Raw genomic sequence first — 67,531 nt, forward strand, 5'->3', positions numbered from 1 at the left:
AGGGATAGGGTTAGGGTTAGGGTAGGATTATCGTTAGAGGAGCGTTGGGTTTCGTGATAGAGTTTGGGGTTAGGGTTAGCCTAGGGTCAGGCTTAGAGGTTATGCTAAGCATCAAGGTTAGGTTTAGGGTTAAAGCTTACGTTTAGGGTTAGCTTTAGCGTTAGGTTTAGGGATAGGGTAAGGGTTATGATTGGGATTAGTCCTTAGGTTTAGTGTGAGGTTTACGGTTAGGTTTAGGGTTAGGTTTAGAGGTTAGTGTTTGGGTTAGGGTTGGTGTTATTGTTAGGGTTAGGGTTAGCTTTAGCGTTACGGTTAGCTTTAGGGTTAGGGTTAACTTTAGGGTTAGATATAGGGTTACGGCTAGACTTCGGGTTAAGGTAAGGTTTAGGTTTACAATTAGGTTAGGGTTAGGTTTAGGATTATGGTTAGTGTTAGGATTTGGATTAGGATTACTGTTAGGGTTAGGGTTAGGGTTAGGCTTCTGGTTATGGTTAGGTTTAGGCTTATGATGAGCTTAGGGTTAGTGTTAGCTTTAGTGTTCAGGTTATGGGTAGCATTTGTGTTAGATTTAATGTTAGATTTACAGTGAGGGCTAGAGGTAGGTTTACGGATTAGGTGTTAGTGATAGGGTTATAGTTAGGGTTAGTTTTAGGGTTAGGTTTAGAGTTACTGTTAACGTTATGGTTAGTGTTAGTGTTCAGTGTTTAGGTTATGGTTAGGGTTATTGTTATTGTTAGTGTTAGGGTTAGGTTGAGGATTATTGTTAGGGTTAGGGTTAGGGTTAGTGTTAGGGCTTAAGGTTAGGGTAAGGCTTAGGGTTATGGCCTAGGGTTAGGTGCTGGGTTTAGGGGTTAGCGTTATGGTTATTTTTAGGGGTAATGTTAGGGTTAGGGTTAGGGCAAGGCTAGGTTTCCGATTAGGGTTAGAGATAATGGTTACAGTTATGGTTATGGTTAGGGTTAGTGTTCCGGATAGGTTTATAGGTTAGGGTCAGGTTTAGTGTTAGGGTTAGGTTTAGTTTTAGGTTTAGAGTTAGGGTTAGGGTTAGAGTTAGGGTAGGGTTAGATTTAGGGTTAGTTTTAGGGTTAGGTTTAGAGGTTAGGTATTAGCGATAGGGTTAGTGTTAGAGATAGGTTTAGTTTTCAGTTTAGGGTTAGTGTTAGGATTAGGGATAGTGTTAGGGTTAGAGTTAGGCTTTATGTTTAGGGTTAGGTTTAGGGTTCGGGTTAGCTTTAGTTTTAGGGTTAGGGTTAGTTTTAGGGTTAGAAGTTAGGTTTAGTTTTAGGGTTAGCATTAGGGTAAGGGTAAGTGTTAGGTTATGGTTAGAGGTTAGTGTTTGCCCTAGGGTTAGAGTTAGGGTTCGGCTTTTTGTTAGTGTTCGGCTTAGAGGTTATGGTTAGGACTAGCAATAGGGTTAGTGTTAAAGCTTAAGTTCAGTGTTACGGTTAGAGTTTGGGCTAGGGTTATGGTTAGAATTTAGGGTTAGGTTTAAAGTTAGGGTTACGATTAGGGTTAGGCTTAGGGTTATGGTTACAGGTTAGCGTTTCGTTTAAGGTTAGAGTTAAAGTAAGGGTTAGGGGTAGTGTTATGCTTAGAGCTTAGGGTTAGGGTTAGGGTTAGGGTTAAAGCTTAGGTTCAGGGTTAGGGCTAGTGTTAGGGTTAGGGTTAGGGTTAGGGATGGGGACAGGGTCAGGGTTAGGATTAGGGTTAGTGGTTAGTTTTAGGGTTAGGGGCATGGTTACGGTTAGGGTTAGATTTAGAGATTAGTGTTAGGGTTAGATTTAGGGTTAGGTTTAGTGTTAGGGTTAGGGATAGAGTTAGTGTTAGGGTAAGATTATCATTAGAGGTTAGCGTTGGGTGTAGTGATAGAGTTTGTGGTTATGGTTAGGGTTAAGTTCAGGCTTAGAAATTATGGTTAGGGTTAAGGTTAGGGTTAGGGTTAAAGCTTAGTTTTCAGGGTTAGTGTTAGCATTACTGTTAGGGATAGGGTAGGGCTTAGGATTAGGGTTAGTCCTTACGTTTAGGGTGAGATTTACAGTTAGGTTAAGGGTTAGGTTTAGAGGTTAGTGTTTGGGTTAGGGTTGGGGTTAGTGTTAGGGATAGGGTCAGGTTTAGAGTTAGGTTTAGGTTTAAGGTTAGGGTTAGGGTTAGTGTTAGGTTTAGGGTTAACTTTAGGGTTAGGGATAGGTTTACGATTAGGCTTCGGGTTAAGGAAAGATATAGGGTTACGATTAGGTTAGGGTTAGAGTTAGAGATAGGTTTAGGATTAGGGTTAGTGTTAGGATTTGGATTAGGATTAGGGTTAGGGTTAGGTCTAGGTTTAGGCTTCAGGTTACGGTTAGGTTTAGGCTTATAATGAAGTTAGGGTTAGTGTTAGGTTTAGGGTTAGGGTTAGGGGTAGCATTTGTGTTAGATTTAAGGTTAGTTTTATGCTGAGGGTTAGGGTTAGGTTTAGGGGTTAGGTGTTAGTGATAAGGTTATATTTAGGTTTAGTTTTAGAGTTAGGGTTAAGGTTATGGTTAATGTTAGCATTTAGGGTTTGGGTTATGGTTAGGGTTAGTGTTATGGTTAGTGTTAAGGTTAGGTTGAGGTTTATTGTTAGGGTTAGTGTAGGATTAGTGTTAGGGCTTAAGGTTATGGGTTAGGCTTAGGGTTATGTCTTAGTTTTAGGTGTTAGGTTTAATGGTTAGCGTTATACTTATTGTTAGGTTTAGGTTTAGGCTTATGATTAGCATTAGAGATTATGGTTAGGCCTAGGGTTAGGGTTAGAGTTAGGGTTAGTTTTAGGCTTAGGGTTATGGTTAGTGTTAGTGTTACAATTAGGTTATCGTTAGGGTTAGGTTTAGGGTTAGGTTTAGGGTTAGGTTTAGGCTTAAGGTTAGCTTTAGCAGTTAGCATTAGGTTTGGGTTAGGGTTATGGTTAAAGCTTAGGTTTAGGTTTAGGTTTAGGTTTAGGGTTAGGGTTAGGGTTAGTGTTAGGGTTATGGTTAGGTTTAGCATTAGGGTTAGAGCTTAGATGTTAGGGATCAGGTTACGGTTAGGGTAGGGTTAGGGTTAGGGTGAGGCTTAGAAGTTATGGTTAGGATTAGGGTTAGGGTTAGGGTTAAAGTTAATTTAGGGTTAGGGTTAGCTTTAGGGTTAGGGATAGGTTAAGGGTTAGGATTAGGGTTAGTCGTTAGGTTTAGCATTAGATTTACGGTTAGGGTTATGGTTAGGTTTAGAGGTTAGTGTTAGGGTTAGAGTTAGGGTTAGGTTTAGTGTTAGGTTTAGGGTTAGGTTTAGAGTTAGGTTGAGGTTTAGTGTTAGGTTGAGCATTAGGGTTAGTTTTAAGGTTTAGAGATAAGGTTACGTCTAGGCTTCATGTTACGGTAAGGGTTATGGTTATGATTAGTTTAGGATTAGAGTTAGGTTTAGGGTTATGTTTAGGGTTACGGGTAGTGTTAGGATTTGGAATAAGATTAGGGTTAGGGTTAGGATTAGGTTTAGGGGTTAGGTGTTAGGGATAGGGTTAAGTTTAGGCTTCAGTTTACAGTTAGGTTTAGCGTTACAATGAGGTTATGGTTAGTGTTAGGGTTAGTGTTAGGGTAGCGTTTGCATTAGACTTAGGGTTACTTTTAGGGTTAGGATTTGGGTTAGGTTTAGGGGTTAGGTGTTAGTGATAGGATTATAGTTAGGGTTAGGTTTAGGTTAGGTTTAGGGTTAGGTTTAGGCTTAAGGTTAGCTTTAGCAGTTAGCATTATGTTTGGGTTAGGGTTATGGTTAAATCTTAGGTTTTGGTTTAGGTTTAGGTTTAGGTTTAGGGTTAGGGTTAGTGTTATTGTTAGTGTTAGGGTTAGGTTGAGGTTTAGGGTTTGGGTTAGGGTTAGGATTAGTGTTAGGGCTTAAGGTTAGGGGTTAGGCTTAGGGTTAGGTATTATATTTAGGGGTTTGCGTTATGCTTAGGGTTAGGTGTAGCTTTAGGTTTAGGTTCAGGGTTAGGTTTTCAATTATGGTTAGAGATTATTACGGTTAGGGTTATGGTTAGGGCTAGTGTTCCCTTTAGGTTTAGAGGTTAGGGACAGGGTTAGGGTTGCTGTTAGGCTTAGTGTTAGTGTTAGGTTTTAGGGTAAGGGTTTAGGGTTAGTGTTAGGGTTAAGGTTAGGGTTATGGTTAGGCTTAGGTTTAGGGTTAGGGTTAGGTTTTGGATTATGGTTAGAGTTTAACATTAGGGTTAGGTTTAGGGTTAGGTTTAGGGTAGGGTTAGGGTTATGGTTAGGGTTAGATGGTTAGTGTTAGGATTATGGTTAGGATTAGGGTTTGGTTTAGGTTTAGGGTTAAGGTTTGAATTAGGGTTAGGAATAGGTTTAAGGTTAGTGTTATGTTTAGGTTTAGGGTTTAGTGTTAGTGTAAGTGTTAGGTTTAGTGTTAGGGTTAATGTTAGGCTTTGGTTTACGTTTAGGTTATGGTTATGATTAGGTTTAGCATTAGCCTTAGGTTACAGTTAGGGTTAGGGTTAGCTTTAGTGTTAATCTTAGGGTTAGGTTTAGCGTTAGGATTAGGGCTTAGCTGTTAGGGATCAGGTTACGGTTATGGTAGGGTTAAGGTTAGGTTTACGGTTAGGGTTAGGGTTAGGGTTTGGGTTAGTGGGTTAGTGTTAGGGTTTGGCTTAGGCTTAAGCTTAGAGGTATGGTTAGGGTTAGGGTTAGGCATAGGGTGAAAGCTTAAGATCAGGGTTATGGTTAGTGTTTGGGTTAGAGTTCGGGATACGGTAAGGGTTAGTTTTAGGGTTAGTGGTTACTTTTAGGGTTAGAGTTACCGTTAGGGTTAGTGTTAGGGTTAGCGGTAGTTTTAATGTGAGGGTTAGGGTTAGCGTTAGGGTTAGAGTTAGGGTTAGGGTTATGGTTAGGCTTAGGGTTATGGTTAGTGATAGGATTACAATTAGGTTATCGTTACGGTTAGGGTTATTGTTTGGTTTAGGGTTAGGTTTTGCGTTAGTTGTAGTGTTAGCGTTAGGGTTAGGTTTAGGGGTTAGGTGTTTAGAATAGGGTAATGTGTTAATGGTTAGGGTTAGTGTTAGGGTTAGGGTTAGACTTTAGCATTAGGGTTAGGGTTGTTGTTAGGTTGAGGTTTAGGGTTAGGGTTAGGGTTAGGGTTAGTGTTAGATTTTGTTTTAATTTTAGGGTTAGGTTTAGCGTTAGGGTTAGGGGTTACGTGTTTTGGATAGGATTAGGGTTAGGGTTAGGGTTAGTTTTATGGTTAGGGTTATTGTTAGGGATAGTGTTAGTTTAGTGTTATGGTTTAGTGTTAGTGTTAGGGTTAGGGTTATGTTTAGGCTTTGGTTACGGTTATGGTTAGGGTTACGATTAGGTTAGGGCTAGGTTTTGGATTAGGATTAAATGTTACGGATAGATTTAGGGTTAGGGTTAGTGTTACAGTTAGAGTTCAGTGTTACAGTTAGGTTTAGACTTAGGGTTAGGGTTATGGTTAGAGTTTAGCATTAGGTTTGGGTTAGGGTTAGGGTTAAAGCTGAGGTTTAATGTTAGGCTTAGTGTTAGGGTTAGGGTTACTGTTATGTTACCATTATGGTTAGGGATAGGGTTATGGTTAGAGGTTAGCATTTGGTTTAGGGTTAGAGTTAGGGCTAGGGTTAGGGTTAGCGTTTAGGGTTAGAGTTAGGGTTAGTGTTATTGTTGGGTTTAGGGTTAGATTGAGGTTTAGGGTTAGGGTTAGTGTTATGGTCAGATGTAAGGTTTAGTGTTCGGGTTAGTGTTAGGGTTAGGGTTTTGCTAAGGTTAGGGTTTGGGTTAGGTATTACAGGCAGGGTTAGTGTTAGTATAAGTGGTTGGTTTGGGTTAAGGTAAGGTATTAATGTTTGGTTTAGATTTAGGGTCATGGTTAGGGTTAAGGTTAGGGTTAGGTTTTTAGGATAGTGTTAGGGTTAGGTTTAGGGTTAGTGTTATGGTTATGGTTATGGTTAGGGTTAGGGCTATTGTTAGGGTTAGTGTTATGGTTAGAGGTTAGCATTTAGTTTTTGGGTTAGATTTAGGGTTAGGGTTAGTGTTAGGCTTAGGCTTAGAGGTGATGGTTAGCGTTTGTTTTAGGCTTAGGGTTAAAGCTTAGGTTCAGGGTTAGGGTTGGGTTAGGGTTATGGATAGGGTTATGGTTATGGTGAGGTTTAATGTTAGGTTAGGGTTGGTGTTAGGGTTAGGTTTAGGGTTAGCATTAGGATTAGGTTTAGGGTTAGGATTAGAATTTAGGTTTAGGTTTAGGGTTAGAGTTATGCTTAGTGTTAGGGTTATGATTAAGGTTAGGGTTAGGGGTTAGGTTAGGGATAGGGTTAGGGTTGGTCTTTGCATTACGGTTAGGGTTAGGGTAATGATTAGGGTTAGGTTTAGTGTTAGGGTTAGAGTTAGGGGTAGGGTTTGGTTTAGGGTTAGTTTTAGAGTTAGGGTTAGGGTTAGGGTTTAAGTGTTAGCAATAGGGATAGGGTTAGGGTTAGGGTTAGTGTTCGGTTTAGTGTTAGGGTTAGGGTTAGGTTAGGTTTAGGGGTTAGGTGTTACGAATAGGGATATGGGTTAGGTTTATGGATAGAATTAGGGTTAGTGTTAAGATTACGGTTTGGTTTAGCATTTATGGTTAGGGTTCGTGTTATCGTTGGGGTTAGGATTAGATTGAGGTTTACGGTTAGGGTTAGTGTTATGGTCAGATGCTAGGTTTTGTGTTCGGTTTAGGCTTAGGGTTAGGGCTATGCCAAGGTTAGGGTTTGGGTTAGCTTTTACCATTAGGGTTAGTGTTCATATAAGAAGTAGGCTCAGGGATAGGGTAAGGGATTAATGTTAGGTTTATTGTTAGGGTCATGGTTAGGGTTAGGGTTAGGTTTTTTAGGTTAGTGTTAGTGTTAGCGTTAGTGTTAGTGTTATTGTTAGGGTTAGGGTTTTGGTTAGGGTTATTGTTAGGGTTAGTGTTATGGTTAGAGGGTAGCATTCAGTTTTGGGTTAGATTTAGGGTTAAGGTTAGGGTTAGTGTTAGGCTTAAGCTTAGAGGTGATGGTTAGTGTTAGGGTTAGGCTTAGGTTTAAAGCTTAGGTTCAGGGTTAGGGTTAGGGTTAGGGTTATGGATAGGGTTATGGTTATGGTTATGGTGAAGTTTAGTGTTAGGTTAGGTTTAGGGTTAGGTTTAGGGTTAGGGTTAGGTTTAGCGTTAAGATTAGAATTTAGGATTAGGTTTAGGGTTAGGGTCATGCTTAGTTTTAGGATAATGATTAAGGTTAGGTTTAGGGTTTAGGTGTTTGGGATAGGGTTAGGTTTGGGCTTTGGGTTACGGTTAGGGTTAGGGTAACGATTAGGGTTAGGTTTAGGGTTAGGATTAGGGCTAGGGGTAGGGTTAGGTTTAGGGTTAATTTTAGAGTTAGAGTTAGGGTTAGGCTTAGGGGTTAAGTGTTAGCAATAAGGATAGGGTTAGTGTTAGGTTTAGTGTTTTGTTTAGTGTTAGGGTTAAGGTTAGGGATAGTGTTAGGGTTAGGGTTAGGTTTTAGGTTTAGGGTTAGATTTAGTGTTATGGTTAGCTTAAATTTTAGGGTTACCGTTAGTGTTAGGGTTACAATTTAGGTTAAGTGTTAGGGTTAGCGTTAGTGTTAGTGTTAGTGTTAGGGTTAGCGTTAGGGTTAGGCTTAGGATTAGAGGCTACCTTTGGTTTAGTGTTAGAGTTAGGGTTAGTGTTAGTTTTACGATTTGGATTAGAAGTTATGGTTCAGGTTATGGTTATGGTTAGGGTTAGGTTTAAAGCTTAGATTCAGGGTTACAGTTAGTGTTAGGGTTAGGGTTACGGTTAGAGTTTAGGGTTAGGTTTAAGGTTAGGGTTAGGGTTAGGGTTAGTGTTATGTTTAGATGTTAGTGTTAGGGTTAGGGTTAGGGTTAGGGTTATCCTTACAGGTTAGCATTAGGTTTAGTAATAGAGTATGTGGTTAGGGTTAGGGTTAGGATCAGGCTTACAAGTTATGTTTATGGTTATGTTTATTAATAGGGTTAAAGCTTAGGTTTAGCATTAGGGTTAGGTATAGTGTAAGTGTTAGGATTAGGGTTAGTCGTTAGGTTTATGGTTAGGTTTAGGGTTAGGTTTAGAGTTTAGTGTTAGGGTTAGGGTTAGGGTTAGATTTAGTGTTAGGGTTTGGGTTAGATTTGGTGTTAGGTTTAGGTTTAGGGTTAGCGTTTGGGTTAGATTTACTGTTAGGTTTAGGGTTAGGGATAGTGTGACAGCTAGGCTTTGGGTTACGGAAAGGGTTAGGGTTATGATTAAGTTAGGGTTAGAGTTAGGGTTAACGTCAGGGTCATGGTTAGTGTTAGGATTTGGATTAGGATTAGGGTTAGTGTTAGTGTTAGGTTTAGGGGTTAGGTGTTAGGGATAGTTTTAGGGTTAGGCTTCGGGTTACGGTTAGCTTTAGGGTTACAATGAGGTTAGGGTTAGTGTTAGGGTCAGGGTTAGTGTTAGGGGTAGCGTTTGCGTTAGAATAAGGGTTAGATTTGGGTTAGGGTTAGGATTATGTTTAGGGTTTAGGTGTAAGCGTTAGGGTTATAATTAGGGTTAGGTTTAGGGTTAGATTTAGGGTTAGTGTTAGGGTTATGGTAGGGTTTAGGTGTTAGGGAGAGGGGTTAGGGTTAGGGTTAGGGTTAGGGTTAGGATTAGGGTTATGGTAAGTGTTAGGGTTAGGTGGAGATTTAGGTTTAGGGTTAGGGTTAGGCTTAGAAGTTAGGTTTAGTGTTAGTGTTACAGTTAGATTTAGGGTTAGTGTTAGGGTTAGGGTTAGGGTTAGTGAAAGGGTAAGATTTAGGTTTAGTGATAGGGTTAGTGTTAGGGTTATGGTTATGATTGGGGATAGACTTAGGTTTAGGTTTAGGGTTAGTGTTAGTATTAGGTTTAGGTTTAGGGTTAGGCATAAAGAGTTAGGGATAGGGTTATGGTTAGGTTTAGGGTTAAGGTTAGTGTTAGAGTTAGTTTTAAGATTAGGGTTAGGGTTAGTTTATGGTTAAGGTTAGTTTTAGGATTATGGTTATTTTTACATTTAGGGTTACAAATAAGGTTAGTGTTAGGGTTCCTGTAAGTGTTAGTGTTAGTGTTAGTGTTGATGTTAGTGTAAGTGTTAGTGTTAGGGTTAGGTTTAGGGTTAGGTTTAGGTTAGCTTTAGGTTTAGTGGTTATGTGTTAGGGATAGGGTTAGGGTTAGGCTTCAGTTTACTCTTATTGTTAGGTTTACAATTGGGTTTAGGTTTAGGTTTAGTTTTAGGGTAAAAGTTATGGTTTGCGGTTAGTGGTTAGGTTTAGGGTTGGCGTTTGTGATGGGGTTATTTTTAGGTTAGGTTTAGGGTTAAGGTTAGCGTTAGTTTAAGGTAAGGGTTATGTTTAGGATTAAGGTTAGGGTTAGGGTTAGTTTAGGGTTAGGGTTAGGGTTAGCGTTAGGTTTAGGGTTTGGGTTAGGTTTAGGCTTTGGGTAAAGGTTAATGTTAGGGTTAGGGTTAGTTTTAGGATGAGTGTTAGGTTTAGGGTTAGTGTTAGGGTTAGGGTTTAGGGTTAGGGTTAGGGTTAGGTTTAGGTTTAGAGGTTAGGGTAAAAGTGTTAGGTTTAGTGTTAGTGTTAGTGATATTGTAAGGGTTAGGGCTATTGGTCAAGGTTAGTGTTAGAGGATAGCATTAGGCTTAGTGTTAGGGTTAGGGTTAGGTTTAGGGCTGGCGGTATGGGTTTGGTTTAGTTTTAGGGTTAAGGATTGGGTTCGGGTTATGTAAGTGTTAGGGTTAGGTAGAGGTTTAGCGTTAGGGTTAGGTTTACGATTAGAAGTTAAGTTTAGTGTTAGTGTTACGGTTAGGTTTAGGGTTAGTGTTACGGTTAGCGTTAGGGTTAGGTTTAGGTTTAGAGGTTAGTTTTAGTGTTAGGTTTAGGGTTAGTGTTAGGGTTAGGGTTTAGGGTTAGGGTTAGGGTTAGGGTTAGAGGTTAGGGTAAAAGTTAGTGTTAGGTTTAGTGTTAGTGTTAGTGTAAGGGTTAGGGCTATTGGTCAAGGTTAGTGTTAGAGGATAGCATTAGGCTTATTGTTAGGGTTAGGGTTAGGTTTAGGGCTGGCGGTATGGGTTTGCTTTAGTTTTAGGGTTAAGGATTGGGTTCGGATTATGGTAAGTGTTAGGGTTAGGTGGAGGTTTAGCGTTAGGGTTAGGTTTACGATTAGAAGTTAAGTTTAGTGTTAGTGTTACGGTTAGGTTTAGGGTTAGTGTTATGGTTAGCGTTAGGGTTAGGTTTATGTTTAGAGGTTAGTTTTAGTTTTAGGTTTAGGGTTAGTGTTAGGGTTAGGTTGAGGGTTAGGGTTAGGGAAATTGTAAGGTTTAGGTTTAGAGTTAGGATTAGTGTTAGTGTTAGGGTTAGGGTTGGGTATAGCCTTAGGTTTAGGTTTTAGGTTAGGGTTAGTCTTAGGTTTAGGTTTATGGTTATGCATAAGGAGTGAGGGATAGGGTTATGGTTAGTGTTAGGGTTAGTTGTAAGGTAAGGGTTAGGGTTAGTTTAGGGTTAGGGTTAGGTTTAGGATGATAATTAGGGTTTCGTTTAGGGTTACAGATAAGGTTAGTGTTAGGATTAGTGTTAGTGTTTGTTTTAGGGTTAGATTTAGGGTTAGGGTTAGGGTTAAGCTTTAGGATCGGGTAAGGTCTAGGGTTAGGATAAGACCATGATAGGGTTGGGATTATGCTTAGGGTTAGATTTATCTTTAGGGTTAGTGTTATGGTTAGAGTTTGGAGTTAGGGGTTATGTTTAGGTTTAGGGTTAGGGTTTGTGTTAGGGTTAGTGTTTTATGGTTAGTGTTAAAGTTTAGGGTTAGTGTTTGGTTTAGGCTTATGGTTAGGGTCATGTTTATTGTTAGAGTTAGGGTTAATATTAGTGGTTAGATGTTAGCGATAGGGTTAGTGTTAGACTTTGGGTTATGGTTAGGGTTAATGTTATGTTTAGGTTTAGGTTTAGGGTTAGGGTTATGGTTAGCATTTAGTGTTACCATTAGTATTAGTGTTAGGTTTAAGATTATGTTTAGGGTTAGGGTTAGTTATAGGATTAGGGTTAAGTTTGGGGTTAGGGTTAGTGTTTAGGGTTAGGGTTATTGTTAGGTTTATGTTTAGTGTTAGGCTTAGGGTTTCAAGTTAGGGTTAGGGTTACGATTAGTTTTACGGTTTAGGGGTTAGGTTTCGGGTTAGGGTTACGGTTAGGTTTATTGTAATGTTTAGGTTTAGGGTTAGGGGTTAGGTGTTAGGGATAGGGTTAGTGTTATGTTTACGGTTTGGGTTAGGGTTCGGGTTAAGGTTAGGTTTAGTATTAGTTTTAGTGTGAGGTTTAGTTTGAGGGTTAATGTTAGAGTTAGGGTTTAGGGTTAGGGTTTGGGTTAGTGTTAGGGTTAGGGTTAGAGGTTAGGTTTAGGTTTAGTGTTAGGTTTAGGGTTAGGGCTTAAGTTTAGGGTTAGTGTTGGTGTCAGTGTTAGGGCTAGGGGTCAGCGTTAGGGTAAGGGGTTAGGGTTAGTGTTAGTGTTTGGGTAGGGTTAGGGTTAGTGGTATGGATTATGTTTAGGGTTAGGATTAAGGTTAGCGTTAGGGTTATGGTACGTGTTAGGGTTAGGTTGTGGTTTAGGGCTAGGGTTAGGGTTAGGGTTAGGGTTAGGGTTAGGGTAAGAGGTTAGTTTTAGGGTTAGGGTTAAGTTTAGTGTTAGCGTTAGGATAGGTTAAGGGTTAGGGTTAGTGTTATGTTTAGGTTTAGGGTTAGGAATTAGCATTTAGGGATAAGGTTAGGGTTAGGGTTAATGTTAGTTTTTGCATTAGGGTTAGGATTAGGGCTAATGTTACGGTTTAGGGTTAGGTTTGGGGTTAGGGATAGGGTAACGGTTAAGGTTAGGGTTAGGTTAGGGTTAGGTTTAGGGTTTAGGTGTTAGTGATAGGATTAGGGTTAGGCTTCGGATTACTGTTAGTTTAGGGTTACTATTGGGTTTATTGTTAGTGTTAGGGTTAGGATTTGGGATTAGGGGTCAGTATTAGTGTTAGGGTTATAGTTTTGGGTTAGGGTTAAAGTTAGGGTTACGGTTTGATTTAAGGTTAGTGTTAGAGTTAGGCTTAGGTTTACGTTGAGGATTAGCATTAGGATTAAGAATAGGGTTAGTGTTAGGGTTATAGTTTTGGGTTAGGGTTAGGGTTAAAGTTAGGGTTATGATTTGATTTAAGGTTAGTGTTAGAGTTAGGCTTAGGTTTACGTTGAGGATTAGCATTAGGATTAAGAATAGGGTTAGTGTTAGGGTTAGGTTTATGATCAGCGTTTGGTGCTGGTGTTAGCGATAGGGTTAGGGTTAGGCTTCGTGTTATCGTTAGTGTTAGCGTTAGGGTTAGGGTTAGTTTTAGGGTTAGGTTTAGGGTTAGGTTTAGGGTAAGAGGTTAGTTTTAGTGTTAGGGTAAGTGTTGGGGTTAGGGTTAGTGTTATGTTTAGGTTTAGGGTTAGGGGTTAGGGATAGGGTTAGGGTGAGGGTTAATGTTAATTTTAGCTTTACTGTTAGGATTAGGGTTAGGGTTACGGTTTAGGGTTAGGGTTAGGTTTAGGTTTAGATGAGGGTTAGGTTCAAGGGTTAGGTATTAGGGATAGAGTTAGTGTTAGGCTTAGGGTTAATGTTAGGCTTAGGGTTACAGTTAGGTTTAGGCTTAAGTTTAGGTTTAGTGTTAGCCTTAGGGTTAGGATTTGGGGTTAGCATTTAGGGTTAAGGTTAGGGTTGTGGTTTTGTTTAGGAATAGGATTAGGGTTAGTTTTAAGGTTACAATTTGGTTTAGTTTTAGGGTTAGTGTTCGGTTTAGGGTTAGTGTTAGCGTTAGGTTTAGGTTGAGGGTTAGCATTATGGTCAGGATTAGGGTTAGTGTTAGGGTTAGGGTTAGGTTTAGGGTTAGACTTAGGTGCTGGTGTTAGTGATAGGGTAAGTGTTATGCTTCGTATTATGGTTAGTGTTAGGTTTAGGTTTAGTGTTAGGCTTGGTGTAAGGGTTATGTTAGTGATAGGTTTAGTGTGAGGGTTAGTTTAGAGTTGGGGTTAGGTTTAGAGTTAGGTTCAGGATTACGTTTATGGTTACAGATAAGTTTAGTGTTAGCGTTAGTGTTAGGGTTATGTTTAGGGTTAGGGTTGGGGATCAGTGTAGGGTTAGGGTTAGGTTTAGGGAACAACAAGTTTAGGCTTGGTGTTATGGTTAAGGTTAGATTCATCTTTAGGTTTAGGGTTAGGGCTAGAATTTGAGGTTAGGGTTTAGGTTTAGGGTTAGTGTTAGGGTTTGTGTTAGGGTTAGGGTTTTATGGTTAGGTCTAGGGTTTAGGTTTAGTGTTTGGTTTAGGCTTAGGTTTAGTGTTAGGATTAGGGTTAGAGTTAGGGTTACAGTGAGGATTTAGTTGTTAGCGATACGGTTAGTGTTAGGCTTCAGGTTACAGTTAGGGTTAGCGTTATGATTAAGTTTAGGGTTAGGGTTAAGGATAGCGTTAGGTTTAGGGTAGGTGTTAGATTTAGGGTTTGTGTTAGGGCTAAGGTTAGGCTTAGGGTTAGTTTTAGGGTGAGAGTTAGGTTTAGAGTTAGTGTTAGAGGTAGGGTTTAGAGTTAGGGTTAGGGTGAGGATTAGGGTTAGATATTAGGGTTAGGGTTAGTTTTAGGTTTAGGGTTAGGGCTTAGGTTTAGGGTTAGTTTTAGTGTTAGGGTTAGGGCTAGGGCTCAGGGTTAGGGTTAGTGTTAGGGTAAGACCAGGTTAGGGTGGGGCTAAGTGTTAAGGATAGATTTATCTTCAGGATTAGGTTATGATTAGACTTTGGGGTTAGGGTTTAGTTTTAGGCTTAGGGTTAGAGTTTGTGTTAGGTGTAGGGTTTTATGGTTAGTGTTTGGTTTAGGCTTACGGTTAGGGTCATGTTTAGGGTTAGAATTAGGGTTAGGATTAGTGCTTAGGTATTAGGGATAAGGTTAGTGTTAGGCTTTATGTTAGGGTTAGGGTTATGATTAGGTTTATACTTAGGGTTAGGTTTAGAGTTAGAGTTTAGTGTTAGGGTTAGTACTAGGGTTAGGTTTAAGGTTATGGATAGGGTTACGGTTAGTTATAGTGTTAGGGTTAAGTTTGGGGTTAGGGTTAGTGTTAGGGGCTAGGGGTAGCGGTTAAGGTTAGGTTTAGTGCTATGGTTAGGGTTAGTGTTAGGTTTATGTTTCGTGTTAGTGTTGGGGTTACAAGTTAGGGTTAGGGTTACAATTAGTTTTACGTTTAGAGTTAGGGATAGGGTTAGGTATTTGGTATAGGGTTAGTGTTAGGGTTAGGGTTACGATTAGAGTTAGGGTTAGGGTTACGATTAGAGTTAGGGTTAGGGTTAGAGTGTTAGTGTTAGAATTAGGGTTATGATAAGGTTCAAGGTTAGTGTTACATTGATGTTTAGTTTTAGGGTTACAAGTTAGGGTTAGGGTTTATGATTAGTTTTACGGTTAGAGTTATGGATAGGGTTAGGGATTTGGTATACCGTTAGAGTTAGGGTTAGGTTTTCGATTAGAGTTAGGGTTAAGGTTAGAGTATTAGTGTTAGACTTAGGGTTACAATAAAGTTTAGGGTTAGGGTTTGGGTTAGGTTTAGGGTTAGGCTTAGAGGTTATCATTTAGGGTTATGTTTAGTGTTAGGTTTAGTGTTACGGTTAGGTTTAGTGTTAGGTTAGCATTATAATTAGATTTAATATTAGGGTTATGGCTAGGGTTACACTTAGGGTTAGGGTTAGCTTGAAGTTTAGGGTTAGGTTTAGGGTTAGGGTTAGGGTTACGGTTAGGGTTAGTGTTATGTTTAGGTTTAGGGTTAGGTTTTATGTGTTAGCGACAGGGTTAGTGTTATGCTTAGGGTTTGTGTTAGGGTTCAGGTTAAGGTTAGGTTTAGTGTTATTTTTAGAGTGATGTTTAGTTTGAGGGTTAGTGTTAGTGTTAGCGTTTAAGGTTAGGGTTGTGTTTGGGTTAGTGTTAGGATTAGAGGTTAGGTTTAGCTTTAGTGTTAGGTTTAGTGTTAAGGCTTAGGTTTAGGCTTAGGGTTAGTGTTAGCATTAGGGCTAGTGGTCAGAGTTGGTTTTAGGGGTTAGGGTTAGTGTTAATGTTAGGGTTAGGGTCAGGATTAGGGTTAGGGTTTGGGTTAGTGGTATGGGTTAGGTTTAGCGTTAGGGATAAGTTTACAGTTACTGTTATGGTAAGTGTTAGGGTTAGGTTGTGGTTTAGGTTTAGAGATAGGGTTACGGTTAGATATTAGCATTAATGTTAGTGTTAGGCTTAGGGTTAGTGTTAGGGTTAGGTTTGGGGTTAGGGTTAGGGTAAGTGGTTAGTTTTAGTGTTACGGTAAGTGTTAGGGTTAGGGTTAGTGTTATGTTTAGGTTTAGGGTTAGGGGTTAGTGATAGGGTTAGGGCTAGGGTTATTGTTAAGTTTAGCTTTAGGGTTAGGATTAGGGTTAGGGTTACGATTAGAGTTAGGGTTAAGGTTAGAGGGTTAGTGTTAGAATTAGGGTTACAATAATGTTTAGGGTTAGGGTTTCGATTAGGTTTAGGGTTAGGCTTAGAGGTTATTATTTTGGGTTAGGGTTAGTGTTAGGTTTAGTGTTACGGTTAGTTTTAGTGTTAGGTTAGCATTATAATTAGATTTAGTATTAGGGATGTGGTTAGTGTTACGCTTAGGGTTAGGGTTAGATTGAAGTTTAGGGTTAGGTTTAGTGTTAGGGTTATGGTTACTGTTAGGGTTAGTGTTAGGTTTAGAGTTAGGGTTAGGGATTAGGTGTTAGGGACAGGGTTAGTGTTATGCTTAGGGTTTGTGTTAGGGTTCAGGTTAAGGTTAGGTTTAGTGTTACTATTAGGGTGACATTTAGTTTGAGGGTTAGTGTTACTGTTAGGGTTTAGGGTTAGGGTTTGGGTTTGGGTTAGTGTTAGGGTTAGAGGTTAGGTTTAGGTTTAGTGTTAGGTTTAGTGTTAGGGCTTAGGTTTAGGCTTAGGGTTAGAGTTAGCGTTAGGGCTAGTGGTCAGGGTTATTGTTAGGGGTTAGTGTGATTGTTAGTGTTAGGGTCATGGTTAGGCTTCTGGTTTCAGTTAGGGTTAGTGGTATGGGTTAGGATTAGGGTTAGTGTTAAGTTTATGGTTAGGGTTATGGTAAGTGTTAGGGTTAGGTTGTGGTTTACGGTTAGGGTTAGGGTTAAGGTTAGGGTTAGATATTAGGTTTAGTGTTAGTGTTAGGCTTAGGGTTAGTGTTAGGGTAAGGGTTGGGATTAGGTTTAGGGTAAGAGGTTAGTTTTAGTGTTAGGGTAAGTGTTAGGGTTAGGGTTAGTGTTATGTTTAGGTTTAGGGTTAGGGGTTAGGTATAGGGTTAGGGTTAGGGTTAATGTTACTTTTAGCTTTAGTGTTAGGATTAGGGTTAGGGTTATGCTTTAGGGTTAGGGTTAGGGTTATGGTTAGGGTTACAGCTAGGGTTAGGTTTAGGTTTAGGTTAGGTTTAGGTTCAAGGGTTAGGTATTAGGGATAGAGTTAGTGTTAGGCTTAGGGTTAATGTTAGGTTTAGGGTTACAGTTAGGTTTAGGCTTAAGTTTAGGTTTAGGGTTAGCCTTAGGGTTAGGATTTGGGGTTAGCGTTTAGGATTAAGGTTAGGGTTGTGGTTTTGTTTAGGATTAGGATTAGGGTTAGTTTTAGGGTTACAATTTGGTTTAGTTTTAGGGTTAGTGTTAGGGTTAGTGTTAGGTTTAGGTTGAGTGTTAGCATTATGGTTAGGATTAGGGTTAGTGTTAGGGTTAGGGTTAGGTTTAGGGTTAGACTTAGGTGCTGGTGTTAGTGATAGGGTAAGTGTTATGCTTCATGTTGTGGTTAGTGTTAGGTTTAGGTTTAGTGTTAGGCTTGGTGTAAGGGTTATGTTAGTGATAGGTTTAGTGTGAGGGTTAGTTTAGAGTTGCGGTTAGGTTTAGGGTTAGGTTCAGGATTACGTTTACAGTTACACATAAGGTTAGTGTTAGCGTTAGTGTTAGTGTTAGTGTTAGGGTTATGTTTAGGGTTAGGGTTCGGGATCGGTGTAGTGTTAGGTTTAGGGAACGACAGGGTTAGGCTTGGTGTTATGGTTAAGGTTAGATTCATCTTTAGGTTTAGGGTTAGGGCTAGAATTTGAGGTTAGGGTTTAGGTTTAGGGTTAGTGTTAGGGTTTGTGTTAGGGTTAGGGTTTTATGGTTAGGTCTAGGGTTTAGGTTTAGTGTTTGGTTTAGGCTTAGGTTTAGTGTTAGGGTTAGGGTTAGAGTTAGGGTTACAGTGAGGATTTAGTTGTTAGCGATACGGTTAGTGTTAGGCTTCAGGTTACAGTTAGGGTTAGCGTTATGATTAAGTTTAGGGTTAGGGTTAGGGATAGCGTTAGGTTTATGGTAGCTGTTAGATTTAGGGTTTGGGTTAGGGTTAAGGTTAGGCTTAGGGTTAGTTTTAGGGTGAGAGTTAGGTTTAGGGTTAGTGTGAGAGTTAGGGTTTAGAGTTAGGGTTAGGATTAGGGTTAGATATTAGGGTTAGGGTTAATTTTAGGTTTAGGGTTAGGGCTTAGGTTTAGGGTTAGTGTTAGTGCTAGGGTTAGGGCTAGGGGTCAGGGTTAGTGTTAGGGTAAGACCAGGTTAGGGTGGGGCTAAGGGTTAAGGTTAGATTTATCTTTAGGATTAGGTTATGATTAGACTTTGGGGTTAGGGTTTAGTTTTAGGTTTAGGGTTAGGGTTTGTGTTAGGTGTAGGGTTTTTTGGTTAGTGTTTGGCTTAGGCTTATGGTTAGGGTCATGTTTAGGGTTAGAATTAGAGTTAGGGTTAGTGCTTAGGTATTAGGGATAAGGTTAGTGTTAGGCTTTATGTTAGGGTTAGGGTTATGATTAGGTTTAGACTTAGGGTTAGGTTTAGAGTTAGAGTTTAGTGTTAGGGTTAGTACTAGGGTTAGGTTTAAGATTATGGATAGGGTTACGGTTAGTTATAGTGTTAGGGGTAAGTTTGGGGTTAGGGTTAGTGTTAGGGGTTAGGGGTAGCGGTTAAGGTTAGGTTTAGTGCTATGGTTAGGGTTAGTGTTAGGTTTATGTTTCGTGTTAGTGTTAGGGTTACAAGTTAGGGTTAGGGTTACAATTAGTTTTACGTTTAGAGTTAGGGATAGGGTTTGGGATTTGGTATAGGGTTAGTGTTAGGGTTAGGGTTACGATTAGAGTTAGGGTTAGGGTTAGAGTGTTAGTGTTAGAATTAGGGTTATGATAAGGTTCAAGGTTAGTGTTACATTGATGTTTAGTGTTAGTGTTAGGGTTACAAGTTAAAGTTAGGGTTTACGACTTGTTTTACGGTTAGAGTTAGGGATAGGGTTAGGGATTTGGTATACGGTTAGGGTTAGGTTTACGATTAGAGTTAGGGTTAAGGTTAGAGTATTAGTGTTAGACTTAGGGTTACAATAAAGTTTAGCGTTAGGGCTTGGGTTAGGTTTAGGGTTAGCCTTAGAGGTTATCATTTAGGGTTAGGTTTAGTGTTAGGTTTAGTGTTACGGTTAGGTTTAGTGTTAGGTTAGCATTATAATTAGATTTAGTATTAGGGTTATGGCTAGGGTTACACTTAGGGTTAAGGTTAGCTTGAAGTTTAGGGTTAGGGTTAGGGTTACGGTTAGGGTTAGTGTTATGTTTAGGTTTAGGGTTAGGATTTATGTGTTAGCGACAGGGTTAGTGTTATGTTTAGGGTTTGTGTTAGGGTTCAGGTTAAGGTTAGGTTTAGTGTTATTTTTAGAGTGATGTTTAGTTTGAGGGTTAGTGTTAGTGTTAGCGTTTAAGGTTAGGGTTGTGTTTGGGTTAGTGTTAGGATTAGAGGTTAGGTTTAGCTTTAGTGTTAGGTTTAGTGTTAGGGCTTAGGTTTAGGCTTAGGGTTAGTGTTAGCATTAGGGCTAGTGGTCAGTGTTGGTGTTAGGGGTTAGGGTTAGTGTTAATGTTAGGGTTAGGGTCAGGATTAGGGTTAGGGTTTGGGTTAGTGGTATGGGTTAGGGTTAGCGTTAGGGTTAAGTTTACAGTTACGGTTATGGTAAGTGTTAGGGTTAGGTTGTGGTTTAGGTTTAGAGATAGGGTTATGGTTAGATATTAGCATTAATGTTAGTGTTAGGCTTAGGGTTAGTGTTAGGGTTAGGTTTGGGGTTAGGGTTAGGGTAAGTGGTTAGTTTTAGTGTTACGGTAAGTGTTAGGGTTAGGGTTAGTGTTATGTTTAGGTTTAGGGTTAGGGGTTAGTGATAGGGTTAGGGCTAGGGTTATTGTTAAGTTTAGCTTTAGGGTTAGGATTAGGGTTAGGGTTACGATTAGAGTTAGGGTTAAGGTTAGAGGTTTAGTGTTAGAATTAGGGTTACAATAAAGTTTAGGGTTAGGGTTTGGATTAGGTTTAGGGTTAGGCTTAGAGGTTATTATTTCGGGTTAGGGTTAGTGTTAGGTTTAGTGTTATGGTTAGTTTTAATGTTAGGTTAGCATTATAATTAGATTTAGTATTAGGGATGTGGTTAGTGTTACGCTTAGGGTTAGGGTTAGATTGAAGTTTAGGGTTAGGTTTAGTGTTAGGGTTATGGTTACTGTTAGGGTTAGTGTTAGGTTTAGAGTTAGGGTTAGGGATTAGGTGTTAGGGACAGGGTTAGTGTTATGTTTAGGGTTTGTGTTAGGGTTCAGGTTAAGGTTAGGTTTCGTGTTACTATTAGGGTGACATTTAGTTTGAGGGTTAGTGTTACTGTTAGGGTTTAGGGTTAGGGTTTGGGTTTGGGTTAGTGTTAGGGTTAGAGGTTAGGTTTAGGTTTAGTGTTAGGTTTAGTGTTAGGGCTTAGGTTTAGGCTTAGGGTTAGAGTTAGCGTTAGGGCTAGTGGTCAGGGTTATTGTTAGGGGTTAGTGTGATTGTTAGGGTTAGGGTTAGGGTTAGGCTTCTGGTTTCGGTTAGGGTTAGTGGTATGGGTTAGGATTAGGGTTAGGGTTAAGTTTATGGTTAGGGTTATGGTAAGTGTTAGGGTTAGGTTGTGGTTTACGGTTAGGGTTAGGGTTAAGGTTAGGGTTAGATATTAGGTTTAGTGTTAGTGTTAGGCTTAGGGTTAGTGTTAGGGTAAGGGTTGGGATTAGGTTTAGGGTAAGAGGTTAGTTTTAGTGTTAGGGTAAGTGTTAGCGTTAGGGTTAGTGTTATGTTTAGGTTTAGGGTTAGGGGTTAGGTATAGGGTTAGGGTTAGGGTTAATGTTACTTTTAGCTTTAGTGTTAGGATTAGGGTTAGGTTTATGCTTTAGGGTTAGGGTTAGGGTTACGGTTAGGTTACAGCTAGGGTTAGGTTTAGGTTTAGGTTAGCGTTAGGTTCAAGGGTTAGGTATTACGGATAGAGTTAGTGTTAGGCTTAGGGTTAATGTTAGGTTTAGGGTTACAGTTAGGTTTAGGCTTAAGTTTAGGTTTAGGGTTAGCCTTAGGGTTAGGATTTGGGGTTAGCGTTTAGGGTTAAGGTTAGGGTTGTGGTTTTGTTTAGGATCAGGATTAGGGTTAGTTTTAGGGTTACAATTTGGTTTAGTTTTAGGGTTAGTGTTCGGTTTAGGGTTAGTGTTAGGGTTAGTGTTAGGTTTAGGTTGAGTGTTAGCATTATGGTTAGGATTAGGATTAGTGTTAGGGTTAGGGTTAGGTTTAGGGTTAGACTTAGGTGCTGGTGTTAGTGATAGGGTAAGTGTTATGCTTCATGTTGTGGTTAGTGTTAGGTTTAGGTTTAGTGTTAGGCTTGGTGTAAGGGTTATGTTAGTGATAGGTTTAGTGTGAGGGTTAGTTTAGAGGGTTAGTTAGTGTGCGGTTAGGTTTAGGGTTAGGTTCAGGATTACGTTTACAGTTACACATAAGGTTAGTGTTAGCGTTAGTGTTAGTGTTAGGGTTAGGGTTATGTTTAGGGTTAGGGTTTGGGATCGGTGTAGTGTTAGGTTTAGGGAACGACAAGGTTAGGCTTGTTGTTATGGTTAAGGTTAGATTCATCTTTAGGTTTAGGGTTAGGGCTATAATTTGAGGTTAGGGTTTAGGTTTAGGGTTAGTGTTAGGGTTTGTGTTAGGGTTAGGGTTTTATGGTTAGGTCTAGGGTTTAGGTTTAGTGTTTGGTTTAGGCTTAGGTTTAGTGTTAGGGTTAGGGTTAGAGTTAGTTTTACAGTGAGGATTTAGTTGTTAGCGATACGGATAGTGTTAGGCTTCGGGTTACAGTTAGGGTTAGCGTTATGATTAAGTTTAGGGTTAGGGTTAAGGATAGCGTTAGGTTTAGGGTAGGTGTTAGATTTAGGGTTTGGGTTAGGGTTAAGGTTAGGCTTAGGGTTAGTTTTAGGGTGAGACTTAGGTTTAGGGTTAGTGTTAGAGTTAGGGTTTAGAGTTAGGGTTAGTGTTAGGATTAGGGTTAGATAATAGGGTTAAGGTTAGTTTTAGGTTTAGGGTTAGGGCTTAGGTTTAGGGTTAGTGTTAGTGTTAGGGTTAGGGCTAGGGGTCAGGGTAAGGGTTAGGGGATAGGGTTAGGGTTAGGGTAAGACCAGGTTAGGATTGGGCTAAGGGTTAAGGTTAGATTTATCTTCAGGATTAGGTTATGATTAGACTTTGGGCTTAGGGTTTAGTTTTAGGTTTAGGGTTAGCGTTTGTGTTAGGTGTAGCGTTTTATGGTTAGTGTTTGGTTTAGGCTTATGGTTAGGGTCATGTTTAGGGTTAGAATTAGGGTTAGGGTTAGTGCTTAGGTATTCGGGATAAGGTTAGCATTAGGCTTTGGGTTAGGGTTAGGGTTATTGTTAGGTTTTGACTTAGGGTTAGGTGTAGAGTTAGAGTTTAGTGTTAGGGTTATACTAGGCTTAGGTTTAAGATTATGGATAGGGTTACGGTTAGTTATAGTGTTAGGGGTAATTTTGGGGTTAGAGTTAGTGTTAGGGGTTAGGGGTAGCAGTTAAGGTTAGGTTTAGTGCTAGGGTTAGGGTTAGTGTTAGGTTTATGTTTAGTGTTAGTGTTGGGGTTACAAGTTAGGGTTAGGGTTACAATTAGTTTTACATTTAGAGTTAGGGATAGGGCTTGGGATTTGGTATTGGGTTAGGGTTAGGGTTACGATTAGAGTTAGGGTTAGGGTTAGAGTGTTAGTGTTAGAATTAGGGTTATGATAAGGTTTAGGGTTAGTGTTAGGTTTATGGTTAGTGTTAGGGTTAGTGTTACAAGTTAGGTTTAGGGTTACCATTAGTTTTACGGTTAGAGTTAGGGATAGGGTTAGGGCTTTGGTATAGGGTTAGTGTTAGGGTAAGGTTTACGATTAGAGTTAGGGTTAAGGTTAAAGTATTAGTGTTAGAGTTAGGGTTACAATAAAGTTTAGGGTTAGGGTTTGGGTTAGTTTTAGGGTTAGGCTTAGAGGTTATCATTTAGGGTTAGGTTTATTGTCAGGTTTAGTGTTACAGTTAGGTTTAGTGTTAGGTTAGCATTATAATTAAATTTAGTATTAGGGTTATGTTCAGGGTTACGCTTAGGGTTAAGTTTAGCTTGAAGTTTAGTGTTAGGTTTAGGTTTAGTGTTAGGGTTACGGTTAGGGTTAGTGTTAGGTTTAGGCTTAGGGTTACGGGTTATGTGTTAGGGATAGGGTTAGTGTTATGTTTAGGGTTTGTGTTAGGGTTCAGGTTAAGGTTGGGTGTAGTGTTATTTTAGGGTGATTTTTAGTTTGAGGGTTAGTGTTAGTGTTAGGGTTTACGGTTAGGGTTTGGGTTTGGGTTAGTGTTAGGTTTAGAGGTTAGGTTTAGGTTTAGTGTTAGGTTTAGGGTTTCAGTTAGGTTTAGTGTTAGGTTAGCATTATAATTAGATTTAGTATTAGAGTTATGGTTAGGGTTACGCTTAGGGTTAGGTTTAGCTTTAAGTTTAGCGTTATTTTTAGAGTTAGTTTTAGGGTTACGGTTATTGTTAGTGTTAGTTTTAGGGTTAGGGTTACGGGTTAGTTGTTAGAGATAGGGTTAGTGTTATGTTTAGGGTTTGTGTTACGTTTCAGGTTAATGTTAGTTTTAGTGTTATTTTTAGGGTGACACTTAGTTTGAGGGTTAGTGTCGGGGTTTAGGGTTAGTGTTTGTACATGGGTTAGTGTTATGTTTAGAGGTTAGTTTTAGTTTTAGTGTTAGGTTTAGGTTAGGGCTTAGGTTTAGGGTTAGGGTTAGTGTTAACCTTAGGGCTAGAGGTCAGGGTTAGTGTTAGGGGTTAGGGTCAGTTTTAGTGTTAGGGTTAGGTTTAGGCTTAGTGTTAGGGTTATGCTTAGTGGCATGGGTTAGGTTTAGGGTTAGGGTTAAGTTTACGGTTAGGGTTATGGTAAGTGTTAGGGTTAGGTTGTGGTTTAGTGTTAGGGTTATGGTTAGTGGTAGATATTAGGTTTAGTGTTAGTGTTAGGCTTAGGGTTAGTGTTAGGTTTAGGGTTGGGTTTAGATTTAAGGTAAGAGGTTAGTTTCAGTGTTAGGGTAAGTGTTAAGGTTAGAGTTAGTGTTATGTTTAGGGTTATGTTTAGGGTTTAGGGATAGGGTTAGGGTTAGGGTTAATGTTACTTTTAGCTTTAGGGTTACGATTAGGGTTAGGGTTACGGTTTAGGTTTGGTTTAGGGTTATTGATAGGCTTACGGCTAGGGTTAGGTTTAGGGTTAGGTTCAGGGGTTTGGTTCAGGGGTTAGGTTCAGGGGTTAGGTGTTAGGGATAGAGTTAGTGTTAGGCTTAGGGTTAATGTTAGGTTTAGGGTTACTGTTGGGTTTAGGCTTAAGTTTAGGTTTAGGGTTAGCCTTAGGGTTAGGATTTGGGGTTAGGATTTAAGGTTAAGGTTAGGGTTGTGGTTGGGGTTAGGGTTAGGGTTAGGTTTAGCGTTATGATTAGGTTTAGTTTTAGGGTTAATGTTAGGTTTAGGGTTATTGTTAGGGTTAGCATAAGTATTAGGTTGAGGTTTAGCATTATGGTTAGGATCAGTTTAGTGTTTTGGTTAGGGTTAGGTTTTGGGTTAGGGTTCGGGATCGGTGTAGGGTTAGTTTTAGGGAATGACAAGGTTAGGCTTTGGGTTTTGGTTAAGGTTATATTCATCTTTAGGGTTAGGGATAGGGCTAGAATTTTAGGTTAGGTGTTAGGTTTACGGTTAGTGTTAGGGTTTGTGTTAGGGTTAGGGTTTTATGGTTAGGTCTAGGTTTTAGGGTTAGTGTTTGTTTTAGGCTTAGGTTTAATGTTAGGGTTAGGGTTAGAGTTAGGGTTATGGTTAGGATTTAGTTGTTAGGGAAACGGTTAGTGTTAGGCTTTGTGTTACAGTCAGGGCTAGCGTTATGTTTAAATTTTGGGTTAGGGTTAGGGATAGCGTTAGGTTTAGGGTATTATGTTTAAGGTTTGGGATAGGGTTATTGTTAATTTAAGGGTGAGTGTTAGGTTTAGGTTTAGTGTTAGAGTTAGGGTTTAGGGTTAGTGTTATAGTTATAATTAGGGTTAGATATTATTGTTAGGGTTAGGATTAGTGTTAGATTTGGGGTTAGGGCCTAGGTTTAGGCTTAGTATTAGTGTCAGGGTTAGGGCTAGGGGTCAGGGTTAGGGTTAGGGTTAGGGGATAGGGTTAGGGTTAGGGTTAGGGTAAGACTGGGTCAGGATTGGGCTAAGGGTTAAGGTTAAATTTATCTTTACGGTTAGGTTATGGTTAGACTTTGGGGCAAGGGTTTAGTTTTAGGTTTATGGTTAGCATTTTTGTTAGGTTTAGGGTTTTATGGTTAGTGTTTTGTTTAGGCTTTCGGTTAGGGTCATGGTTAGGTTTAGGGTTATTGGTTAGGTGTTAAGGCTAAGGTTAGTGTTAGACTTTTGGTTATGGTTAGGGTTAGGGTTATGATTAGGTTTATACTTAGGGTTAGGTTTACGGTTAGAGTTTAGTGTTATGGTTAGTATTAGGGTTTGGCTTAAGATTTTGTATAGGGTCAGGTTTAGTTATAGTGTTAGGGTTAAGTTTGGGATTAGGGTTAGTGTTAGGGGTTAGGGTTAGGGGTTAATGTTAGGTTTAGTGCTAGGGTTAGTGTTAGTGTTAGTTTTATGTTTAGTGTTAGTGTTAGGGTTACCAGTTTGGGTTAGGTTTACGATTAGTTTTATGGTTAGAGTTAGGGATAGGGTTTGGGATTTGGTATATGGTTAGTGTTAGGGTTAGGGTTAGGATTAGAGTTAGGGTTAGGGTTAAAGTGTTAGTATTAGAATTAGGGTTATGATAAGGTTTAGGGTTAGTGTTAGGTTTATGTTTAGTGTTAGGGTTAGGGTTACAAGTTAGGGTTAGTGTTACGATTAGTTTTACGGTTAGAGTTAGTGATAGGGTTAGGGATTTGGTATAGGGTTAGTGTTAGAGTTAGGTTTATGATTAGAGTTAGCGTTAAGGTTAGAATGTTAGTGTTAGAGTTAGGGTTACAATAAAGTTTAGGGTTAGGGTTTGGGTTAGGTTTAGGGTTAGGCTTAGATGTTATCATTTAGGGTTAGGGTTAGTGTTCGATTTAGGGCTAGGGTTAGGGTTAGGCTTAGGGTTAGGGTTAGGGTTAGTGGTATGGGTTAGTTGTACTGTTAGGGTTAAGTTTACAGTTAGGGTTATGGTAAGTGTTAGGGTTAGGTTGTGGTTTAGGTTTAGGGTTAGGCTTAGTGTTAGATATTAGGTTTAGTGTTAGTGTTAGGCTTAGGGTCAGTGTTAGGTTTAGGGTTGGGTTTAGGGTTAGGGCAAGAGGTTAGTTTTAGTTTTAGGGTAAGTGTTATGGTTAGTGTTAGTGTTATGTTTAGGTTTAGAGTTAGGGGTTAGGGATAGGGTTAGGGTTAGGGTTAATGTTAATTTTAGCTTTCGTGTTAGGATTTGGGTTAGGGTTACAGTTTAGGGTTAGGGTAAGGGTTACGGTTAGGGTTACGTCCATTGTTAGGTTTAGGGTTATGTAGGGTTTGTTTCGGGTTATGTTCAGGGGTTTGGTGTTAGGGATAGATTTAGTGTTAGGCTTAGGGTTAATGTTAGGTTTAGGGTTACAGTTCGGTTTAGGCTTAAGTTTAGGTTTAGGGTTAACCTTAGGGTTAGGATTTGGGTTTAGGGTTTAGGGTTAAGGTTAGGGTAGTGGTTTGGTTTAGGATTAGGGTTAGGTTTAGGGCTACGATTAGGTTTAGTTTTAGGGTTAGTGTTAGGTTTAGGGTTAGTGTGTTAGCGTAAGTTTTAGGTTGAGGTTTAGCATTATGGTTAGGATTGGTTTACTGTATTGGTTAGGGTTAGGTTTAGGTTTAGGGTTCGGGATCGGTGTAGGGTTAGTTTTAGGGAACGACAAGGTTAGGCTTCGGGTTTTGGTTAAGGTTATATTCATCTTTAGGGTTAGGGATAGGGCCAGAATTTGAGGTTAGATGTTAGGTTTATGGTTAGAGTTAGGGTTTGTGTTAGGGTTAGGGTTTTATGGTTAGGTCTAGGTTTTAGTGTTAGTGTTTGTTTTAGGCTTAGGTTTAGTGTTAGGCTTAGGGTTAGAGTTAGGGTTACGGTTAGGAGTTAGTTGTTAGGGATACGGTTAGTGTTAGGCTTCGGTATACAGTTAGGGTTAGCGTTATGATTAAGTTTTGGGTTAGGGTTAGGGATAGCGTTACGTTTAGGGTGTTAGGTTTAGGGTTTGGGTTAGGGTTAGGGTTAGTTTTAGGGTGAGAGTTTGGTTTAGGGTAGGTGTTAGAGTTAGGGTTTAGGATTAGGGTTAGGGTTAGTATTAGGGTTAGATATTGTTATGGTTAGGGTTAGTAGTAGATTTGGGGTTAGGGCTTAGGTTTAGGGTTAGTGTTAGTGTTAGGGTTAGGGCTAGTGGTCAGGGTTAGGCTTAGGGGATAGGGTTAGGGTTAGGGTTAGGATAAGACCAGGGATTGCGGTTTGGTTAGGGTTAGGCTAAGGGTTAAGGTTAGATTTATCTTTAGGGTTACTTTATGTTTAGACTTTGAAGTTAGGGTTTAGTTTTAGGTTTAGGGTTAGGTTAGGGTTAGGGTTAGTGGTTAGGTGTTAGGGATATGGTTATTTTTAGACTTTGGGTTACGGTTAGGGTTAGGGTTATCATTAGGTTTAGACGTAGGGTTAGGTTTACGGTTAGAGTTTAGTGTTAGGGTTAGTATTACCGTTAGGTTTAAGATTATGGATAAGTTTAGGGTTAGTTATAGTGTTAGGGTTAAGTTTGGGGTTAGGGTTAGTGTTAGGGTTTAGGGTTAGGATTAGGGTTACGGTAAGACCGGATTAGGAATGGGCTAAGGGTTAAGGTTAGATTTATCTTCAAGGTTAGGTTATGGTTAGACTTTGTGGTTAGGGTTTAGTTTTAGGTTTAAGGTTAGGGTTTGTGTTAGGTTTAGGGTTTTATGGTTAGTGTTTTGTTTAGGCTTTCGGTTAGGGTCATGGTTAGGGTTAGAATTAGGGTTAGGGTTAGTGGTTATGTGTTAGGGATAAGGTTAGTGTTAGAGTTTGGGTTACGGTTAGGGTTAGGGTTATGATTAGGTTTAGACACAGGGTTAGGCTTAAGGTTATATTTTAGTGTTAAGGTTAGTATTAGGGTTAGGTTTAATATTATGGATAGGGTTAGGTTTAGTTACAGTGTTAGTGTTATGTTTGGGGTTAGGGTTAGTGTTAGGTGTTAGGGGTAGCATTTAAGGTTAGGTTTAGTGCTCGGGTTAGAGTTAGTGTTAATTTTATGTTTAGAGTTAGGGTTAGGGTTACATGTTTGGGTTAGGGGTATGATTAGTTTTACTGTTAGAGTTAGGGATAGGGTTTGGGATTTGGAATATGGTTAGTGTTAGCGTTAGGTTTACGATTAGAGTTAGTGTTAAGGTTAGACTGTTAGTGTTAGAATTAGGGTATGATAAGGTTTAGGGTTAGTGTTAGGTTTATGTTTAGTGTTAGGGTTAGGGTTACAAGTTAGGGTTAGTGTTACGATTAGTTTTACGGTTAGAGTTAGCCATAGGGTTAGGGATTTGGTATAGGGTTAGTGTTAGGCTTAGGTTTACGATAAGAGTTAGGGTTAAGGTTAGAGTGTTAGTTTTAGAGTTAGGGTTACAATAAAGTTTAGGGTTAGGGTTTGGGTTAGGTTTAGGGTTAGGCTTAGAGTTTATCATTTAGGGTTAGGTTTAGTGTTAGGTTTAGTGTTACGGTTAGGTTTAGTGTTAGGTTACCATTATAATTAGATTTAGTATTAGGGTTATGGTTAGGGTTACACTTAGGTTTAGGGTTAGCTAAAGTTTAGGGTTTGGGTTAGTGTTACGGTTTAGGGTTAGGGTTTGGGATCGTGTTAGGGTTAGAGGTTAGGTTTAGGTTTAGTGTTAGGTTTAGGTTACGGTTAGGTTTATTGTTAGGTTAGCATTATAATTAGATTTAGTATTAGGGTTATGGTTAGGGTTATGCTTAGGGTTAGGGTTAGCTTGAAGTTTAGGGTTAGGGTTAGGGTTATGGTTTGTTAGTGTTAGCTTTAGGGTTAGGGTTAAGGGGCTATGTGTTAGAGATAGGGTTAGGGTTATGTTTAGGGTTTGTTTCAGGGTTCAGGTTAAGGTTAGGTTTAGTGTTATTTTTAGTGTGACGTTTAGTTTGAGGGTTAGTGTTAGTGTTAGTGTTTAGGGTTAGAGTTTGGGTTTGTGTTAGTGTTAGATATGAGGTTAAGTTTAATTTTAGTGTTAGGTTTATGGTTAGGGCTTAGGTTTAGGGTTAGGGTTAGTGTTAGCGTTAGGGCTAGAGGTCAGGGTTAGTGGTAGGGGTTAGGGTTAGTGTTAGTGTTAGGGTTAGGGTTAGGCTTAGGGTTAGGGTTAGGGTTAGTGGTATGGATTAGATTTAGGTTTAGGGTTAAGTTTATGGTTAGGGTTATGTTAAGTGTTAGGTTTAGGTTGTGATTTAGGGTTAGGGTTAGGGTTAGGGTTAGGGTTAGATATTAGGTTTAGTGTTAGTGTTAGGCTTAGGTTAGTGTTAGGATTAGGATTGGGTTTAGGGTTAGGGTTAAAGGTTAGTTTAAGTATTAGGGTAAGTGTTAATGTTAGAGTTAGTGTTATGTTTAGGTTTAGGCTTAGGTCTTAGGGATCGGGTTAGGGTTAGGGTTAATGTTACTTTTAGCTTTAAGTTTAAGATTAGGGTTAGAGTTACGGTTGAGGGTTAGGGTTAGGGTTATTGTTAGGGTTACGGCTAGGCTTAGGTTTAGGGTTAGGTTAGGTTTAGGTTCAGGGGTTAGTTGTTAGGGATAGAGTTAGTGTTAGGCTTAGGGTTAATGTTAGGTTTAGGGTTATCATTGGGTTTAGGCTTAAGTTTAGGGTTAGGGTTAGCCTTAGGGTTAGGATTTGGGGTTAGGGTTTAGGGTTAAGGTTAGGGTTGTGGTTTGGGTTATGGTTAGTGTTAGGTTTAGTGTTACGATTAGGTTTAGTTTTAGGGTTAGCTTTAGGTTAAGGTTAGTGTTAGGGTTACAGTAAGTTTTAGGTTGAGGTTTAGCATTATGGTTAGGATTAGTTTAGTGTTTTGGTTAGGGTTAGGTTTAGGTTTAGGGTTCGGGATCGGTGTAGGGTTAGGTTTAGGGAACGACAAGTTTAGGCTTGGGGTTTTGGTTAAGTTTATATTCATCTTTAGGGTTAGGGATAGGGTAGAATTTGAGGTTGGGTGTTAGGTTTATGGTTAGTGCTAGGGTTTGTGTTAGGGTTAGGGTTTTATGGTTAGGTTTAGGTTTCAGTGTTAGTGTTTGGTTTAGGCTTAGGTTTAGTTTTTGGGCTAGTGTTATAGTTAGGTTTACGGTTAAGATTTAGTTGTTAGGGATACGGTTAGTGTTAGGCTTCTGTATACAGTTAGGGTTAGCGTTATGATTAATTTTTGGGGTAGGGTTAGGGATAGCGTTAGGTTTAGGGTGTTAGGTTTAGGGTTTGGGTTAGGGTTAGGGTTAGGGTTAGTTTTAGGGTGAGAGTTAGGTTTAGGTTTAGTGTTAGAGTTAGGGTTTAGGGTTAGGGTTAGTGTTAGAATTAGGGTTAGATATTATTGTTAGGGTTAGGGTTAGTGTTAGGTTTGGGGTTAAGGCTTAGGTTTAGGGTTAGTGTTAGTGTTAGGGTTAGGGCTAGGGGTCAGAGTTAGGGTTAGGATATAGGGTTAGGGTTAGGGTTAGGGTAAGACCAGGGTTTATGGTTAGGTTAGGGTTAGGCTAAGTGTTAAGGTTAGATTTATCTTTAGGGTTACGTTATGGTTAGACTTTGGTGTTAGGGTTTAGTTTTAGTTTTAGGGTGAGGTTTTGTGTTAGGTTTAGGGTTTTATGGTTAGTGTTTGGTTTAGGCTTTCGGTTAGTGTCATGGTTAGCGTTAGAATTGGGGTTACGGTTAGTGGTTATGGGTTAGGGATAAGGTTAGTGTTAGAATTTGGGTTATGTTTAGGGTTAGGGTTATGATTAGGTTTAGACTTAGGGTTAGGTTTACGGTTAGAGTTTAGTGTTAAGGTTAGTATTAGGGTTGGGTTTAAGATTATGGATAGGGTTAGGGTTAAATATAGGGTAAGGGTTAATTTTGGGTTAGGGTTAGTGTTAGGGTTTAGGGGTAGGGGTTAAGATTAGGTTTAGTGCTAGGGTTTGGTTTAGTGTTAGGTTTATGCTTAGTGTTAGGGTTAGGCTTACAATTTAGGGTTAGGGTTACGATTAGTTTTATGGTTAGAGTTAGGTATAGGGTTAGGGATTTGGTGTAGGGTTAGTGTTAGGGTTAGGGTTACAGTTAGAGTTAGGGTTAGGGTTAAAGTGTTAGTGTTAGAATTAGGTTTATGATAAGGTTTAGGGTTAGGTTTGGGTTAGGGTTAGGTTTAGTGTTACGGTTAGGTTTATTGTTAGGGTTAGCATTATAATTAAATTTAGTATTAGGGTTATGGTTAGCGTCAAGCTTAGGGTTAGGGTTTGGGTGAGGTTTAGGGTTAGGGTTAGGATTAGGGTTAGGGTTACGGTTAGGGTTAGTGTGAGGTTTAGGTTTAAAGTAAGGGGTTAGGTGTTAGGGATAGTGTTAGTGCTATTTTAGGGTTTGTGTTAGGGTTCAGTTTAAGGTTAGGTTTAGTGTTATTTTTAGGGTGAGGTTTAGTTTGAGGGTTAGTGTTAGTGTTAGTTTTTAGGGTTAGTTTTAGGCTTAGGTTTTGGGTTAGTATTAGGTTTAGGGTTAGAGGTTAGGTTAAGAGTAGTGTTAGGTTTAGGGTTAGGGCTTAGGTTTATGGTTAGTGTTAGTGTTAGCGTTAGGGCTAGTGGTCAGAGTGAGGGTTAGGGGTTAAGGTTAGGGTTAGTGTTAGGGTTACGGTTAGGCTTAGGGTTAGGGTTAGGGTTAGTGGCATGGGTTCGTTTTAGGGTTAAGGTTACAGTTAGGGTTATGATAAGTGTTAGGGTTACGTTGTGGTTTAGGGTTAGGGTTAGGGTTAGATATTAGGTATAGTGTTAGTGTTAGGCTTAGGGTTAGGTTTAGTGTTAGGTTTAGGTTTGGGGTTAGGGGTAGGTTAAGAGGTTACTTTTAAGGTTAGAGTTAGTTTTAGTGTTGGGCTAAGCGTTAGTTTTAGTGTTAGGGTTAGGGTTAGCGTTATGTTTTGGTTTAGGGTTAGTGTTTAGGAGTTAGGGATAGGGTTAGGGTTAGGGTTAATGTTAGTTTTAGCATTAGCGTAAGGATTACGGTTAGGATTATGGTTTAGGTTTAGGGTTAGGGTTAGAGTTAGGGTTACGGTTAGGGTTAGGTTTAGGTTAGGGTTAAGTTAAGGGGTTAGGTGTTAGGCATAGTGTTAGGGTTAGGCTTAGGGTTAATGTTAAGTTTAGGGTTACCATTGGGTTTAGGTTTAGGGTTAGGGTTAGGGTTAATGTTAGGATTTGGTTTTAGGGTTAAGGTTAGGGTTATGCTTTGGGTTAGTGTTAGGGTTACAATTAGGTTTAGGTTTAGGGTTAGTGTTAGGTTTAAGGTTAGTTTTACGGTTAACCTTCGGTTTAGGTTGAGTTTTAGCATTAGGTTTAGGATTAGGGTTAGTGTTAGGGTTAGGTGTAGGTTCAGGGTTAGTGTTAGGTGCTGGTGTTAGGGATAGGGTTAGGTTTAGGCTTCATGTTATGGTTAGAGTAAGGTTTAGGTTTAGTGTTAGGCTTAGGGTTAGGGTTATGTTAGTGTTAGGTTTAGAGTTAGGGTTAGTTTAGGGTTAGGGTTAGGTTTATGTTCAGGTTCAGCATTACGTTTAGGGTTACAGATAAGGTCAGTGTTAGCGTTAGTGTTAGTGTTAGGGTTATGCTTAGGGTTAGGGTTAGGGTTCGGGATCGGTGTAGGGTTAGGGTTAGGGAAGGACAAGGTTAGGCTTGGGGTTTTTGTTAAGGTTATATTCATCTTTAGGTTTAGGGATAGGGCTAGAATTTGAGGTTAGGAGGTAGGTTTATGGTTAGTGTTAGGGTTTGTGTTAAGGTTAGGGTTTTATGGTTAGGTCTTGGTTTTAGGGTTAGTGTTTCTTTTAGGCTTAGGTTTAGTTTTAGGGTTAGGGTTAGAGTTAGGGTCATGGGTAGGATTTAGTTGTTAGGGATACGGTTAGTGTTAGGCTTCAGGTTACAGTTAGGGTTAGCCTTATGATTAAGTTTTGGGTTAGGGTTAGGGATGGTGTCAGGTTTAGGGTGTTAGGTTTAGGGTTTGGGTTAGGGTTAGGGTTAGTTTTAGAGTGAGAGTTAGGTTTAGGGTTAGTGTTAGAGTTAGGGTTTAGGGTTAGGGTTAGGTTTAGAATTAGGATTAGATATTATTGTTAGGGTTAGGGTTAGTGTTAGGTTTGGGGTTAGTGCTTAGGGTTAGTGTTAGTGTTAGGGTTAGGGTTAGGGCTAGTTGTCAGGGTTAGGGTTAGGATTAGGGTAAGACCGGTTATGATTGGGCTAAGGGTTAAGGTTTGATTTATCTTTATGTTTAGGTTATGGTTAGACTTTGGGGTTAGGGTTTAGTTTTAGGTTTATGGTTATAGTTTGTGTTAGGTTTAGGTTTTTATGGTTAGTGTTTTGTTTAGGCTTACAGTTAGGGTCATGTTTAGGGTTAGAATTAGGGTTAGGGTTAGTGGTTATGTGTTAGGGATAAGGTAAGTGTTAGACTTTGGGTTACGGTTAGGGTTAGGGTTATGATTAGGTTTAGACTTAGGGTTAGGTTTATGGTTAGAGTTTAGTGTTAGGGTTAGTATTAGCGTTAGGTTTAAGATTATGGATAAGGGTTAGGGTTAGTTATAGTGTTAGGGTTAAGTTTGTGGTAAGGGTTAGTGTTAGGGGTTAGGGGTAGGGGTTAGGGTTAGGTTTAGTTCTAGGGTTAGAGTTAGTGTTAGTTTTATGTTTAGTGTTAGGGTTAGGGTTACAAGTTTGGGTTAGGGTTACGATTAGTTTTACGGTTAGAGTTAGGGATAGTGTTTGGTATTTGGTATATGGTTAGTTTAGGGTTAGGGTTACGATTAGAGTTAGTGTTAGGGTTAGAGTGTTAGTGTTAGAATTAGGGTTATGATAAGGTTTAGGGTTAGTGTTAGGTTTATGTTTAGTGTTAGGGCTAGGGTCACAAGTTAGGGTTAGTGTTACAATTAGTTTTACAGTTAGAGTTAGGGATAGGGTTAGGGATTTGGTATAGGGTTAGTGTTAGTGTTAGATTTATGATTAGAGTTAGGGTTAAGGTTAGAGTGTTAGTGTTAGATTTAGGGTTACAATAAACTTTAGGGTTATGGTTAGGGTTATGCTTAGGGTTAGGTTTAGCTTGAAGTTTAGGGTTAGGTTTAGGGTTATGGTTAGGGTTACCGTTAGGGTTAGTGTTAGGTTTAGGATTAGGGTTAAGGGTTAGGTGTTAGGGATAGAATTAGTGTTATGTTTAGGGTTTGTGTTAGGGTTCAGGTTAAGTTTAGGTTTAGTGTTATTTTTAGGGTGACGTTTAGTTTGAGGGTTAGTGTTAATTTTAGGCTTTAGGGTTAGGGTTTGTGTTTGGGATAGTGTTAGGGTTAGAGGTTAGGTTTAGGTTTAGTGTTAGGTTTAGGGTTACAGTTAGGTTTAGTGTTAGGTTAGCATTACAATTAGATTTAGTATTAGGGTTATGGTTAGGGTTACGCTTAGGGTTAGGTTTAGCTTGAAGTTTAGGATTAGGTTTAGGGTTAGGGTTAGGGTTACGGTTATTGTTAGTGTTAGGTTTAGGGTTAGGGTTAGGGGTTAGGTGTTAGAGATAGGGTTAGTGTTATGTTTAGGGTTTGTGTTAGGGTTCAGGTTAAGGTTAGGTATAGTGTTATTCTTAGGGTGACTTTTAGTTTGAAGGTTAGTGTTATTGTTAGGCTTTAGGGTTAGGATTTGTGTTTGGGTTAGTGTTAGGGTTAGAGGTTAGGTTTAGTTGTAGTGTTACGTTTAGGGTTAGGGCTTAGGTTTAGGGTTAGGGTTAGTGTTAGCGTTAGGGCTAGAGGTAAGGGTTAGTGGTAGGGTTTAGGGTTAGTGTTAGTGTTAGGGTTAGGGTTAAGCTTAGGGTTAGGGTTAGGGTTAGTGGTTTGGCTTAGGTTTAGGGTTAGGGTTAAGTTTACGCTTAGGGTTATGTTAAGTGTTAGGGTTAAGTTGTGGTTTAGGGTTAGGGTTAGTGTTAGTGTTTAATATTAGGTTTAGTCTTATGTTATGCTTGGGTTAGTGTTAGGGTTAGGGTTGGGTTTAGGGTTAGGGTAAGAGTTTAGTTTTAGTGTTATGGTAAGTGCTAGGGTTAGGGTTAGTGTTATGTTTAGGTGTAGGTTTAGGGGATAGGGATAGGGTTAGGGTTAGGCTTAATGTTACTTTTAGCTTTAGGGTTAGGTTTAGGGTTAAGGTTACAGTTTAGGGTTAGGGTTAGGGTTATGGTTATGGTTACCACTACGGTTAGGTTTAGGGTTAGTTTAGGGTTAGGTGTTAGGGATAGAGTTAGTTTTAGGCTTAGAATTAATGTTAGGTTTAGGGTTACCCTTGGGTTTAGGCTTAAGTTTAGGGTTAGGGTTAGCCTTAGGGTTAGGTTTTGGGTTTAGGGTTTAGGGTTAAGGTTAGGGTGGTGGTTTGGGTTAGGGTTAGTGTTAGGTTTAGTGTTACGATTAGGTTTAGTTTTAGGGTTAGTGTTAGTTTTAGGTGTATTGGTGGGTTAGTGTAAGTTTTTGTTTGAGGTTTAGCATTATTGGTTAGGATTAGTTTAGTGTTTCGGTTAGATTTAGGTTTAGGGTTAAGGTTCGGGATCTGTGTAGGGTTAGGGTTATGGAACGACAAGTTTAGGCTTGGGGTTTTGGTTAATGTTATATTCATCTTTAGGGTTAGGGATAGGGATAGAATTTGTGGTTAGGTGTTAGGTTTGTGGTAAGTGTTAGGGTTTGTGTTAGGGTTAGGGTTTTATGTTTACGTCTAGGTTTTAGGGTTAGTGTTTGGTTTAGGCTTAGGTTTAGTGTTAGGGTTAGGGTTAGAGTTAGGGTTACGGTTAGGATTTAGTTGTTAGGGATACGGTTAGTGTTAGGCTTCGGGTTACAGTTAGGGTTAGGGTTATGATTAAGTTTTGGGTTAGGGTTAGGGATAGCGTTAGGTTTAGGGTGTTAGGTTTAGCGTTTGGGTTAGGGTTAGTATTAGTTTTAGGGTGGGAGTTAGGTTTAGGGTTAGTGTTAGAGTTAGGGTTTAGGGTTAGGGTTAGGGTTAGAATTAGGCTTAGATATTATTGTTAGGAATAGGGTTAGTGGTAGGTTTGGGATTAGGGCTTAGTTTTAGGGTTAGTGTTAGTGTTAGGGTTAGGGCTAGTGGTCAGGGTTAGGCTTAGGGGATAGGGTTAGGGTTAGGGTTAGGATAAGACCAGGGATTGCGGTTTGGTTAGGGTTAGGCTAAGGGTTAAGGTTAGATTTATCTTTAGGGTTACTTTATGTTTAGACTTTGAAGTTAGGGTTTAGTTTTAGGTTTAGGGTTAGGTTAGGGTTAGGGTTAGTTTTTAGGTGTTAGGGATATGGTTATTTTTAGACTTTGGGTTACGGTTAGGGTTAGGGTTATCATTAGGTTTAGACGTAGGGTTAGGTTTACGGTTAGAGTTTAGTGTTAGGGTTAGTATTACCGTTAGGTTTAAGATTATGGATAAGTTTAGGGTTAGTTATAGTGTTAGGGTTAAGTTTGGGGTTAGGGTTAGTGTTAGGGTTTAGGGTTAGGATTAGGGTTACGGTAAGACCGGATTAGGAATGGGCTAAGGGTTAAGGTTAGATTTATCTTCAAGGTTAGGTTATGGTTAGACTTTGTGGTTAGGGTTTAGTTTTAGGTTTAGGGTTAGGGTTTGTGTTAGGTTTAGGGTTTTATGGTTAGTGTTTTGTTTAGGCTTTCGGTTAGGGTCATGGTTAGGGTTAGAATTAGGGTTAGGGTTAGTGGTTATGTGTTAGGGATAAGGTTAGTGTTAGAGTTTGGGTTACGGTTAGGGTTAGGGTTATGATTAGGTTTAGACACAGGGTTAGGCTTAAGGTTATATTTTAGTGTTAAGGTTAGTATTAGGGTTAGGTTTAATATTATGGATAGGGTTAGGTTTAGTTACAGTGTTAGTGTTATGTTTGGGGTTAGGGTTAGTGTTAGGTGTTAGCGGTAGCATTTAAGGTTAGGTTTAGTGCTCGGGTTAGAGTTAGTGTTAATTTTATGTTTAGAGTTAGGGTTAGGGTTACATGTTTGGGTTAGGGGTATGATTAGTTTTACTGTTAGAGTTAGGGATAGGGTTTGGGATTTGGAATATGGTTAGTGTTAGCGTTAGGGCTAGAGGTCAGGGTTAGTGATAGGGTATAGGAGTATTTTTAGTGTTAGGGTTAGGGTTAGGCTTAGGGTTAGGGTTAGGGTTAGTGGCATGGTTAAGTTTAGTGTTAGCGTTAAGTTTACGGTTAGGGTTATGGTAAGTGTTAGGGTTAGGTTGTGGTTTAGAGTTAGGGTTAGGGTTAGGGTTTGATATTATGTTTAGTGTTATGTTAGGCTTAGGGTTAGTGTTAGGGTTAGGGTTGGGTTTAGCGTTAGGGTAAGAGGTTAGTTTTAGTGTTAGGGTAAGTGTTAGGGTTAAGTTTAGTGTTATGTTTAGGTTTAGGTTTAGGGGATAGGGATAGGATTAAGGTTAGGGTTAATGTTACTTTTAGCTTTAGGTTTAGGTTAGGGTTAGGGTTACAGTTTAGGGTTAGGGTTAGTGTTATGGTTATGGTTATGGCTACGGTTAGGTTTTGGGTTAACTTAGGGTTAGGTGTTAGGTATAGATTTAGTCTTAGGCTTAGTGTTAATGTTAGTTTTAGGGTTACCGTTGGGTTTAGGCTTAAGTTTAGGGTTAGGGTTAGCCTTAGGGTTAGGTTTTGGGGTTAGGGTTTAGGGTTAAGGTTAGGGTGGTGGTTTGGGTTAGGGTTAGTGTTAGGTTTATTGTTACGATTAGGTTTAGTTTTAGGGTTAGTGTTAGGTTTAGGGTTATTGTTGGGTTAGTGTAAGTTTTTGGTTGAGGTTTAGCATTATGGTTAGGATTAGTTTATTGTTTTGGTTAGAGTTAGGTTTAGGGTTAGGGTTCGGGATCAGTGTAGGGTTAGGGTTATGGAACGACAATGTTAGGCTTGGGGTTTTGATTAAGGTTATATTCATCTTTAGGGTTAGGAATAGGGCTAGAATTTGAGGTTAGGTGTTAGGTTTATGGTTAATGTTAGGGTTTGTGTTAGGATTAGGGTTTTATGGTTACATCTAGGTTTTAGTATTAGTGTTTGGTTTAGGCTTAGGTTTAGTGTTAGTGTTAGGGTTAGAGTTAGGGTTACGGTTAGGATTTAGTTGTTAGGGATAAGGTTAGTGTAAGGCTTCGGGTTACAGTTAGGGTTAGCGTTATGTTTAAGTTGAGGGTTAGGGTTAGTTATAGCGTTAGGTTTAGGGTGTTAGGTTTAGGGTTTGGGTTACGGTTAGGGTTAGTTTTAGGGTGAGAGTTACGTTTAGTGTTAGTGTTAGAGTTAGGGTTTAGGGTTAGGGTTAGGGTTCGAATTAGGGTTAGATATTATTGTTAGAGATAGGGTTAGTGGTAGGTTTGGGATTAGGGCTTAGGTTTATGGTTAGTGTTAGTGTTAGGGTTAGGGCTAGTGGTCAGGGTTAGGGATAGGGGATAGGGTTAGGGTTAGGGTTAGGGTAAGACCAGGGTTTATGGTTAGGATAGGGTTAGGCTAAGCGTTAAGTTTAGATTTATCTTTAGGGTTACTTTATGGTTAGACTTTGGAGTTAGGGTTTAGTTTTAGGTTTAGCGTTAGGTTTTGTGTTAAGTTTAGGGTTTTATGGTTAGTGTTTGGTTTAGGCTTACAGTTAGTGTCATGGTTAGGGTTAGAATTGCGGTTAGGGTTAGTGGTTAGGTGTTAGGGATAAGGTTAGTGTTAGACTTTGGGTTACGGTTAGGGTTAGGGTCATGATTAGGTTTAGACTTAGGGTTAGGTTTACGGTTAGAATTTAGTTTTAGGGTTAGTATTAGGGTTGGCTTTAAGATTATGGATAGGGGTAGGGTTAGTTATAGGGTAAGGGTTAAGTTTGGGTTAGGGTTAATGCTAGGGGTTAGTGGTAGGGCTTAAAGTTAGGTTTAGTGCTAGGGTTAGGGTTAGTGTTAGGTTTATTTTTAGTGTTAGGGTTAGGGTTACATGTTAGGGTTAGGGTTACGATTAGTTTTACGGTTAGAGTTAGAGATAGGGTTTGGGATTTGGTATAGGGTTAGTGTTAGGGTTAGGGTTATGATTAGAGTTAGGGTTAGGTTTAAAGTGTTAGTGTTAGAATTAGGGTTATGATAAGGTTTAGGGTTAGGGTTTGGTTTAGTGTTAGGTTTAGTGTTATGGTTAGGTTTAGTGTTAGGGTTAGCATTATAATTAGATTTAGTATTAGGGTTATGGTTAGCGTTAGGCTTAGGGTTAGGGTTTGGGTGAGGTTTAGGTTTAGGTTTAGGGTTAGGGTTAGGGTTACGGTTAGGGTTAGTGTGAGGTTTAGGTTTAAGGTAAGGGGTTTGGTGTTAGGGATAGTGTTAGTGCTATTTTAGGGTTTGTGTTAGGGTTCAGGTTAAGGTTAGGTTTAGTGTTATTTTTAGGGTGAGGTTTAGTTTTAGGGTTATTGTTAGGGTTAGTTTTTAGGGTTAGTGATTAGGGTTAGGGTTAAGTTTAGTGTTAGAGGTAAGGTTTAGATTAGTGTTAGGTTTAGGGTTAGGTGCTAAGTTTAGGGTTAGTGTTAGTGTTAGCTTTAGGGCTAGTGATCAGAGTGAGGGTTAGGATTAGGGTTAGGGTTAGTGTTAGGGTTACGGTTAGGGTTAGGGTTAGTAGTATGGGTTAGGTTTAGGGTTAAGGTTCCAGTTAGGATTATGATAAGTGTTAGGGTTACGTTGTGGTTTAGTGTTAGGGTTAGGGTTAGATATTAGGTTTAGTGTTAGTGTTACGCTTAGGGTTTGGGTTAGTGTTGTTTTAGGTTTGGGGTTAGGGGTAGGGTAAGAGGTTACTTTTAGGGTTAGAGTTAGGATTATTGTTGGGGTCGCGTTATTTTTAGTGTAATGGTTAAGGTTAGTGTTATGTTTTGGTTTAGGGTTAGTGTTTAGGAGTTAGGGTTAGAGTTAGGGTTAATGTTAGTTTTAGGATTAGGGTAAGGATTAGGGTTAGGGTTACGGTTTAGGTTTAGGGTTAGTGTTAGAGTTAGGGTTACGGTTAGGGTTACGGTTAGGTTAGGGTTAGGTTAAGGGGTTAGGTGTTAGGGATAGTGTTAGGGTTAGGCTTAGGGTTAATGTTAAGTTTAGGGTTACCATTGCGTTTAGGGTTAGGTTTAGGGTTAGGGTTAATGTTAGGATTTGGTTTTAGGGTTAAGGTTAGGGTTATGCTTTGGGTTAGGGTTAGGGTTAGGGTTAGGTTTAGGGTTACGATTAGGTTTATATTTAGGGTTATTTTTTGGTTTAAGGTTAGGTTTAGGGTTAGCCTTCGGTTTAAGTTGAGGTTTAGTATTAGGTTTAGGATTAGGGTTAGTGTTAGTGTTAGGTGTAGGTTCAGGGTTAGTGTTAGGTACTGGTGTTAGGGATAGGGTTAGGTTTAGGCTTCATTTTATGGTTTGTGTAAGCTTTAGGTTTAGTGTTAGGCTTAGGTTTAGGGTTATGTTAGTGTCAGGTTTAGGGTTATAGTTAGTTTAGGGTTAGGGTTAGGTTTATGTTCAGGTTCAGCATTATGTTTAGGGTTATAGATAAGGTTAGTGTTAGCATTAGTGTTAGTGTTAGGGTTAGGGTTAGGGTTACAGTTAGGGTTTTGCTAGGTTTAGGGTTAGTCAAGGGGTTAGTTGTTAGGGTTAGGGTTAGTGTTATGTTTAGGATTTGGGTTAGCATTTAGGTTAAGATTAGGGTTAGTGTTAGATTTAAGGTGAGGTTTAGGTTTAGGGTTTGTGTTAGGGTTAGGGTTAGGGATAGGGTTAGAAGTTAGGTTTAGGGTTAGTGTTAGGTTTAGGTTTAGGGTTAGGGTTAGCATTAGGGATAGGTTAAAGTTTAGCATTAGTGTTAGTGTTGGGGTTAGCGTTAGGTTTAGGGTTAGGGTTAGGTTTACTGTTAGGTTTAGGTTTAGGTTTAGGGGTTAGCAGTTAGTGATAAGGTTAGGGTTAATGTTTGTATTAGTTTTAGGGTTAGTTTTAGCGTTAGGGTTAGGATAAGGGTTAGGCTTACGGTTGAGGGTTAGGGTTAGGGTTCATGTTGGGGTTACATTTAGTGTTAGTGTTAGGGTTAGGTTTAGGGGTTAGCTGTTAGGGATAGGGTTAGAGTTAGGCTGCGGGTTAGCGTTAGTGTTAGGGTTATGGTTAGGTTTAGAGTTAGGGTTAGGGTTAGGGTTTGTGGTTAGGGTTAGGGTTCGGGTTAGGGTTAGAGTTAGGGTTATGATTCGGTTTAAGTTTAGGGATAGTGTTAATGTTAGGGTTAACATTAGGGTTAGGGTTAGGTTTAGGTTTAGGGTTAGGAGTTGGTGTTAGGGATGGGGTTAGGGTTAGACTTCATGTTCTTGTTAGAGTTAGGGTTAGGATTATTTTTAGGGTTTTGGTTGGGGTTAGTTTAGGTTTAGGGTTAGGTTTAGTTTCGGGTTGCGGTTAGCTTTAGGGTTAGGGTTAGGGTTACGTTTATGGTTGCGGATAAGGGTACTGTTAGTGTTACTGTGCGTGTTAGTGTTATGGTTAGAGTTCGGTTTACAATTAGGCTTACGGTTAGGGTTAGGGTTCGTGATCGGTTTAGTATTAGGGTTAAGGAAAGACAAGGTTAGGCTTGTGGATAGGGTTAGAGTTAGATTCACCTTTCTGTTTTTGGTTAGGGTTATAATTTTTGGTTAGTGGTTAGGTTTAGGGTTAGTGTTAGGGTTAGGGTTTTATAATTAGGTCTAGGGATTTTGGTTAGTGTTTGGTTTAGGCTTAGGGTTAGTGTTAGTGTTAGGGTTTGAGTTAGGGTTACAGTTAGGATTTAGGTGTTAGGGTAGGGTTAGTGTTAAGCTTTGGGTTAGGGTTAGGGTTAGCATTAGGTTTAGTGTAAGTGTTAGGTTTAGGGTTTGGGTTAAGGGTTAGGGTTAGGATTAGGGTTAGGTTTAGGTTTAGTGTTAGTGTTAGAGGTTAGGTTTAGGTTTAGTGTTAGGTTTAGGGTTAGGGCTTAGGTTTAGGTTTAGGCTTAGTGTTAGGTTTATGGTTAGGACTTAGGTTTTGGGGTAGTGTTAGTGTTAGTGCTAGGGTTAGGGCTAGGGTTCAGGGTTAGGGTTAGTGGATTGGGTTAGGTTTAGTGTTGCAGTTAGGGTTAGGGTTAGGGATGGCAATATGGTTTAGGTTAATGTTAGTATTACGGTTTGGGTTAGGGTTATGTTAAGTCTTAGGGTTCGGTGGATGTTTAGGGTCAGGTTTAGGGTTAGGGTAAGAAGATAGGTTTAGTGTTAGTATTAAGGTTAGGTTTAGGGTTACTGTTAGGGTTAGCGTTAGCGTTAGGGTTAGGGTTAGAGATTAATTTTAGTGTTAGTGTTAGGGTTAGGGTTAGGGTTAGGGAAAGGGTAAGGTTTAGGTTTAGGGTTAGGGTTAGTGTTAGGGTTAGAGTTAGGGTTCGGGATAGCCTTAGGTTTAGGTTTAGGGTTAGAGTTAGTGTTAGTGTTAGGTTTAGGTTTAGGGTTAGGCATAAGGAGTTGGGGATAGGGTTATTGTTAGGGTTAGGTTTAAGGTTAGTGTTAGGGTTAGTTTTAGGGTTAGGGTTAGGGTTAGGGTTAGTTTAGGTTAGGTTTATATTTTGGATTACATTTAGGCTTACATTTAGGGTTAGGGTTAGGGTTAGGGTCAGGCTTGGGGTAAGGGTTATGTTAGTGATAGGTTTAGTGTTAGGGTTAGTTTAGAGTTGGGGTTAGGTTTAGGGTTAGGTTCAGGATTACGTTTAGGGTTACAGATAAGGTTAATGTTAGTGTTAGTGTTAGTGTTAGTGTTAGTGTTATGGTTATATTTAGTGTTAGGGTTCACGATCGGTGTAGGGTTAGGGTTAGGGAATGACAAGGTTAGGCTTGGGGTATGGTTAAGGTTAGGTTTAGGTTTAGGGTTAGGGGTTAGGAGTTAGGGATAAGGTTAGGGTTAATGTTAATATTAGTTTTAGGGTTAGGGTTAGGATAAGGGTTAGGGTTACGGTTGAGGGTTAGGGTTAGGGTTCGTGTTGGGGTTACAGTTAGGGTTAGTGTTAGGGTTAGGTTTAGGGGTTAGCTGTTAGGGATAGGGTTAGAGTTAGGCTGCAGGTTAGCATTAGGGTTAGGGTTAGGGTTAGGTTTAGGGTTAGGGTTAGGGTTAGGGTTAGGTTCGGGTTAGGGTTAGATTTAGGGTTATGATTCACTTTAAATTTAGGGATGGTGTTACTGTTAGGGTTAACGTTAGGGTTAGGGTTAGGGTTAGGTTTCGGGTTAGCATTAGGGTTAGGATTAGTGTTAGTCTTAGGGTTAGGGTTAGGGTTAGGTTTAGGTTTAAGGTTAGGCGTTGGTGTTAGCGATGGGATTAGGGTTAGACTTCATGTTCTTGTTAGGGTTAGGATTAGGGTTTTGGTTGGGGTTAGTTTATGTTTAGGGTTAGGGTTAGTTTCGGGTTGCGGTTAGCTTTAGGGTTAGGGTTAGGGTTATGTTTATGGTTACGGATAAGGGTACTGTTAGTGTTACTGTGCGTGTTAGGGTTATGGTTAGAGTTAGGGTTATATTTAGGGTTAAGGTTAGGGTTAGGGTTTGGGATCGGTTTAGTATTAGGGTTAAGGAAAGAAAAGATGAGGCTTGTGATTAGGGTTAGGGTTAGATTCACCTTTTGGTTTGTGGTTAGGGTTAGAATTTGGGGTTAGGGGTTAGGTTTAGGGTTAGTGTTAGGGTTTGTGTTATGGTTAGGGTTTTATTGTTAGGTCTAGGGTTTAGGGTTAGTGTTTGGTTTAGGCTTAGGGTTAGTGTTAGTGTTAGGATTAGAGTTAGGGTTACGGTTAGGATTTAGGTGTTAGGGATGGCGTTAGTGTTTGGCTTTTGGTTAGGGTTAGGGTTAATGTTAGGTTTAGTGTAAGTGTTAGGTTTAGGATTTGGGTTAAGGGTTAGGGTTAGGATTAGGGTTAGGTTTCAGTTTAGAGTTAGGGTTAGAAGTTAGGTTTTGGTTTACGGTTAGGGCTTAGGTTTAGGGTTAGGGCTAGTGTTAGGTTTATGGTTAGGGCTTAGGTTTAGGGGTAGTGTTAGTGTTAGTGCTAGGGTTAGGGCTAGGGGTCAGGGTTAGGGTTAGTGGATAGGGTTAGGTTTAGTGTTACGGATAGGGTTAGTGTTAAGGATGGAAATATGGGTTAGGTTTAGTGTTAAGATTAAGGTTTGGGTTAGGGTTAGGGTTAGGGTTTGCGTGAGGTTTAGGGTTCGGTTTAGGGTTAGGGTTAGTGTTATGGTTAAGTTTAGTGAGAGATTTAGTGATAAGGTTAGGGGTGAGGTGTTAGGTATATTGTTATTGCTATGTTTACGGTTTGTGTTAGGGTTCAGGTTAAGGATAGGTTTAGTGTTATTTTTAGGGTGATGTTTAGTTTGAGCGTTAGTGTTAGGGTTAGTGTTTAGGGTTAGTGATTAGTGTTAGGGTTTGGGTTAGTGTTAGGTTTAGGGTTAGAGGTTAGGTTGATTAGTGTTAGGTTTAGGGTTTGGGCTTAGGTTTAGGGCTAGTGTTAGTGTTAGCATTAGGTCTAGTGATCAGGGTGAGTGTTAGGGGTTAGGGCTAGGTTTAGTGTTAGGGTTACGGTTAGGCTTAGCGTTAGGGTTAGGGTTAGGGTATATGTTAGGTTTAGGGTTAAGGTTTCTGTTAGGGTTATGATAAGTGTTAGTTTTAGGTTGTGGTTTAGGGTTAGGGTTAGGGTTAGAGTTAGATATTAGGTTTAGAGTTAGTGTTAAGCTTAGGGTTAGGGTTAGGGTTAGGGTTAGGGTAGGGGTTAGGGTTAGGGTAAGAGGTTACTTTTAGGGTTAGGGCTAGGGTTAGTGTTGGTCTGTTAGTTTTAGTGTTAGGGTTAGGGTAGGTGTTATGTTTTGGTTTACGATTAGTGTTTAGGAGTTAGGGATAGGGTTAGGGTTAATGTTAGTTTTAGCTTTAGAGTTAGGATTAGGTTTAGGGTCACAGTTTAGGGTTAGGGTTAGAGTTATGGTTACGGTTAGGGTTAGAGTTTTAGGTATAGGGTTAGTGTTAGGGTTAGGGCTAGGAATAGGGTAAGAAGTTAGGTTTAGGGTTAGTGTTAGATTTAGGTTTAGTGTAAGGGTTAGCATTAAGGATAAGTTAAATTTTAGCGTTAGTGTTAGTTTTTGGGTTAGCATTAGGTTTAGGGTTAGGGTTAGGGTTACTGTTAGGTTTAGGTTTAGGGTTAGCGGTTAGGAGTTAGGGATAAGTTTAGGGTTAGTGTTAATATTAGTTTTAGCGTTAGTTATAGGGTTAGGGTTAGGATTAGTGTTTTGCTTTAGGAGTTAGTATTAGGGTTGGCGGTAGTGTTAGTGTTAGGTATAGGGTTAGGTTTAGGATTAGAGGTTAGTGTTAGGCTTAGGGTTAGCGTTAGGTTTAGGATTAAGGTTAGGTTTAGTGTTAGGGTTAGTTTTAGTGTTAGAGGGTTAGGGTTAGGGATATGTTTAGTCTTAAGTTTAGGATTAGGTTTAGGGTTAGGTTTAGGGTTATGGTGAGTGTTAGAGTTTAGCGTCAGTGTTAGGATTGGGGTTAGAGTTTGAGTTAGAGGTTAGTGTTAGTGTTAGTGTGAGGGTTAGTGTTAGGGTCAGACTGATTAGGTTTAGTGTTAGGGTTAGGGTTAGTCTTAGGGTTAGTGTTAGGTTTATAGTTAGGTTTCGGATTATGTTTTGTGTTAGGGTTAGAGGTTAGGTTTAGGATTAGGGTTGGGGTTAAGGGTAGTGTTAAACAGAGTTAGGGTTAGGGTTATGGTTAGGGTTAGCATTAGGGTTAAGGTTAAATTTAGGGTTAAATTTAGGGTTAGGGTTAGTGTTGGGTTAGGGTTAGGTTATGGATAGACAGGCTTAGGGTTATGGTTACGGTTATGGTTATGGTTATGTGTGGCATTAGGGTTCGTGTTAGTGTTAGGTTAGGGTTCGTTTTAGGGTTAGGGTTAGGTTTAGGGTTAGTGTTAGGGTTAGTGTTAGTGTTAGCGTTAGTTTAGGATTAAGGTTAGGGTTAGAGTGTTAGTGTTGGGGTAAGGTTTCACATTGGGGTTAAGTTTCAATGGTTAGGGTTAGGGATAGTGTTAGGCTTAGTGTTAGAGTTAGGACTAGGGATAGCATTGAGGTTAGTGTTAATTTTAGGGTTAGGGTGATGTTTAGCGTTAGGTTTTGGTTAGGGTTGAGGTTAGGTTTAGGCTTAGGGTTAGGGTTAGGATTAGGATTAGATGGTTAGTGTTCGGGTTAGGGTTAGGGTTAGAGATTAGTGTTAGGGTTCGTGTTAGGGTTTAGGGTCAGGATTGGGTTAGTCAGAGTTAGGGTTAGGGTTCCAGTTAGGGTTAACATTATGGTTAAGGTTAAGTATATGGTTAGAGTTTAGGGTTAGGTTTGGGTTGGGTTAGGGTTAGGGTTAGGGTTAGATAGGGTTAGGGTTAGGGTTAGGGTTAGGGTTATGTTTGGGTTTAGGGCTAGTTTTAGGGTTAGTGTTATTGTTAGGGTTAGGATTTTGCATTAGGGTTAGGATTAGGGTTAGTTTTAGGTTTAGTTTTAGCATTAGGTTTAGGGTTAGGGTTAGAGTTATGCTTAGGGTTACGTTAGACTGTTAGTGTTAGGGTTAGGTTTAGGGTAAGAGTTAACGTTAGAGGGTTAGGGTTAGGCTTATGTTTAGGGTTAGTGTTAGACAGGGTTATTGTTAGGGTTAGGTTTAGGGTTAGTTTTTGGGTTAACGTTAATTTTAGGTTTAGAGCTTAGGGTAAGTGTTAGGCTTAGGCTTAGGGTTAGGGTTAGATTTAGGGTTAGGGTTAGACAGGGTTAATGTTAGGGTGATGGTTAGGGTTAGGTTTAGGTTTGAGGTTAGGTTTAGCATTAGTGTTAGGATTTGGGTTAGGGTTAGGATTAGGATTTTGTATTAGGGGTTAAGATTAGTGTTAGGATTTGGATTAGGGTTAGGGTTAGTGTTAGGGTTAGGGTTAGGTATAAGGTTATGATTAGGGTTAGGGTTAGTTTTAGGGATAAGTTTATGATTAGGGTTAAAGTTAGGGTTAGGGTTAAGGTTAGGTTTGGGGTTAGGTTTAGGCTTAGTGTTAGGGTTAGTTTTAGGGTTAGTGTTAGGGTTAGGATTAGTGTTTTGCATTAGGGGTTAGGATTAGGGTTAGCATTAGAGTTAGTGTGGGGTTTAGGGTTAGGGTTAGGGTTATGGTTACGCTTGAGGTTAGGCTTAGGTTTAGGGTTAGGGTTACAGTTACGGTTAGAGTTCATGATTAGGGTGAGTGTTAGGGTTAAGTTTAAGGTTCAGATTAGGGTTAGGGTTAGGTTTAGAATTTAGAGTTATTGTTAGGGTTAGGGTTAGGGTTAGGGTTAGGTTTAGAAGTTAGAGTTAGAGTTAGGGTTTGGGTTAGCATTAAGGGTAGTTTTAGACAGAGTTAGGGCTAGTGTTAGGGTTAGATTTAGGGTTAGTGTTAGTGTAAGGTTTATGGTTAGGTATAGGGTTAGCCTTAGGATTAGTGTTATGTGTAGGGTTACCTTTATTGTTAGGGTTAGGGTTCGGCTTAGGGTTGAGGTTAGGCTTAGGCTTAGGATTGGTTTAGGATTAGGGTTAGAGGCCTAGGGTTCTGGTTAGGGTTAGGGATTTGGTTAGAGGTTAGAGTTAGCTTTAGGGTTAAGGTTATGTGTAGGGTTAGACAGAGGTAGGGTTAGGTTTATGGTTAGGGTTAGCATTAGGGTTAAGGTTAAGTTTAGGATTAGAGGTTAGTTTTAGGGTTATGTTAGGTTTAGAGTTTATGGTTAGGGTTATGGTTGGCGGTAGGGCAAGGGTTAGGATTAGAGGCTTAGTGTTATGGATATAGTTAGGCTTAGTGTAAGGGTTATGGTTAGGCTTAAGGTTTGGGTTAGAGATTAGGGTTATTGTTAGGGTTGAGTTAGGGTTAGAGTTAGAGGTTAGTGATTGGGTTAGCTTTAGGGTTAGTTTTAGGGTTAGACGGATTTAGGGTTAGGTTTGGGGTTAGGGTTATGGTAAGTGTTAGGGTTAGGTTTAGGGTTAGGATTAGGGTTTTGCATTAGTGTTAGGATTAGGGTTAGCGTTAGGGTTAGGGTTATGGTTAGGTTTAGGGTTAGGGTTAGTGTGAGAGGTTAGGGTTAGTGTTAGGTTTAGTATTTAAGATTAGGGGTAGGGTTAGGGTTAGTTTTAGGGTTAGAAGGTTAGGGTTAGGGATAGGGTTTGGCTTAGGGTTAGGTTTAGGGTAAGCGTTAGGGTTAGGGTTAGAGTTTAGGGTCAGTGTTTGGGTTAGGGTTAGAGTTTGAGTTAGTGGTTAGTGTTCGGATTAGTGTTAGGGTTAATGTTATGGTTAGACCAGTTATGTTTAGGATTAGGGTTAGGGTTAGGGTATGGTTTGTGGTTAGGTTTAGGTTAGTGTTAGGGTATGGGTTAGGGTTAGGGTTAGGATAAGGGTTTTGCATTATGGGTTAGAATTATGGTTAGCGTTAGGGTTAGTGTTAGGTTTAAGTTTAGGGTTACTGTTATGGTTAGTGTTAGGGTTAGGGTTGAGTATAGTGTTAGGCTTAGTGTTTTGGTTACTGTTACGGTTAGAGTTGATGGTTAGGTTTAGTGTTAGGGTTAAGGTTAGTATTCTGATTAGGGTTAGGGTTAGAGGTTAGGGTTAAGGTTAGTGTTAGGGTAGTGTTTGACAGAGTTAGGGTTACGGTTACCCTTAGGGTTAGTGTTAGGATTAAGGTAAAGTTTAGGTTTGGAAGTAAAGTTTTGGGTTAGGGTTAGGGTTAGGGTTAAGCAGGGTTAGGGTTAGGGTTAGGGTTAGTGTTAGGGTTAGGGTTGTGTGTGGAGTTAAGGTTAGGATTAATGTCAGAGTTAGGGTTAGTGTTAGGTTTATGGTTAAGGTTTGGGTTATGGTTAGTGTTAGTGTTAGGTTTAGGTTTAGTGTTAGGTTTGGTGTTAGCGTTAGGGTTAGGATTAGTGTTAGTGTTAGGGTTAGAGTTAGGGTTAGATGGTTAATGTTAGGGTTAGTTTTAGAGTTAGGGATACGGATAGGATTAGGCTTAATGTCAGAGTTAGGTTTAAGGTTAACTTTAGGGTTAGTGTTAGGTTTAGGGTTAGAGCTATGGTTAGGATAGGTTTTGGGTTAGAGTTGAGGTTAGGGTTATGCTTAGGATTAGGATTAGGATTAGGGTTAGAGCGTTAGGGTTAGGGTTAGTGTTAGAGGTTAGGGTTAATTTTAGGGTTAGGGTTAGGGGTAGGGTTAGACAGAGTTAGGGTTAGGGTTACTTTTAGGGTTAGCATTAGGGGTAAGATTAAGTTTAGGGTTAGAGGTTAGGGTTACAGTTAGGGTTAGGTTTAGGGGTCGGGTAAGTGTTAGGGATAGAGGCTTCGGGTTAGGGATAGGGTTAGGGTTAGCATTAGCGTTAGATTTAGGGTTAGGGTTAGTGTTAGTGTTATGTTTAGGGTTAGTGTTAGGTTTGATGTTAGCGTTAGGGTTAGGATTAGTGTTAGGTTTAGAGTTAGTGTTAGCGTTAGATGGTTAGTGTTAGGGTTAGGTTTAGGGTTAGGGATAGGGATATGATTCGGCTTAGTTTTCTGAGTTAGGTTTAGGGTTAGCGTTAGGGTTAGTGTTAGGTTTAGGGTTAGAACTATGGTTAGGGTAGGTTTTGGGTTAGGTTTGAGGTTAGGGTTATGCTTAGGATTCGGATTAGGATTAGGGTTAGAGCGTTAGGGTGCATGTTAGGGTTAGGGTTAGTTTTAGAAGTTAGGGTTAATTTTAGGGTTAGGGTTAGGGGTAGGGTTAGACAGAGTTAGGGTTAGGGTTACTGTTAGTGTTAGCATTAGGGGTAAGATTAAGTTTAGGGTTAGAGGTTAGGGTTACAGTTAGAGTTAGGTTTAGGGGTAGGGTAAGTGTTAGGGATAGAGGCTTTGGGTTAGGGATAGGGTTAGGCTTAGCATTAGGGTTAGATTTAGGCTTAGGGTTATGGTTAGAGTTTAGGGTTAGTGTTAGCATTAGGTTTAGGGTTAGAGTTTGAGGTTAGTGGTAGGGTTAGGGTTAAGGTTAGGGTTAGTGTTAGGGTAGGCAGGTTTAGGGTTAGGATTAGGTTTAGCGTTAGGTTTGGGGTTAGGGTTAGGGTAAGTGTTAGGGTTAGGGTTATGGTTAGTATTTGGGTTTTGTGTTAGGGAATAGGATTAGGTTTAGCGTTAGGTTTAGGGTTACGGTTAGGGTTCGTGTTAGGGTTAGGGTTCGGGTTAGTGTTGACTTTAGGGTAAGGGTTAATGTTTCGGTTAGTATTAGGGCTAGGGTTAGGGTTAGGTTTTGCTTTATGGGTTAGGATCAGGGTTAGCATTAGTGTTAATGTTAGGTTTAGGGTTAGAGTTAAGGTTAGGGTTAGAGGTTAGGGTTAGGCTTAGGGTTAGGGTTAGGTTTAGGATTTAAGGTTAGGGTTAGGGTTAGGGTTAGGGTTAGTTTTAGTGTTAGAGAGATAGGGTTAGGGATAGGGTTAAGTTTAAGGTTAGGATTAGGGTTAGGGTTAGGGTTAGAGTTTGAGTTATAGGTTAGTGTTAGGGTTAGGGTGAGGGTTAGTGTTATGGTTAGGGTTATAGTTAGGTTTCGGATTAGGTTTTTTGTTAGGGTTAGAGGTTAGATTTAGGGTTAGGGTTAGGGTTAAGGGTAGGGTTAGACAGAGTTAGGGTTAGGGTTATGGTTAGGTTTAGTGTTATGGTTATGTTTATGTTTAGGGTTAGAGGTTAGGGTTAGGGTTAGTGTTGGGTCAGTGTTAGCTTAGGGATAGACAGATTTAGGGTTAGGGTTAAGGGTAGGGTTAGGCAGAGTTAGGGTTAGGGTTACAGTTAGGGTTAGTGTTAGGGTTAAGGTTAAGTTTAGGGTTAGAGGTAAGGCTTAGGGTTAGTGTTGGGTTAGGGTTAGGTTAAGGATAGCAGCTTTAGGTTTAGGGTTAAGGTTATGGTTATGTGTGTCATTACGCTTAGTGTTAGTGTTAGGTTAGGGTTCTTGTTAGGGTTCTTGTTAGGGTTAGGTTTAGGGTTAGTGTTAGAGTTAGTTTTAGCGTTATTCTACGATTAGCTTTAGGGTTAGGGTTTGGGTAAGGGTTAGAGTGTTAGTGTTAGAGTTAAGTTTCGGGTTATGATTAAGGTAGAGAGTTAGGGGTGGGGGTAGTGTTACCCTTAGTGTTAGAGTTAGGGTTAGGGATAGCGTTAGGTTTAGGGTTAAGTTTAGGGTTAGGATTTGGATTAGGGTTGAGGTTAGGGTTAGGTTTAGGGCTGGAGATTAGGGTTAGGGTTAGGATTAGGCTTAGGGATACGGTTAGACAGAGTGAGGTTTAGGGGTCCAGTTAGGGTTAGCACTATGGTTAAGGTTAAGTTTAGGGTTAGAGGTTAGGGTTTGGGTTAGGCTTGGGTTAGTTTTAGGGTTAGGGTTAGACAGGGTTAGGGTTGGGGTTAGGGTTATGGTTATATTTGGGGTTAGGGTTAGTGTTAGGGTTAGGCTTATTGTTAGGATTAGGATTTTGCATTAGCATTAGGATTAGGGTTTGTGTAGGATTAGTTTTAGCGTTAGTCTTAGGATTAGGGTTAGGGTTAGGGTTAGTGTTAGGGTTACATTCTTAGGGTTAGGTTTACACTGTTAGGGTTAGGTTTAGCTTAAGAGTTAAGGTAAGAGGGTTAGGGTTAAGGATAGGTTAAGGCTTAGGTTTAGGGTTGGGGTTAGACAGGGTTAGTGTTAGGGTTAGGGTTAGTTTTAGGGTTAGGGTTAAGTTTCAGTTTAGAGCTTAGGGTAATGGTTAGCATTAGGGTTAGGGTTAGGTTTAGCGTTAGGGTTAGGTTTAGGTTTAGGGTTAGGGTTAGACAGGGTTAATGTTAGGATTATGATTAGGGTTAGAGTTAGGTTTGGGGTTAGGTGTAGCGTTACTGTTAGGATTTGTGTTAAGGTTAGGTTTAGGGTTTTGCGTTAGGGTTAGGTTAGGTTTAGGATTAGACATGGTTAGTGTTAGGGTTAGGGTTAGGATTAGGGTTAGACAGAGTTAGTGTTTGTGTTAGGGTTAGGGTTAGTGTTAAACAAGGTTAGTGTTAGGGTTAGTTTTATGGTTAGTGTTAGGGTTAGGGTTAAGTTTGGGGTTAGAGCTTAGTGTTAGGGTTATGGTTATTGGTAGGTTAGGGTTAGAGTTAGGGTTAGGGTTAGAGTTAGACAGGGTTAAGGTTAGGGTTATGGTTGGGATTATAGCCAGGGCTAGGGTTAGGTTTAGGGTTAAGTTTAGGATTAGGGTTTTGCGTTAGAGATTAGGATTACAGTTAGTTGTAGGGAAGGGTCTAGAAATAGGGTTAGGCTTAGGGTTAGGTTTAGGCTTAGTGTTACAAGTTTGCGTTAGTGTTAGGATTAGGGTTAGTGTTAGTGTTAGGGTTAGGGTTAGAGGTATGTGTTATGGTTAGAGTTAGATTTAGGGTTAGTGTTAGTGTTTGGCTTAGGATTTATGGTTAGGGTTAATGTTATGGTTAAGGTTAGAGGGTTAGGCTTAGATATAGGGTTAGACTTAGGATTAGGTTTATGGTTAGGTTTAGTGGTTAGAGTTAGGGTTAGGGTTAATGATAGGGTTAAAGTAAGAGTTAGGGTTATTGTTAGGGTTAGGGTTAGGGTTAGGGTAAGGGTTAGGGTTAGGGTTAAGTTTAGGTTTAGAGTTTAGGGTTATATTTCAGTTTATGGATACCGTTATTTTTTTGGGTTAGGTTTACATTTACGCCCAGTGTTAGGGTTATGATAAAGGTTAGGGTTAGGGGTTGGTTGTTAGGGAGAGGGTTAAGGTTAGAATTTGGTTTACGGTTAGGGTTTGCAATTAGTTTTAGTGTTAGGGTTAGGATTAGGGTTAGGGTTAGCTTTAGGGTTGGGGTTAATTTTAGAGTTAGGGTTAGGTTTAGGATTAGGTGTTAGGTGTTAGGGATAGGCTTATGGTTAGGGTTAGGTTTAGTTTTTGGTTTAGGGTTAAGGCTAGGTTTAGGGATAGTGTTTTTGGTTAGGGTTACCGTTTAGGGTTAAGGTTAGGTTTTTGGTTAGGTTTAGGTTTAGGCTTAGGGTTAGTGTTCGGGTCAGAATTTAGGTTTAGTGTTAGGGTTAGGGTTAGGCTTAAGATTAGGGTTATGTTTAGAGGTTAGCGTTTGGTTTAGGGTTAGAGTTAGGCTTAGGGTTAGGGTTAGGCTTAGAGGTTATGGTTATGGTTAGGGTTAGGGTTTAAGCTTAGGTTCAGGTTTATGGTTAGGGTTAAGGTTAGGGTTACTGTTAGAGGTTAGGGTTAGGGTTAGGGTTTAGGGTTATGATTATAGGTTAGGTTTTGGTTTAGGGTTATAGTAAGGGTTATTGTTAGTGTTAGTGTTAGGCTTAGAGGTTATGGTAAGGGTTAGGGTTAGTGTTAGGCTTAAAGCTTAAGTTCAGTGTTAGTGTTAGTGTTAGGGTTAGGCTTAGTGTTAGGGTTAGGTTTACAATTTGGTTAGCGTTAGGGTTAGTGTTAGGTTCAGGTTTAGGGTTAGGGTTAGTTTTAGGTTTTGAAGTTAGTTATAGTGTTAGGGATAGGGTTAGGTTTAGGTTATGGTTAGAGGTTATCGTTTGTTTTAGGCTTAGAGTTAGTGTTAGGATTAGGGTTAGTGTTAGGCTTAGGTGTTGTGCTTATGGTTAGGGTTACGGTTAGTGTTAAAGCTTAGGTTGAGTGTTAGGGTTAGGGGTAGGGTTCAGTTAGGGTTAGTGCTTGTGTTAGGGTTAGGGTTGAGTTTAGGGAAAGGGTTAAGTTTTGGGTTAGGGTTAGGTTTAGGGTTAAAGCTTAAGTTCAGTTTTACGGTTAGGGCTAAATGTAGGGTTATAGTTAAAGTTTAGTGTTTTTTTTTTTCAGGTTAGGGTTAGGTTTATGGTTAGAGGTTAGCTTTTGTTTTAGGGTTAGAGTTAGGGTTATTGCTAGGGTTAGTGTTAGGCTTAGATGTTATGGTTATGGTTAGGGTTACGGTTAGGGTTAAAGCTTAGATTGAGTGTTAGGGTTAGGGGTAAGGTTCAGTTAGGGTTAGTGTTAGGGTTTGGGTTAGGGTTGAGTTTAGGGAAAGGGTTAAGGTTTGGGTTAGGGTTAGCGTTAGGATTAGGATTAGGGTTTTGCTTTAGGGGTTAGGATTAGGGTTAACGTTAGTGTTAGGGTTAGGTTTAGGGTTAGGGTTAATGTTAGTGGTTAGGGTTAGGTTAGGGTTAGAGTTAGGTTTAGGATTTAAGTTTAGGGTTAGGGTTAGGGTTAGGTTTAGGGTTAGAGGGTTAGGGTTAGGGTTAGGAATAGGTTTAGGCTTAAGGTTAGGATTAGGGTTAGGGTTAGTGTTACATTTAGGATTAGGGTTAGTGTTAGAGTTTAGAGTCAGTGTTAGGGTTAGGCTTATAGATTGACTTAGAGGTTAGTGTTAGGGTTACGGTGAGTGTTAGTGTTAGGGTTAGACCAGTTAGGTTTAGGGTTCAGATTAGGGTTTGAGTTAGGTTTGGTTTTAGGTTTATAGTTAGTTTTCGGAATATGTTTAGTGTTAGGGGTAGAGGTTAGGTTTAGGATTAGGGTTAGGGTTAAGCGTAGTGTTAGATAGAGTTAGGGGTAGGGTTATGGTTATGGTTAGCGTTTGCATTAAGGTTAAGTTTAGGGTTAGAGTTTAGAGTTAGGGTTAGTGTTGGGTTAGGTTTAGTTTATGGATAGACAGGTTTAGGGTTATGGTTAGGGTTAGGGTTATGTGTGGCGTTATGGATAGTGTTACTGTTAGGTTAGGGTTCATGTTAGGGTTAGGGTTAGCATTAGGTTTAGGTTTAGGGTTAGTGTTATGGATAATGTTAGCGTTAGTTTAGGATTAGCTTTAGGGTTAGGGTTAGGGTTAGAGGGTTAGTGTTAGGGTAAGGTTTTGGGTTAGGGTTAAGGTCAGAGGTTTAAGGTTATGGGTAGGGTTAGGCTTAGGGTTAGAGGGTTAGTGTTAGGGTAAGGTTTTGGGTTAGGGTTAAGGTCAGAGGTTTAAGGTTATGGGTAGGGTTAGGCTTAGGGTTAGAGTTAGGGTTACGTATAATGTTAGGGTTAGTGCTAAGTTTAGGGTTAGGGTTAAGGTTAGGGTTAGTGTTTGGGTTAGGGTTGAGGTTAGGATAGGCTCAGGGTTACGGTTAGGATTAGGGTTAGATGGTTAGTGTTCAGGTTAGGGTTAGGGTTAGGGTTAGAGATTAGGGTTAGTGTTAGGATTAGGGTTAAGGTTAGGGGTAGGGATAGGGGTAGGGTTAGGGGTAGGGTTAGTCAGAGTTAGGGTTAGGGTTCCAGTTAGGGTTAGTGTTATGGTTAAGGTTAAGTTTAGGGTTAGAGTTTATGGTTAGTGTTAGGGTTGGGTTAGGATTAGGGTTATGGTTAAACAGGGTTAGGGTTAGGGTTAGGGTTATGGTTATGTTTGGGGTTTAGGTTAGTTTTAGTGCTAATGTTATTGTTAGGATTAGGATTTTGCATTAGGATTAGCATTATGGTTAGTGTTAGGGTTATTTTTAGCATTAGGGTTAGAGTTAGGGTTAGGTTTACGTTATACTGTTTGTGTTAGGCTTAGGGTTAGGGTTCGGCTTAGACAGGGCTAGTGTTAGGGTTAGGGTTAGTTTTTGATTTAGGGTTAGTGTGAAATTTAGGTTTAGAGCTTAGGGTAAGGGTTAGGCTTAGTGTTAGGGTTAAGGTTAGGATTAGGGTTAGACAGGGTTAACGTTAGGGTTATGGTTATGGTTAGGGTTGGGTTTTAGGTTAGGTTTAGCGTTAGTGTTACGATATGGGTTAGGGTTAGGATTAGGGTTTTGTGTTAGGGGTTAGGATTAATGTTAGGGTTAGGATTAGAGTTAGGATTAGTGTTAGGGTTATGATTAGGTTTAGGGATAGGGTTATGATTCGGGTTAAGGTTAGGGTTAGGTTTAGGGTTAGGATTAGGTTTGGGGTTAGGGTTAGGGTTCGTGTTAGGGTTAGGATTAGTAATTTGCATTAGGGTTTATGATTAGGTTTAGCGTTAGTGTTAGTGTTAGGTTTAGGGTTAGCGTTAGGGTTAGGGTTACGGTTAGAGTTTAGGGTTAGGGTTTGGTTAGGGTTAGGGTTTGACTGGTTAGGGTTAGGATTGTGGTTATGGTTATGTGTGGGGTTAAGTTTAGGTTTAATGTTAGGGTTAGGGTTAGGGTTAGTGTTAGGTTTAGGCTTAGGTTTTAGGTTAGGGTTAGGGTTTGGGTTAGGATTAGGGTTAGTGTTAGGTTTAGTATTATCATTAGGGTTAGGATTAGTGTTAGGGTTAGGTTTAAGTTTTGGGTTAGGCTTATCGTTAGTGTTACTGTTACGGTTAGAGTTCTTGGTTAGGGTTAGGGTTAGGGTTAGACAGAGTTAGGGTTTGGGTTACAGTTAGGGTTAGAGTTAGTATTAAGTTTAAGTTTAGGTTTAGAGTTAAAAGTTCGGGTTAGTGTTGGGTTAGCGTTAGCGTTATGGTTATGGTTATGTGTGTGGTTAAGGTTATGGTTAATGTTAGGGTTAGGGTTACGTTTAGGGTTAGGGTTTCGTTTAGTGTTAGGGTTAGAGTTATGTTTAGGGTTAGTGTTAGGTTTAGAGTTAGCGTTAGGTTTAGGATTAGTGTTAGGTTTGTGTTAGTGTTAGGGTTATAAGGTTAGTGTTAGAGTTAGGTTTTGGGTTAGGGTTAAGGTTAGAGGGTTAGGGATAGGAATATGATTAGACTTAGTGTCAGTTAGGGTTAGGGGTAGCGTTAGGGTTAGTGTTAAGTTTAGGCTTAGTGTTATGGTTAGGCTTAGGGTTTGGGTTAGGGTTGACGTTAGGGTTGTGCTTAGGATTAGGGTTAGGTTTAGGGTTAGGGTTAGTGTTACGATTAGGTTTAGGGTTAGGGTTATAGTTAGGTTTCGGATTATGTTTAGTGTTAGGGTTGGAGGTTAGTTATATGGTTAGTTTTAGGGGTTAGGATTAGTGTTAGGTTTAGTGTTATGGGTGGCTTAGTGTTAGGGTTAGGATTGGAAGTGAGATTTAGGGTGAGTGTTTGTGTTAGTGTTAGTGTTAGTGTTAGTGTTAGTGTTAGTGTTAGATGTTAGGGTTAGGGTTCATGTTAGGGTTAGGGTTACAGTTAGAGTTTAGGGTTATGGCTATGGTTAGGAATAGGGTTAAAGTTTAGATTTTGTGTTAGGGTTAGGATTAGAAGTTAGTGTTAGGGTTATGCTTAGGGTTAGGGTTAGATTGAGGCTTAGGTTTAGGGTTAGGGTTACGGTTAGAATTTATGTTTGTATTAGGGTTAGTGTTAATGTTAGAGCTAGAGGTTAAGTTTATGGTTAGGTTTAGTGTTAAGTTTCGGGCTAGGTGTTGGTTTTGGGTTAGAGTTCTGGTTAGGGTTAGGGTTAGGTTTAGTATTAGACAGAGTTAGTGTTAGGGTTGTAATTAGGGTTAGGTTTAGGGTTAGGTTTACACATGTTTAGAGTTAGGGTTATGGTTAGTTTTAGGGTTAGTTTTAGGGTTAGGGTTAAGTTTAGCGTTAGAGATTAGGTGAGCGTAAGACTTAGCTTTAGGGTTAGGGTTAGGTTTAGGGTTAGACCGGGTTAAGGCTATGGTTATGGTGAGGGTTCGTGTTAGGTTTGGGTGTATGTTTAACGTTAGTGTTAGGATTTGGGTTAGCGTTAGGATTAGGGTTTTGCATTAGGTGTTAGGATTAGGCTTAGGGTTAGGGTTAGGGTTAGGGTTGGTGTTAGGGTTAGGGTAAGGGTTAGTGTTAGAGTTAGGGTTAGGGTTAGGGTTAGGGTTAGGGTTAGGGTTAGGGTAAGGTTTTGGTTTAAACAGGGATAGTGTTAGGTTTAGGGTTAGGGTTAGTGTTAGGGTTAGGGTTAAGTTTAGCTTTAGAGCTCAGGGTAAGGCTTAGGGCTAGATTTAGGTTTAGGGTTAGGTTTAGACAGGGTTAAGCTTAGGGTTATGGTTAGGATTAGGGTTAGGTTTGGGGTTAGGTTTAGGGTTACGGTTAGGAATACGGTTAGGTTTAGGAGTAGGGTTTTGTGTTAAGGGTTAGGCTTAGTGTTAGCGTTATTGTGAGGTCTAGGATTAGTGTTAGGATTAGTGTTAGGGTGAGAGGGATAGGGTTAGATTTAGGGTTAGGGTTAGGGTTAGGGTTGTGATTAGAGGTTATTGTTATTGTTAGGGTTAGGATTTTGGTTAGGGTTTGGGTTCAATTTAGCGCTAGGCTTATAGGTTACACTTCTGGTTAGGGTTAGAGTTAGTGTTAGGGTTAGGGTTAGTGTTACAGTTTAGCCTTAGTGTTAGTATTAGGGTAACCATTAGGGTTAGGGTTAGTGTTAGGGATAGTGTCAGAGGTATGTTTTAGGGTTATTGTTATGTTTAGGGTTAGGATTAGGTTTTGGGTTAGGCTTTATGGTTACAGTTAGGGTTAGGGTTAAGATTGGAGGGTTAGGGTTAGGGATAGCGTTAGGATTACGATAATGTTTAGGGTTAGTGTTAGAGTTAGTGGTTGGGGTTATGGTTAGGTTTAGGGTTAGGCACAGAGCTAGGGTTAGGTTTAGTTTTAGGTTTGGGTTTAGGTTTGGGGTTAGTGTTAGGGTAAGTGTAGGATTAGGGTTTTTCATTAGGGTTTTGAATTACGGTTAGGTGTTAGGGTAGTGTTACGTTTAGGGTTAGTGTAAGGATTAGGGTTATGGTTAAGGTTAGATGATTAGACATTAGTTTGAATTTTCAGGTTAGGTTTAGGGTTAGGGTTAGGATTAGAAGTTAGGTTTAGGGTTATGGTAAAGGTTAGGGCTAGGGTTAGGTTTAGGGTTAGAGTTTAGGATTAGGATTAGTCTTGCGTTAGCATTAGTGTTAGGGTTAGACAGAGTTAGGGTTAGGGTTAGGGTTATGGTTATGTTTGGTGTTAGGGTTAGTTTTAGGGTTAATGTTAGTGTTAGATTAGAATTTTGCATTGGGTTAGGATTAGGGTTAGTGTTAGGGTTAGTTTTAGCTTTAGGTTTAGTATTAGGTTTAGGGTTAGTGTTGGGTTTAGGGTTAGACTGTTAGTGGAAGGGTTAGGTTTAGGGTAAGTGTTAAGGTTAGAGGGTTAGGGTTAGGGATAGGGTTAGGCTTAGGGTTAGAGTTAGGGTTGGGTTAGCATTAGGGATAGTGTTAGGTTAGGGTTAGGGTTAGGGTTAGGATTAGGGTTAGAGTTTAGGTTAGGGTTGAGTTTAGCGTTACTTTAGCATTACAACTAGAGGGTTAGAGTTAGCGTTATGGTTAAGTTTAGGTTTAGAGGTTAGGTTTAGGGTTAGGGGTAGGGTTAGACAGATTTAAGTTTAGGGTTAGGGTTAGGGTTAGACATGTTTATAGTTAGGGTTATGGTTAGTTTTAGGGTTAGTTTTAGGGTTAGGGTTAAGTTTAGCATTAGAGATTAGGTGAGGGTAAGATTTAGCGTTAGGGTTAGGGTTAGGTTTAGTGTTAGACAGGGTTAATGTTAGGGATATGGTTAGGGTTCGGGTTAGGTTTGGGTGTATGTTTAACGTTAGTGTTAGGATTTGGGTTAGCGTTAGGATTAGGGTTTTGCATTACGGGTTAGGATTAGGTTTAGTGTTAGGGTTAGGGTTGGTGTTAGGGTTAGGGTTAGGGTTAGGGTTTGGTTTAGGTTTAGGGTTATGGTTAGGTTAGGGTTAGGGTTAAGGTTAGGGTTAGGCTCATGTTTAGTGTTAGACAGAGTTAGTGTTAGAGTTAGGGTTAGGGTTAGGGTTAGGTTTTGGGTTAAACAGGGATAGTGTTAGGTTTAGGGTTAGGGTTAGTGTTAGGGTTAGGGTTAAGTTTAGGGTTAGAGCTCAGGGTAAGGCTTAGGGCTAGATTTAGGTTTAGGTTTAGGTTTAGACGAGGTTAAGCTTAGGGTTATGGTTAGGATTAATGTCAGTTTTGGGGTTAGGTTTAGGGTTACTGTTAGCAATACGGTTCGGTTTAGGATTAGGGTTTTGTGTTAAGGGTTAGGCTTAGTGTTAGCGTTATTGTGAGGTCTAGGATTAGTGTTAGGATTAGTGTTAGGGTGAGAGGGATAGGGTGAGTTTTAGGGTTAGGGTTAGGGTTAGGGTTGTGATTAGAGGTTATTGTTATGGTTAGGGTTAGGATTATGGTTAGGGTTCGTGTTTAATTTAGTGCTAGGATTTTCGGTTACACTTCTGGATAGGGTTAGAGTTAGTGTTAGGGTTAGGGTTAGTGTTACAATTTAGCCTTAGTGTTAGGATTAGGGTAACCATTAGGGTTGGGCTAGTGTTAGGGTTAGAGATAGAGGTATGTTTTAGGGTTATTGTTATGTTTAGGGTTAGGATTAGGTTTTGGGTTAGGCTTTACGGTTATGGTTAGAGTTAGGATTAAGGTTGGAAGGTTAGGATAAGCGATAGCTTTAGAATTACGGTAAGGTTTAGGATTAGTCTTAGAGTTAGTGGTTGGGTTTATGGTTAGGCTTAGGGTTAGGGATAGAGTTAGGTTTAGGTTTAGCATTGGGTTTGGGTTTTCGGTTGGGGTTAGTGTTAGGGTAAGTGTGGGATTAGGGTTTTTCATTAGGGTTTAGAATTAGGGTTAGGTTTTAGGGTAGTGTTACGGTTAGGGTTAGGGTAAGGATTAGGGTTACGGTTAAGGTTAGATGATTAGACATTATTTTGAATTTTCGGGTTAGGTTTAAGGTTAGGGTTAGGATTAGAAGTTAGTTTTAGGGTTATGGTAAAGGTTAGGGCTAGGGTTAGGTTTAGGGTTAGAGGTTAGGGTTAGGATTAGGGTTGCGTTAGCGTTAGTGTTAGGGTTAGACAGAGTTAGGGTTAGGGTTAGGGTTATGGTTATGTTTGGTGTTAGGGTTAGTTTTAGGGTTAGTGTTAGTGTTAGGATTAGAATTTTGCATTGGGTTAGGATTAGGGTTAGTTTTAGGGTTAGTTTTAGCTTTAGGTTTAGTATTAGGTTTAGGGTTAGTGTTGGTGTTAGGGTTAGACTGTTAGTGTAAGGGTTAGGTTAGGGATAGAATTAGGGTTAGTTTTAGCGTTAGGTTTGTGTTTAGGGTTGGGGTTAGTGTTAGGGTAAGTGTAAGATTAGGGTTTTTCATAAGGGTTTTCAATTAGGTTTAGGTGTTAGGGTAGTGTTACAGTTAGGGTTAGGGTAAGGATTAGGGTTACGGTTAAGGTAAGATGATTAGACATTAGTTTGAATTTTCGGGTTAGGTTTAGGGTTAGGGTTAGGATTAGAAGTTAGTTTTAGGGTTATGGTAAAGGTTAGGGCTAGGGTTAGGTTTAGGGTTAGAGGTTAGGTTTAGGATTAGTGTTGCATCAGCATTAGCATTAGGGTTAGACAGAGTTTGGGTTAGGTTTAGGGTTATGGTTATGTTTGGTGTTAGGGATAGTTTTAGGGTTAGTGTTAGTGTTAGGATTAGAATTTTGCATTGGGTTAGGATTAGGGTTAGTGTTAGGGTTAGTTTTTGCTTTAGGTTTAGTATTAGGTTTAGGATTAGGGTTGGGTTTAGCGTTAGACTGTTAGTGTAAGGGTTATGTTTTGGGTAAGGTTTAAGGTTAGAAGGTTGGGTTTAGGGATAGGGTTAGGCTTATTGTTAGAGTTAGGGTTGGGTTAGGGTTAGAGTTAGGGTTAGAGTTTGTTTTAAGTTTGAGGTTAGTGTTACTTTAGGATTACGACTAGAGGGTTAGGGTTAGCATTATGTTTAAGGTTAGGGTTAGAGGTTAGGTTTAGGGTTAGGGGTAGGGTTAGACAGAGTTAAGGTTAGGGTTAGGGTTAGACATGTGTAGAGTTAGGGTTATGGTTAGTTTTAGGTTAGTTTTAGGGTTAAGTTTAGCGTTAGATATTAGGTGAGGGTAAGAGTTAGCGTTAGGGTTAGGGTTAGGTTTAGTGTTAGACAGGGTTAATGTTAGGGTTATGGTTAGGGTTCGGGTTAGGTTTGGGTGTATGTTTAACTTTAGTGTTAGGATTTGTGTTAGCATTAGGATTAGGGTTTTGCATTAGGGGTTAGGATTAGGCTTAGGGTTAGGGTTAGTGTTAGGGTTGGTGTTAGGGTTAGGGTTAGGGTTAGGTTTAGGTTTAGGGTTAATGTTAGGTTTAGGGTTAGAGGTTAGGGTTAGGATTAGGGTTGCATTAGCGTTAGTGTTAGGGTTAGACAGAGTTAGGGTTAGGGTTAGGGTTATGGTTATGTTTGGTGTTAGGGTTAGTTTTAGGGTTAGGGTTAGTGTTAGGATTAGAATAATTGCATTGGGTTAGGATTAGGGTTAGTTTTAGGGTTAGTTTTAGCTTTAGGTTTAGTATTAGGTTTAGGGTTAGGGTTGGGGTTAGGGTTAGACTGTTAGTGTAAGGGTTAGGTTTAGGGTAAGGGTTAAGGTTAGAGGGTTAGGGTTAGGGATAGGGTTAGTTTTAGGGTTGGGTTAGCATTAGGGGTAGTGTTAGGTTAGGGTTAGGGTTATGGTTATGGTTACAGTTTGGGTTAGGGTTGAGGTTAGCGTTACTTTAGCATTATGACTAGAGGGTTAGGGTTAGTGTTATGGTTAAGGTTAGGGTTAGAGGTTAGGTTTAGTGTTAGGGGTAGGGTTAGACAGAGTTAAGTTTAGGTTTAGCGTTAGGGTTAGGGTTATGGTTATGGTTAGGGTTTGGGTTAGGTTTGAGGTTAGGTTTAGGCTTAGGTTTAGGGTTAGTATTCTGGCTAGAGGGTTTGGGTTCAGGTTCTGGTTAGGGTTAGAGGTTAGGGTTAGGGTTACTGTTAGGGTTAGGGCTAGGGCTATACAAAGTTAATGTTAGCTTTATGGTTAGGGTTAGCATTATAGTTAAGGTTATGGTTAGAGGTTAAGGTTACTATTATGGTTGGTTAGGGTTAAGGTTAGTGTTAGACAGGTTTAGGGTTAGGGTTAGGTTTAGGGTTAGGGTTAGGGTTAGGTTCGGGTTAGGGTTAGATTTAGGGTTATGATTCACTTTAAATTTAGGGATGGTGTTACTGTTAGGGTTAACGTTAGGGTTAGGGTTAGGGTTAGGTTTCGGGTTAGCATTAGGGTTAGGATTAGTGTTAGTCTTAGGGTTAGGGTTAGGGTTAGGTTTAGGTTTAAGGTTAGGCGTTGGTGTTAGCGATGGGATTAGGGTTAGACTTCATGTTCTTGTTAGGGTTAGGATTAGGGTTTTGGTTGGGGTTAGTTTATGTTTAGGGTTAGGGTTAGTTTCGGGTTGCGGTTAGCTTTAGGGTTAGGGTTAGGGTTATGTTTATGGTTACGGATAAGGGTACTGTTAGTGTTACTGTGCGTGTTAGGGTTATGGTTAGAGTTAGGGTTATATTTAGGGTTAAGGTTAGGGTTAGGGTTTGGGATCGGTTTAGTATTAGGGTTAAGGAAAGAAAAGATGAGGCTTGTGATTAGGGTTAGGGTTAGATTCACCTTTTGGTTTGCGGTTAGGGTTAGAATTTGGGGTTAGGGGTTAGGTTTAGGGTTAGTGTTAGGGTTTGTGTTATGGTTAGGGTTTTATTGTTAGGTCTAGGGTTTAGGGTTAGTGTTTGGTTTAGGCTTAGGGTTAGTGTTAGTGTTAGGATTAGAGTTAGGGTTACGGTTAGGATTTAGGTGTTAGGGATGGCGTTAGTGTTTGGCTTTTGGTTAGGGTTAGGGTTAATGTTAGGTTTAGTGTAAGTGTTAGGTTTAGGATTTGGGTTAAGGGTTAGGGTTAGGATTAGGGTTAGGTTTCAGTTTAGAGTTAGGGTTAGAAGTTAGGTTTTGGTTTACGGTTAGGGCTTAGGTTTAGGGTTAGGGCTAGTGTTAGGTTTATGGTTAGGGCTTAGGTTTAGGGGTAGTGTTAGTGTTAGTGCTAGGGTTAGGGCTAGGGGTCAGGGTTAGGGTTAGTGGATAGGGTTAGGTTTAGTGTTACGGATAGGGTTAGTGTTAAGGATGGAAATATGGGTTAGGTTTAGTGTTAAGATTAAGGTTTGGGTTAGGGTTAGGGTTAGGGTTTGCGTGAGGTTTAGGGTTCGGTTTAGGGTTAGGGTTAGTGTTATGGTTAAGTTTAGTGAGAGATTTAGTGATAAGGTTAGGGGTGAGGTGTTAGGTATATTGTTATTGCTATGTTTACGGTTTGTGTTAGGGTTCAGGTTAAGGATAGGTTTAGTGTTATTTTTAGGGTGATGTTTAGTTTGAGCGTTAGTGTTAGGGTTAGTGTTTAGGGTTAGTGATTAGTGTTAGGGTTTGGGTTAGTGTTAGGTTTAGGGTTAGAGGTTAGGTTGATTAGTGTTAGGTTTAGGGTTTGGGCTTAGGTTTAGGGCTAGTGTTAGTGTTAGCATTAGGTCTAGTGATCAGGGTGAGTGTTAGGGGTTAGGGCTAGGTTTAGTGTTAGGGTTACGGTTAGGCTTAGCGTTAGGGTTAGGGTTAGGGTATATGTTAGGTTTAGGGTTAAGGTTTCTGTTAGGGTTATGATAAGTGTTAGTTTTAGGTTGTGGTTTAGGGTTAGGGTTAGGGTTAGAGTTAGATATTAGGTTTAGAGTTAGTGTTAAGCTTAGGGTTAGGGTTAGGGTTAGGGTTAGGGTAGGGGTTAGGGTTAGGGTAAGAGGTTACTTTTAGGGTTAGGGCTAGGGTTAGTGTTGGTCTGTTAGTTTTAGTGTTAGGGTTAGGGTAGGTGTTATGTTTTGGTTTACGATTAGTGTTTAGGAGTTAGGGATAGGGTTAGGGTTAATGTTAGTTTTAGCTTTAGAGTTAGGATTAGGTTTAGGGTCACAGTTTAGGGTTAGGGTTAGAGTTATGGTTACGGTTAGGGTTAGAGTTTTAGGTATAGGGTTAGTGTTAGGGTTAGGGCTAGGAATAGGGTAAGAAGTTAGGTTTAGGGTTAGTGTTAGATTTAGGTTTAGTGTAAGGGTTAGCATTAAGGATAAGTTAAATTTTAGCGTTAGTGTTAGTTTTTGGGTTAGCATTAGGTTTAGGGTTAGGGTTAGGGTTACTGTTAGGTTTAGGTTTAGGGTTAGCGGTTAGGAGTTAGGGATAAGGTTAGGGTTAGTGTTAATATTAGTTTTAGCGTTAGTTATAGGGTTAGGGTTAGGATTAGTGTTTTGCTTTAGGAGTTAGTATTAGGGTTGGCGGTAGTGTTAGTGTTAGGTATAGGGTTAGGTTTAGGATTAGAGGTTAGTGTTAGGCTTAGGGTTAGCGTTAGGTTTAGGATTAAGGTTAGGTTTAGTGTTAGGGTTAGTTTTAGTGTTAGAGGGTTAGGGTTAGGGATATGTTTAGTCTTAAGTTTAGGATTAGGTTTAGGGTTAGGTTTAGGGTTATGGTGAGTGTTAGAGTTTAGCGTCAGTGTTAGGATTGGGGTTAGAGTTTGAGTTAGAGGTTAGTGTTAGTGTTAGTGTGAGGGTTAGTGTTAGGGTCAGACTGATTAGGTTTAGTGTTAGGGTTAGGGTTAGTCTTAGGGTTAGTGTTAGGTTTATAGTTAGGTTTCGGATTATGTTTTGTGTTAGGGTTAGAGGTTAGGTTTAGGATTAGGGTTGGGGTTAAGGGTAGTGTTAAACAGAGTTAGGGTTAGGGTTATGGTTAGGGTTAGCATTAGGGTTAAGGTTAAATTTAGGGTTAAATTTAGGGTTAGGGTTAGTGTTGGGTTAGGGTTAGGTTATGGATAGACAGGCTTAGGGTTATGGTTACGGTTATGGTTATGGTTATGTGTGGCATTAGGGTTCGTGTTAGTGTTAGGTTAGGGTTCGTTTTAGGGTTAGGGTTAGGTTTAGGGTTAGTGTTAGGGTTAGTGTTAGTGTTAGCGTTAGTTTAGGATTAAGGTTAGGGTTAGAGTGTTAGTGTTGGGGTAAGGTTTCGCATTGGGGTTAAGTTTCAATGGTTAGGGTTAGGGATAGTGTTAGGCTTAGTGTTAGAGTTAGGACTAGGGATAGCATTGAGGTTAGTGTTAATTTTAGGGTTAGGGTGATGTTTAGCGTTAGGTTTTGGTTAGGGTTGAGGTTAGGTTTAGGCTTAGGGTTAGGGTTAGGTTTAGGGTTAGGGTTAGTGTTACGATTAGGTTTAGGGTTAGGGTTATAGTTAGGTTTCGGATTATGTTTAGTGTTAGGGTTGGAGGTTAGTTATATGGTTAGTTTTAGGGGTTAGGATTAGTGTTAGGTTTAGTGTTATGGGTGGCTTAGTGTTAGGGTTAGGATTGGAAGTGAGATTTAGGGTGAGTGTTTGTGTTAGTGTTAGTGTTAGTGTTAGTGTTAGTGTTAGTGTTAGATGTTAGGGTTAGGGTTCATGTTAGGGTTAGTGTTACAGTTAGAGTTTAGGGTTATGGCTATGGTTAGGAATAGGGTTAAAGTTTAGATTTTGTGTTAGGGTTAGGATTAGAAGTTAGTGTTAGGGTTATGCTTAGGGTTAGGGTTAGATTGAGGCTTAGGTTTAGGGTTAGGGTTACGGTTAGAATTTATGTTTGTATTAGGGTTAGTGTTAATGTTAGAGCTAGAGGTTAAGTTTATGGTTAGGTTTAGTGTTAAGTTTCGGGCTAGGTGTTGGTTTTGGGTTAGAGTTCTGGTTAGGGTTAGGGTTAGGTTTAGTATTAGACAGAGTTAGTGTTAGGGTTGTAATTAGGGTTAGGTTTAGGGTTAGGTTTACACATGTTTAGAGTTAGGGTTATGGTTAGTTTTAGGGTTAGTTTTAGGGTTAGGGTTAAGTTTAGCGTTAGAGATTAGGTGAGCGTAAGACTTAGCTTTAGGGTTAGGGTTAGGTTTAGGGTTAGACCGGGTTAAGGCTATGGTTATGGTGAGGGTTCGTGTTAGGTTTGGGTGTATGTTTAACGTTAGTGTTAGGATTTGGGTTAGCGTTAGGATTAGGGTTTTGCATTAGGTGTTAGGATTAGGCTTAGGGTTAGGGTTAGGGTTAGGGTTGGTGTTAGGGTTAGGGTAAGGGTTAGTGTTAGAGTTAGGGTTAGGGTTAGGGTTAGGGTTAGGGTTAGGGTTAGGGTAAGGTTTTGGTTTAAACAGGGATAGTGTTAGGTTTAGGGTTAGGGTTAGTGTTAGGGTTAGGGTTAAGTTTAGCTTTAGAGCTCAGGGTAAGGCTTAGGGCTAGATTTAGGTTTAGGGTTAGGTTTAGACAGGGTTAAGCTTAGGGTTATGGTTAGGATTAGGGTTAGGTTTGGGGTTAGGTTTAGGGTTACGGTTAGGAATACGGTTAGGTTTAGGAGTAGGGTTTTGTGTTAAGGGTTAGGCTTAGTGTTAGCGTTATTGTGAGGTCTAGGATTAGTGTTAGGATTAGTGTTAGGGTGAGAGGGATAGGGTTAGATTTAGGGTTAGGGTTAGGGTTAGGGTTGTGATTAGAGGTTATTGTTATTGTTAGGGTTAGGATTTTGGTTAGGGTTTGGGTTCAATTTAGCGCTAGGCTTATAGGTTACACTTCTGGTTAGGGTTAGAGTTAGTGTTAGGGTTAGGGTTAGTGTTACAGTTTAGCCTTAGTGTTAGTATTAGGGTAACCATTAGGGTTAGGGTTAGTGTTAGGGATAGTGTCAGAGGTATGTTTTAGGGTTATTGTTATGTTTAGGGTTAGGATTAGGTTTTGGGTTAGGCTTTATGGTTACAGTTAGGGTTAGGGTTAAGATTGGAGGGTTAGGGTTAGGGATAGCGTTAGGATTACGATAATGTTTAGGGTTAGTGTTAGAGTTAGTGGTTGGGGTTATGGTTAGGTTTAGGGTTAGGCACAGAGCTAGGGTTAGGTTTAGTTTTAGGTTTGGGTTTAGGTTTGGGGTTAGTGTTAGGGTAAGTGTAGGATTAGGGTTTTTCATTAGGGTTTTGAATTACGGTTAGGTGTTAGGGTAGTGTTACGTTTAGGGTTAGTGTAAGGATTAGGGTTATGGTTAAGGTTAGATGATTAGACATTAGTTTGAATTTTCAGGTTAGGTTTAGGGTTAGGGTTAGGATTAGAAGTTAGGTTTAGGGTTATGGTAAAGGTTAGGGCTAGGGTTAGGTTTAGGGTTAGAGTTTAGGATTAGGATTAGTCTTGCGTTAGCATTAGTGTT

Source organism: Cavia porcellus, unplaced genomic scaffold, assembly GCF_034190915.1.
Source record: "Cavia porcellus strain 051 isolate PalLab524CR breed Dunkin Hartley unplaced genomic scaffold, mCavPor4.1 scaffold_81, whole genome shotgun sequence".
In the NCBI taxonomy this organism is placed as follows: domain Eukaryota; kingdom Metazoa; phylum Chordata; class Mammalia; order Rodentia; family Caviidae; genus Cavia; species Cavia porcellus.